At 39.0% G+C, this 72,089-nt stretch overlaps 2 protein-coding genes and 2 long non-coding RNA genes across 4 annotated transcripts; 2 read left to right on the top strand and 2 right to left on the bottom strand.

Moving 5' to 3' along the window:
• Positions 1-3,695: 3,695 nt before the first annotated feature.
• LOC145821395 (uncharacterized) lies at positions 3,696-4,460 on the bottom strand. Its single transcript, XM_082917905.1, has one exon. It carries the CDS (start codon positions 4,458-4,460, stop codon positions 3,696-3,698), a length of 765 nt encoding a protein of 254 aa, XP_082774031.1.
• Positions 4,461-22,370: 17,910 nt separating this feature from the next.
• Positions 22,371-34,823, bottom strand: LOC114269980 (uncharacterized). Its single transcript, XM_082917906.1, has 4 exons — positions 34,516-34,823; positions 34,184-34,366; positions 27,079-27,469; positions 22,371-22,427 (listed from the first exon to the last, which is right to left on the bottom strand). Exons 1-4 carry the CDS (start codon positions 34,821-34,823, stop codon positions 22,371-22,373), a joined length of 939 nt encoding a protein of 312 aa, XP_082774032.1.
• A 590-nt stretch (positions 34,824-35,413) lies between these two features.
• Positions 35,414-36,102, top strand: LOC145822429 (uncharacterized). Its single transcript, XR_014363680.1, has 2 exons — positions 35,414-35,448; positions 35,578-36,102. It is a non-coding gene; the product is annotated as an uncharacterized LOC145822429 (long non-coding RNA).
• Positions 36,103-40,412: 4,310 nt separating this feature from the next.
• LOC145822430 (uncharacterized) lies at positions 40,413-41,115 on the top strand. Its single transcript, XR_014363681.1, has 2 exons — positions 40,413-40,461; positions 40,591-41,115. It is a non-coding gene; the product is annotated as an uncharacterized LOC145822430 (long non-coding RNA).
• The last annotated feature ends 30,974 nt before the right edge of the window (positions 41,116-72,089 follow it).

Below are 72,089 nucleotides of genomic sequence, written 5' to 3' on the forward strand. Positions count from 1 at the left end.
TGCCTTTGTAAAGGATAAATGAACAAAGGTACAACCTTTACGAGCTTAGTAAACAGCTGACTCAAGCTCTTGGGGGAAGATTTATCGTGTGAATGTCGAACAGACTCTTTTTTAACAGCAGAGGGGAAACGAGGACGCTAGCTGAGCTGGGCGGAGACATGAATCGAGGTGGTGAACCTTCGCACATAGGAAGTAGGAGTTCTAGGGATCGAGAGAGGCGTCAGTCTCCTCAATGTCGAAGTAGGTCACCTAGGCGGGACAAGCAGTTGCAAGGCAGATCTCCGCAACACCGAGTCGAGAGGGGATAGGACGCGAAACCGTACCCATTAAGCTTTGCGGTATTTGTGGGGAATTGACCCATGACAGAGGCGGATTCGATCGTTCGAGACCCAAATGTAGCGGTCGAGTTTGCTCGACAAATTTTTCCTCCTGAGGTTCAATAGTCAATGGTAGGTCGACAGGACTATGACGTATTTCGCGAAGGCGTTCATGGGGCGCTGAAGGGGCTTTACACTGCCTATGAAGTTGGCATGCGGCTGCGCGCTGCCCGTTGAGAATTGGAGAAGAAGGAGGAACGTATTCGAAGTTTGGAGGCTCGCGCGGAGGCGGCTGAGCGTGAGTTAAGAAAGACCAGGGCGGCTTAGGTACAACCCATCGGGCAGGGAAACCTAATTGTGGAGGAAAGGGTTACCAGTCGGCTCATCAGTACCGCGCTCGCCGATCGTGAGACGACGAGTATGTTTGCAATGGAGTCTGTGAAGGGGAGGGCCTATGAAAAAAGTTTTCATAAAGGCCGAAAAGTTGGAATCGAAAAGACCAAGGAGAAGCTTACCGAAGAGGTTTTCCGATGTGAGAATCGTGGATTTAGGCATGGTTGGATCAAGGCATCTCAAGCCGCGGAAGCTCTTTGAGCGTCGGGCATTGATTCGGCATCGCCACTCTACCACAGCAAACATTTTCCGTTTTCCACTTTTGAGGTCGAGAAAAGTGAGGATGAGGGTGACACCGTATAAGAATACGCATTGTAAGGTTGAAACGCAATAAAAACTATGTAATTTATTGTTGGATTGAATAAAAACATTCTATTATAGATATTTCGTCGTAGTTCGTATTCGGCATATACGTGTTTCGTTTTATTACATGGTTGTTTGAATGAATGTACAGACATTGATCGTATAGTGATACGTCGGCTTATAGGCGGGGTCGGCTCAATCGTGACGGCCGTTTATTCTTGAGTTGTGGCCACTATAATTTCAAGTGGCCAAAAGCCAGTTCATGGAGTGGCTGTGGCAAGGCTGTGGCAAATTCCAATCGGTGCGGGGTCTAAATGCTTGGCCGGTTGGATTGATAACGCTGCCCCTGTCCGATTCAGTGCGTATACCAAAAAGCCGTTTGGGTACCTAGGCCGTGGTGAATGTCAATCGATGTTCGTCTCTTGGGGTTTTGGCGTTAATGAAAATGCCTCGGGGTCATTGCCAGCATTTAAAAATAAATGGAATGGACTCTTCGTGCCAGTGACCTCATTAATATAACGCCATTTGTTGCGTAGGGTTATATAATATTGTGGATGTAAAACAGAGTTTCTTTAATCAGCCAAACTCGAACTTTGGCCGAGCTCGATGCCGCAATGGATCACAACGGAGAATTCTCCGGTGTGGGAGGTAGGTCGTTAAAAAAGGAACGGGAGGTGCGTCAGCCTCCAAGTCGTCGAAGCAGATCGCCCCGAAATGAGACACAACGACCGTTGCCCTTAAACTTCCTTGTCTTGGATCTTGGCCTTGACATTATCGATGGTGTCGGAGGGCAGTCCAGAGATACGCTAATTTGGGCACGGTTGGATCAAGGCATTTTGAGCCGCGGAGGCTTCCCAAATGATGTGCATTGATTTGGGGCCTCCGCTGTATAAACGTGATTAATTCCCCTTTTCGCCTTAGAAGTTAAAGATAGATATTGTAATGTTCGAACGCGGATTGCGTCTATGTAACAACTGTTTGATCAAATAAAAAGTTTTATTTCAAACATTTTCGTCTTACTCTGGATTTTTATCTGCTTAGCTAAGCACCTTATTTCGAATGTTGGCATGTTTTGCTTCGTTTTGTTTGTGCCGAAGGGTGCTCCGAATTCGGATGTATGATCTGCCCTTGGGTGTTACGCGCCAGAGACGCTGCGAATTCAGAGTCTTAATCGGTCCAAAGACATCTTGCACCGATGGGGCTCCGTAGCCGGGGTTTCGATGCGGAGACTTTAATCGGCCCTAAGGTGTCATGCACCAAAGGGGCTCCGAATCCGAAGACTTAGTTTGGCCAATCGTGATATTTACGAAGGGCGCTCCAGATCTGGAGTCTTAGTCGGCCCTAAGGTGTCATGTACCAAAGGGGGCTCCGAATCCGGAGACTTAGTTTGGCCAGTCGTGATATCCACGAAGGGCGCTCCGAATCCGGAGTCTTAGTCGGCCCTAAGGTGTCATGCACCAAAGGGGGCTCCAAATCCGGAGACTTAGTTTGGCCAATCATGATATCCACGAAGGGCACTCCGGATCCGGAGTCTTAGTCGGCCCTAAGGTATCATGCACCAAAAGGGGCTCCGAATCCGGAGACTTAGTTTGGCCAATCGTGATATCCATGAAGGGCGCTCCGAATCCGGAGTTTTTGTCGGCCCTAAGGTGCCATGCACCAAAGAGAGCTCCGAATCCGGAGACTTAGTTTGGCCAATCGTGATATCCATGAAAGGCACTCCGAATCCGGAGTCTTAGTCGGCCCTAAGGTGTTATGCACAAAAGGGGGCTCCGAATCCGGAGTCTTAGTTTGGCATGAAGGGCGCTCCGAATCCGGAGTCTTAGTCGGCCCTAAGGTGTCATGTACCAAAGGGCGCTCCGAATCCGGAGACTTAGTTTGGCCAATCGTGATATCCACGAAGGGCGCTCTGAATCTGGAGTCTTAGTCGGCTCTAAGGTGACATGCACCAATGGGGGCTCCGAATCCGAAGACCTAGTTTGGCCAATCGTGATATCCACGAAGGGCGCTCCGAATCCGGAGTCTTAGTCAGCCCTAAGGTGTCATGCACCAAAGGGGGCTCCGAATCCGGAGTCTTAGTTTGGCCAATTGTGATATCCACGAAGGGCGCTCCGAATTCGGAGTCTTAGTCGGCCCTAAGGTGTCATGCACCAAAGGGGGCTCCAAATCCGGAGTCTTAGTTGGCCCTAAGGTGTCATGCACCAATGGGGGCTCCGAATCTGGAGTCTTAGTTTGGCCAATCATGATATCCACGAAGGGCGCTCCGAATCCAGAGTCTAAGTCACCAAAGGGGGCTCCGAATCCGGAGACTTAGTTTGGCCAATCGTGATATCCACGAAGGGCGCTCCGAATCCGGAGTCTTAGTCGGCCCAAAGGTGTCATGCACCGAAGGGGGCTCCTAATCCGGAGTCTTAGTCGGCCCTAAGGTGTCATGCACCAAAGGGGTTCCGAATCCGGAAACTTAGTTTGGCCAGTCGTGATATCCGCGAAGGGCACTCCGAATCCGGAGTCTTAGTCGGCCCTAAGGTGTCATGCACCAAAGGGGGGCTTTAAATCGGCGATATGACGAGCGCTACAATGGGAGTTGGGGAATGAATTTGAGCGAGAAAAAAGTGGTTTGCATTGCAGAAGGGAAATGTATACAAGTATCAAAGCCCACAGGTCGGGTCAGTGATAAGGTTTTCATAAAATCTCTGCTTGTGCCGATTGTGGGGAGCCACGGATTTTTTCAATGCCGTGGGCTATCGGAAAGCGTACAAGCTGATGATAAGTGCTTGGAACGGCCTTCATGATATGCAACCAGGTTCGACCCATGATGACGTTATACGGCGAAGGGAGCTTTACGACCAGGAATTCTACTTTGACCGTTCTGAAGCCCGCTCGAACAGGTAGTGTGATCTTTCCTAACGGGTATTCAGGGTTCGTGTTAAAGATGAACAATGGGTGAGGAGCCAGAGACAGATTTGACGTGTTGAAGCCGAGTTTGATGAAAGTCTTGTGGCACATAACCTCTGAAGTACTCCCTGGGTCTATGAGAATGCGTTCAACGGTGAACCGATTTACGCGTAATCTGATGACCAACGGATCGACGTAGGAGGCTGTTGCGCCCCTAAGATCGGAGTCATTGAAAGTGATTGTCGGAGCTTCTCTGGGCCATTCGGTCCGAATATGTTGCTTTTGGGGGATTTGATACGATTGGATTGCATGCACGATTAGGGGCGCTGGCAGGCTGTAGATTATATGGATCACGCCAAGTGGAGGTGAGTCCTGCCTCATAGCTAGAGACTTGATTGGCTTGCCGTTTCTCACGTACTGCTGTAGTCGGCAGTCTTGCACCAGTTCTTCCAGGTGATCCTCTAATGCGTAGCAATTCTCAGTCTCGTAGCCGTGATCTTTGTGATACTCGCACTGTCTATCCCTTCTTCGTGTGTCAGGAGGTCCTACCATCTTCGACGGCCATTTGAAGAATGGAAGGTGTTGGACCTTGGTCATTATCACGGTGATTGGTTCAGACAATTCTGCATACTTCTTGTCGGCACGCCTTGAGCGCCTGCTGTTGACTTGCAGTTGTTCATTCGTCCGGTGGGAGCATTGATCGCTTGATCGGTGAGAGTCCCGCCTTTTGTCTCTCTTAGCGCGTTGCTGTGGTTCGGGGCTCGGAGGTGGCACGGAACTTATTGGTTGAGCAATTTCAGGGAGTGCTGTATTGTTGGACATTTGTCCGGCTTTAATTTTCAAGGCATCGTCTTCGACTTTGCAATATTCCTCAACTTTCTTCATCAACACCCAAACTGTTTTGGGGGGTCTTCTGGTCAGGGAACTGCGAAGAGCGCTGTCAGGGTGTAGTCCCATTTTGAAGGTGGTGATGGCCATGGAGTCGTTGCAAGCGTCATCAATGAGATTGAAGCACTCCCAATAGCGCGCCGAGTACGCTCTGAGCGTTTCTTTTGACTGGATCTGCATAGCCCAAAGAGAGTCGGCCTATTTCGGCTACACCTCGTTGGTGTCACGACCCCAAACCGCCCCTAGTAGTTTGGTGCCGTGATGGCCAGTAATCCGAGATTTACCGAAGGCCAACAATCAAAAGTTTAACACAATCAGAGTATAATAAACGGGGCTCACAAATGCGGAAGCAATAAATCAAAATACAAGTGGTCCATAAGAGCAGTGCATAAGTCCAATGAAATGACATACATCTTTACAACTTGAATGCAACAAAGCAAAATACGTATTACATCTTGATCAAAAGGCTTCTCAAGCCGACATATACAAAATACAGTGAATACAAGCCAAGAAGCATAATTTTCAAGAATTGCCGACGTAAAAATGACATCGCCGACGTGAATACAAAACAAAGCTGACAAAATCATGGATCCAAAACAAGCTTTCAAAAACACATCTAGGCGTCGCCGACGTCCTGCTCATCACCTACATATATATAGAGAGGGTGAGCTTGGATACTCAGTGAATGGTACTAGTAATAAAGGTTTTGCATGAATATAGCCGAAGTCTTTCAAAACAAAACATGCCAAAACCATACGAATATTAGCCGAGATCTTTCCAGAGCAAAACACATCAAAACTTTATCAAAACAAGAGATGAACCGTATTCATATATCAATTCTTACAAGTCTCAAGGGATGCTCACTGGCATCGGCAAAACACAAATCAAGCTTTCCGAACAAACAAGTCCACGCGGTAAACCGTCAGTGGCAAAACAAGGACTGCACGATCCGTAATCGATTAGCCAAAGGTACTGCGAAAGTTTATAAGTCCTCCAGCACAAGGGACTTGTGTTACTTAAGCCCGTAGCTCTTTTTAACACGATGGTCTTGTGTTACTTAGGCCCGTAGCCCGCTTTAACACGATAGTCTTTCCAAGAAAGGACCGTATCCTTTTATACTTAGTGCTGCGAAAGTTTAGAGTCCTCCAGCACAAGGGACTTTTATACTTGGTACTGCGAAAGTTTAGAGTCCTACAGTACAAGGGGCTTTTTATACTTGGTATTGCGAAAGTTTAGAGTCCTCCAGTACAAGGGACTTTTCAAGAATGACATCAAAACGAAGCTTATACTTGATACATCAAAACAGAGCTACTCATTCATGCTTAACAAATACTTTCGTCAAAACGAAGCAAAGCAAGATTTATCAAAACAGTATAACATAGCTTTATTAAAAATACCACTCACATAGATCTCCTCGGGTGTAGGCTCAAAGCAAAGATCAAGGACCTACAATCACATGGCAATCACATTCTCAAAACAAGCTTTATATGCATGCAGATGATCCCGGCATTCTCACTAGATCCAAGTCAATAACAAAGCAAAACATGCTGGGAGTTTAAACACTGCTCCCGTCTCATGAACACAAACTGGGTACCAATCAGGTCTTTGTCGAGGTCCCACACCTCCTTGCCGAGGTATGGTTCCGATGGCCTCATTCAAAACAAAGTCGGGAAAAACCTGGGTTTCCCTTTGAAGAACATGAAGAATATGATCATGAGGAAAATGAATGCAAGATCATAACTTGTCACAAAAATCTGAGATTTCATGCCATGAGTTCAAAACATGGACCTGGGTACCCATACAAGAAGATCATGCAAGAACAAACACAAAAACATGGTTTGTGCTCCAAACTTTCGGATCAAAACGAGACTTTCTTCAAGAACACATGAATACTATCTTTCTCTTCCGAAACCAACTTCAAATCGATGCATGACATGCAAAACAAATTCGATCATGCAATGCAGCTAGATGATCAATAACAACAACCAAAGTAGATTAAGATTCTAACCTCAAAACTCGAATCCAACGGTTCAAACCTCGAAGATCAAGCTTGGAAGATCTATTCTCACTCAAGAATTTCTCCTCTTTTCTCTAGAGCTTCTCTCTCTAAAGGCCAAGATTTGAGACAAAAAATGATTTGTTTCTAGGTCTGCCGGCTGTCTTAACAATCAGCTCGGACACGTGGCGCTACTGGGTTGGTTCAACTCAAAAGGTGATTGATTGATAAGACAAGCCTATGACAAAGCGTGCACGGCAAGCTAAGGCAAGACACATCGGCAAGTAATGACATCGGCTAAAGTCAAAGCTTCGGCAACAGGATAACAAAGACATCGGCTAGGGAGGACGACACTTGACTAAGCTGTGCCACACCTTGGCCGGGGTGTGCCACACCTTGGTCTAGGCCATACCTGCCAAAGGACAAGGATCACTAAGTGCAAAATATCTCGGCAAACCTGCCAGGGGTGAAGATGGAGGTCGACCAAGCGGTTCCAAAACAGTTCTAAGTACAAAGGTTTAGAGGTGCACTAAGCTCAAGATGACCTCGGCTACACCAAGCAAGGAACAAAATCACGCAAGCAATACTTAAACAAAACAAGGCAAGACAAAACTTGCAAAACAACATAACAAGACAAGATCATGCATGAATGTATGTAAGTATGGCAAGAGTAAGGTGAGGGTTGCTACAGTCTACCCCCCTTAAAGAAGTTTGGTCCCCAAACTTAAATTACCTTGCTCTATAAACAACTCCGGATAACGGATTCTCATATCCTTTTCCTTTCCCCATGTGGCTTCTGTGCCATAATACTCCTTCCATTCGACCTTTACCATTGGTATCGATTTGTTTCTCAACTGCCTCACTTGCTTGTCAATAATCCTCAGTGGTTGCTCCTCGTAGCCCAAATCCTCATTAACCGTAATCCTAGAATGATCAATTATATGTAGTGGATCTCAGATGTACTTCCTCAACATAGAAACATGAAACACATTGTGGACTTGGCTTAAATCTGGCGGCAAAGCAAGTCTGTAGGCAACGGAGTTAACCTTGTCAAGAATTTCAAATGGCCCAATATAACGAGGTGCTAACTTACCTTTCTTCCCAAATCTGGAAACTCCTTTCATTGGTGAAACTTTCAGGAATACATGATCCCCAACTTCAAATTCTAACTCATTCCTTCTCTGATCGGCGTAGCTCTTTTGTCGGCTCTGGGCAGTTTTAATCCTCTGCTGGATAAGTTTAATCTTTTCTGTTGTTACTTGAATCAATTCGGGACCAAGTACAGCTCTGTCTCCAATTTCGGTCCAACATATCGGCGACCTACACTTTCTCCCGTACAAAGCTTCATACGGCACCATGCCAATGCTAGCTTGATAACTGTTGTTGTAAGCGAATTCCACTAAGGGCAAATGCGCTCCCCAACTTCCTAGGAAGTCCAATACACAAAGTCTAAGCATATCTTCAAGTGTCTGAATTGTCCTCTCTGTCTGCCCATCCGTCTGGGGATGAAAAGCTGTACTAAATCTCAGCTCGGCTCCGAAAGCCCTCTGTAGACTCTGCCAAAATCTAGAAACAAATTTAGGATCTCGGTCTGACACAATTGTCATTGGCACTCCATGAAGTCTAACAATCTCATTCGCATATAACAAGGCAAGTTGATCGGCGTTGAAGGTAGTCTTAACAGGTAAAAAGTGTGCTGACTTAGTTAATCTATCAACAACAACCCAAATCGAATCCATACCTTTCGGTGTCTTCGGCAAACCAATGACAAAATCCATGGAGATGTGTTCCCATTTCCACTCAGGAATCGGCAAAGGTTGAAGAAGTCCCGCCGGTCTTTGATGTTCTGCTTTCAGTTGTTGACAATGCAAACACTGGGACACGAATTCGGCTATTTCTCTTTTCATATTTGGCCACCAAAACGTCTGTTTTACATCCTGATACATCTTAGTGTTCCCTGGATGAACAACAAACTTGGAACCGTGAGCTTCCTGCAAAATTCTCCTTTTCAACTTTGGGATGTCGGCCACGCATAACCTTCCTTCAAACTTGAGCACTTGATTTTCGATGGTATATCCTGATCTCGGCTTTGTGACAATCTCCTCGGCTATCTTCTTGAAGAATTTATCCTCCAACTGTCTTGTCCTTACCTCATCAACAATAGTCGGCTCCACTGCTATCATGGTCAAACACGCCAAATTTCCATCTGTCTTCCTGCTCAAAGCGTCGGCCACGCTGTTAGCTTTACCTGGGTGATATTGAATTTGCATATCATAGTCTTTCAACAACTTAAGCCACCTTCTCTGTCTCAAATTCAATTCCTTCTGAGTGAACAGGTATTTTAAACTCTTATGATCTGTAAAAACCTGACAAGAAGCTCCATACAAATAGTGATGCCAAATCTTTAAAGCAAATACGACGGCCGCTAGCTCTAAATCATGGGTGTGATAGTTCCTTTCATGTGGCTTTAACTGACGAGATGCATATGCTATGACTTTACCATTTTGCATCAATACACAACCCAAACCCTTATGCGATGCATCACTATAGATGTGAAACTCTTCATTACCTGATGGAAGTACCAGTACTGGTGCTGTAACTAACCTCGTCTTCAGTTCCTGGAAAGCTGACTCCCGATCTTTAGTCCATTCATACAGTGTTCCCTTCTTAGTCAATTGTGTCAATGGAATTGCAATCCTTGAGAAATCCTTCACAAACTTCCTGTAATAACCTGCCAAACCCAGAAAACTACGAATCTCGGACACATTAGTCGACCTTGGCCAATTTACTACGGCTTCAATTTTGGTAGGATCAATCGAGATACCCTCTTCATTAATCACATGACCCAAGAATGAGATAGTGGGAAGCCAAAACTCACACTTGTTAAACTTAGCATACAATTTCCAGTCTCTCAAAATCTGTAAGGCAAGTCTCAAATGATTTTCATGTTCAGCTTTACTCTTGGAATAGATCAATATATCATCGATGAAGACAACTACAAACTCATCCAAATAAGGCTTGAAGACTCTGTTCATTAAATCCATAAATGCAGCAAGGGCATTGGTCACCCGAAAAGGTATTACTAAAAACTCGTAGTGGCCATATCTTGTCCGGAAAGCAGTCTTCTCAACATCTTCAGCTTTAACTTTAAGTTGGTGGTAACCAGACCTAAGGTCAATCTTAGAAAAGACTCGTGCTTCTTGTAATTGATCAAGCAAATCATCAATCCTAGGTAATAGGTACTTGTTCTTGATAGTGACCTTATTGAGTTCTCTATAATCGATACAAAGACGGAGTGTGCCGTCCTTTTTCTTAACAAATAGAACAGGTGCTCCCCATGGTGAAGTGCTCGGCCTAATAAATCTCTTATCCAACAATTCTTGTAATTGCAGTTTCAATTCCCTAAGTTCAGCTGGGGCCATCCTGTAGGGTGTTTTGGAGATCGGCTGGGTTCCCAGCATGATATCAACAGTAAACTCTATCTCTCTATCGGCTAAGTGGCCAGGCAATTCATTTGGGAAGACGTCAGGGAATTCACTAACAACTGGGATGTCGGCTAAATTAACATTTCCATTCTGATCACCCAGTATACTACACAAGTAGTCTCGACACCCTTTCTGAATTAACTTATAGGCCTTAATGGACGAAATCAAGTAAGGTGGGGGCACTATCCCTTTACCCTGGAAAATAACCTCGGCTTGGTTTGGGGGTTTCAGTGTGACACTTTTCGAAACACAATTAATAGATGCATGATTTGCGACTAACCAGTCCATTCCTAGTATAACATCAAAATGAGTTATGTCTAGAGGCATTAAATCTACTAATAGTTCAACATTCTCAATCACAACAACACATGCTCTATAAACGGATATAACAATCATAGATCTCCCAGATGGAGTAGACACAGATAATACATAATCAAGGGGCTCTAGTTCTCTATTAATTTTCTCGGCAAACTTAGCAGATACAAAAGAATGCGTAGAACCCGAATCAATCAACACATAGGCATTTTGGGAGCAAATTAGGAGTATACCTGACACCACTGTCTTAGCATTCTAAGTGTCCCCTGGTACTAGCGCAAATACTCTGCCCTGTCTCATCTGTCCTTTTCCAACATTACCTTTCTGGACGGAACCCGAGGTATTCTCACCTTTCTTGTTGTTATCAGCCTTGGTCTTAGGGCAATCTTTCACATAATGGCCCATTTCGCCACATTCATAACAAGCTCCAGACGTCCGACGACAGACCCCGAAATGTTGCTTCCCACAATCCGAACACGTCGGTTTAGCATTACCTTCCTACCTTAGGTTACCAGCACTGCCCATGTTCGTCTTCTTCTTGGTGCCCAGCTGTGCTCGGCGATTGTCATAGTTCTGTCTCTTTCGCTGGTTCTCCCCCGAGCTCTGGTATCGATTCAGGTTAGCTTCGGCCTGAATGGTTTTGTCCAACACTTCGACGTAAGTCGGCATATTGTGCAGGTTAACCCGGTCTTGAATCGGTCCGCGAAGCCCACTCTCGAACTTCCTGGCCTTCATGTATTCATCGTTGGCCATGTGAGGTGCAAACCTCGCCAATTCGGTAAAAGCGCGGTCGTATTCCGCCACTGTTCGGTTGCCTTGCGTCAAAGTCTGAAATTCGGTAGCCTTGCGGTTTCGAACGCTTAGGGGAAAGTGTTTGTTGTAGAACAACTCTAAAAATCGAGTCCAGGTCAGATCTGGATTGTTTTCTCGAACAATCATCCACCATCTGCGAGCATCATCATCTAACGTGAATGCTGCCAACGTCACCTTCTGGGCGTCGGTGCTAGGGAAGATCTCGAACAATTTTTCCATTTCCAAAACCCACGCCTCAGCTTTCATTGGCTCTATACCCCTAGAGAATCTCAATGGTTTCATTTTCTTGAACTCCCTGATCAAAGCTATCGTGCCATCCCCATATAAGGATGGCTGCGGAGGAACTTGCGGCATTGGAGGAGGTGGAGGCGGAACCACATTTCGGCCGTTGGTCTGCTCGGCCTGAGTCGACGTAGCACTAGCGTACTACTATCTGGTTTGCCTCAACTCGCGGGCCAAACCGTCAACTAATCTTTCCAGTCTGTCCAATCTGTCTTCGGGCTGATTCCGGCCAATTGGAGGTCTACCTCTCCTCATGATGCTATGAGCATGCAAAGTGTGACTTTAAAACAAATAAGCAAATGACCACGTAGGCAAGTAACAAAAAGGTATGTCAAGACAATGCACACCTCGTTCAATTAGCAAGCACCATGATGCAATCCTAACATCTTTCTAAGGGAAATCCTATGCTCTTTAGGACTCAAAGTGTGTGAATAACGTACTATAAGGAACGCGTGCTCTGATACCATTCTGTCACGACCCCAAACCGCCCCTAGTAGTTTGGTGCCGTGATGGCCAGTAATTCGAGATTTACCGAAGGCCAACAATCAAAAGTTTAACACAATCAGAGTATAATAAACGGGGCTCACAAATGCAGAAGCAATAAATCAAAATACAAGTGGTCCATAAGAGCAGTGCATAAGTCCAATGAAATGGCATACATCTTTACAACTTGAATGCAACAAAGCAAAATACGTATTACATCTTGATCAAAAGGCTTCTCGAGCCGACATATACAAAATACAGTGAATACAAGCCAAGAAGCATAATTTTCAAGAATTGCCGACGTAAAAATGACATCGCCGACGTGAATACAAAACAAAGCTGACAAAATCATGGATCCAAAACAAGCTTTCAAAAACACATCTAGGCGTCGCCGACGTCCTGCTCATCACCTACATATATATAGAGAGGGTGAGCTTGGATACTCAGTGAATGGTACTAGTAATAAAGGTTTTGCATGAATATAGCCGAAGTCTTTCAAAACAAAACATGCCAAAACCATACGAATATTAGCCGAGATCTTTCCAGAGCAAAACACATCAAAACTTTATCAAAACAAGAGATGAACCGTATTCATATATCAATTCTTACAAGTCTCAAGGGATGCTCACTGGCATCGGCAAAACACAAATCAAGCTTTCCGAACAAACAAGTCCACGCGGTAAACCGTCAGTGGCAAAACAAGGACTGCACGATCCGTAATCGATTAGCCAAAGGTACTGCGAAAGTTTATAAGTCCTCCAGCACAAGGGACTTGTGTTACTTAAGCCCGTAGCTCTTTTTAACACGATGGTCTTGTGTTACTTAGGCCCGTAGCCCGCTTTAACACGATAGTCTTTCCAAGAAAGGACCGTATCCTTTTATACTTAGTGCTGCGAAAGTTTAGAGTCCTCCAGCACAAGGGACTTTTATACTTGGTACTGCGAAAGTTTAGAGTCCTACAGTACAAGGGGCTTTTTATACTTGGTATTGCGAAAGTTTAGAGTCCTCCAGTACAAGGGACTTTTCAAGAATGACATCAAAACGAAGCTTATACTTGATACATCAAAACAGAGCTACTCATTCATGCTTAACAAATACTTTCGTCAAAACGAAGCAAAGCAAGATTTATCAAAACAGTATAACATAGCTTTATTAAAAATACCACTCACATAGATCTCCTCGGGTGTAGGCTCAAAGCAAAGATCAAGGACCTACAATCACATGGCAATCACATTCTCAAAACAAGCTTTATATGCATGCAGATGATCCCGGCATTCTCACTAGATCCAAGTCAATAACAAAGCAAAACATGCTGGGAGTTTAAACATTGCTCCCGTCTCATGAACACAAACTGGGTACCAATCAGGTCTTTGCCGGGGTCCCACACCTCCTTGCCGAGGTATGGTCCCGATGGCCTCATTCAAAACAAAGTCGGGAAAAACCTGGGTTTCCCTTTGAAGAACATGAAGAATATGATCATGAGAAAGATGAATGCAAGATCATAACTTGTCACAAAAATCTGAGATTTCATGCCATGAGTTCAAAACATAGACTTGGGTACCCGTACAAGAAGATCATGCAAGAACAAACACAAAAACATGGTTTGTGCTCCAAACTTTCGGATCAAAACGAGACTTTCTTCAAGAACACATGAATACTATCTTTCTCTTCCGAAACCAACTTCAAATCGATGCATGACATGCAAAACAAATTCGATCATGCAATGCAGCTAGATGATCAATAACAACAACCAAAGTAGATTAAGATTCTAACCTCAAAACTCAAATCCAATGGTTCAAACCTCGAAGATCAAGCTTGGAAGATCTATTCTCACTCAAGAACTTCTCCTCTTTTCTCTAGAGCTTCTCTCTCTAAAGGCAAAGATTTGAGACAAAAAATGATTTGTTTCTAGGTCTGCCGACTATCTTAACAATCAACTCGGACACGTGGCGCTACTGGGTTGGTTCAACTCAAAAGGTGATTGATTGATAAGACAAGTCTATGACAAAGCGTACACAGCAAGTTAAGGCAAGACACATCGGCAAGTAATGACATCGACTAAAGTCAAAGCTTCGGCAACAGGATAACAAAGACATCGGCTAGGGAGGACGACACTTGACTAAGCTGTGCCACACCTTGGCCGGGGTGCCTTGGCCGGGGTGTGCCACACCTCGGTCTAGGCCATACCTGCCCAAGGACAAGGATCACTAAGTGCAAAATATCTCGGCAAACCTGCCCGGGGTGAAAATGGAGGTCGACCAAGCGGTTCCAAAACAGTTCTAAGTACAAAGGTTTAGAGGTGCACTAAGCTCAAGATGACCTCGGCTACACCAAGCAAGGAACAAAATCACGCAAGCAATACTTAAACAAAACAAGGCAAGACAAAACTTGCAAATCAACATAATAAGACAAGATCATGCATGAATGTATGTAAGTATGGCAAGAGTAAGGTGAGGGTTGCTACAGTTGGTGATGAACCTGGCCCTGAAGGATTTCTGTAATTGATGGAAGCTTTTGATCGAAGCCGGCTCCAGCTTATAATGCCACCTGACAGCTAATGGCCCCAAGCTGCTGGGGAATATTCGGCACATGTGGGCTTCGTTGTTCGCATGCAATGTCATGGCCTGCTTGTAGTGACGGATATGATCAGTGGGGTCTGATTTTCCGTCGTAAAGAGTGAATGACGGAGCTTTGAACTTCCTGGGTAGGGCCGCCCTTGCAATCCGTCAGACAAAAGAATCGTGCCGGTCCTCTTCGTCTGAACTGCTTCTTCTGCGCTTGTTCCTTGTATGTAGACTCTTTTCAGAGAAGCTGGAAGTGCCGGATCATCCCTTCTTGTTGAGCTCCGTGGGTAATGAATTGGAGTCGCTGTCGGTATCCTTTGGTCGGGCTCGAGGTCGTTGTCCACCAGCCCTCGGAGGTCGTTCGGGATCTTGGCGTACGGCTTCTCTGGATTTTGCTACTTCTAGGGCCAAATCTTGACGGAGACGTTCATTTTCAGTGATCATGTTCTCCAGCCTTTGTTCATTCTGCGTTGCTTGTTCCATGATCGCTTACATTGTCTCTTGCGCTGAAGTCGTTGGTGAGTCGAAGTTCACGGCGCGTCTTGCAGCGATGGTTTCCTTTCCGAGCATATTTGCTGGAGTGAGGTCATCTCTCTGTGTGGTCTCGTCAGTGGCTATCGGAGGATCTTCAGTCACACTTGCCATGGATGTATTTGAGTATTCCCACAGATGCCGCCAATTTGTGGAGAAGTGGTTTGGAAATACTCTTCAGATCTTGGGAGACGCTAGTGATCCTCTGCTAGTCACCTGAAAAGAGACAAACACTCCGGTCGGGGGTGCCGGAATTAACACTCCGACGGACAAGTCAGTTCGGACACTCAGGATAGTTTCTTTACTAAGTTAAGTGAAGTGATTCTTACATACTTTTCTCAATCCATTGTTCCTGTATTTATACCTGTTCCTTTTGATCCTCAGGGCCAGGGCCTACTTTTTAATCATTGTCCTTTCTCTTATTCGGCTCTAAGGATCTACTCTTATTCGGCACATATATTATATTCAGCTTCCCATTCTCGCAGGATACATCCGATTAATATCAGTCTTCTAAGGTACGCACCTTCTGATTTTGCGATTATTCGGCTCCCACAGTTAATATATTAGTTGGTTGTGGGAAATATATAATCTATAGCAAATCAATTAGGTGCAAGGGAAATGTTAATTTCTATTAACATATACTAATATAATTTTCAATGCATCATTTTTTTAAATAAAAAATGATATATGAGTTCATTTTGTAAATTTATTTTTTAAATTCAGTGATGTATAAGTAATATGATTGATTGATGATTGAGAAGATATGAAAAAAAATATTACCTTAAATATCATAATTAATTATCACATTTTTAAATTTCAAAATTAAATCTAATTTTTAAATTTATACAGTAATGGCCTTTCCAAAAATAAATTAGTAGGTCGTGGGGTTTGAAAATATAAAAAGTGAGTAGATGGGGAGCAGAGGATAGACCGCCCAATATATCACCCCTATGAGAAGAAGGTGGATTTCTTTGTTTTGTTGGAGCACGAAGGCTCATGGATGTATTATGTGAAAGCTTCAAGTAGATGTGTTTGGGACCACATGTCTATTTTGTTGTAACAAGGCCTTGCCTTGATGTTTGTACGCCATCAAGGCATTATTATTTTTATTCTCTAACTTTTTGAACTATGTAAATGTTATTATTACTAAGACAAGAATATGAAAATTTTAACATTTGATATGTAGTTTAATAGAAAAGGGGACTTTTGAAATTAATGTTTTTGTTTGGCTTGAAGAGATTTTGAATTTATCAAGTTATGAGAAGTGTATTAATTTAATTAATTTGGAAGCGTTACATTGGAGCGCTTGAATTTTGATAAATTTTGGGGGCCTAAGGCAGCCCCTTGCTTTCCTTGGGTCAGGGCTGGGCCTGAGTAAGGTATTACTTACATACTTTTGAAATTTTAAATTACTTGCATTTATTTTTATAAATTGTGTAAAGTATTGATAACTTTTACAATTTCTTTAAACTACTGGTCAATTAAGAAACACTGTAAATGTTCAAAATTCAACTTCAAGCCAACCATAGGTTAGCTATTGTTCTAAGTTATTTATTTATTTATTTTAATAATAATAATAATAATAATAATAATAATAATAATAATAATAATAATAATAATAATAATAATTCACAACATTGTTTCCATGGCTGAATGGGGAAATCCTAACCAGCTTCGAGATCTACCTGGTCATTCTATTCCATACAATTATCATGATTACGTTGATGCTTGGTTCAAGATTTTCTTGTACCAAAATGAAACTTTTAGTCATTCCTGGTTCATCTCATTTGATCAAAAATTCAAATCTGAATTACCAACTTGGTTTCTGCGATGGTGGTCTCACTATGGCGCCATTTCAGCTATCCTTCCTGATGATCTCAAAAATATAATTCATTATTTCAACTCTGTTTATCCATTTTCTGCTCACCAGAAGCAATTTCCCTTATTACTCATATTCATTGCCAAATACAAGATTCCATGGATATTCAAATGGCATTATGGGATTGATGATAATATTATCATCCGCCAACACACAGTTAAATGGTGGGATAAATTCAATGTTCCCAGAATTCTTGAAATTGTTCCAGCAGAATTTCCACCTGATCAATATGCTCCAACTCCTGCTCTTGCTCAAACTCAGCAGAACCCAACTGCTGCAAGCACTCAAGGCAGCCAGCCCAGTCTTCCTCCAGTCAACCTTGGCAGCCCCTCATCCAGTGGCTCCAAGCCCAAATCAACAAAATCAAAGTCCAAAGCTGTTGCTGCTCAACCAGCCCAATCCAAGCCCAAAGCACAATCCAAAGTCAAGGCAAAGCCCATTCCACCTCCTGTTCAGCCCAAAGGGAAATCCAAAAGTAAAGCCCAATCATCCAAAGCCGACATGATCCAGTTAGCCCATCAATTGTTGAATCAAGCTAAAGCCCAATCCACCGATTCAGATAATTCAGATGATTCAGCTCAGGACCATTCCTCTGAAGAATCAACCAATCAATATTCCGGACCAGAGTTTCAAGATGCTCAAGACCCATTTATCTGATCAACATTGGATTCCATATAGATACAAATTAGCTTCAATCAATACTCTTTTGAGAAAAGCTGCCAATTTGTATTTATATTGATTCATAATTCACCGAAAGTAATGAATAGTAAAACTACTGTTCACTTTTACTGTTCACCGTCACTATTCAACCAATCAACTTTTGCTAAAGGCTGCTCAGTTGTGTAATCACTCCACCGAAAGCATCCGACAGCATCTGCTTTTCATCTGCTCGGCCAGCTGCTTTCAGAATTCACATGCTCACTGTTTTGCTTTTTATTTCTTTATATTGTAATCAATTGTAAGCATTCAGGCATTCTTCAATTTTCTTCTCCATCTTTGTTGTAAGAAAAAACCAGAGTGTTTTGAGAGCCTTACCCGTTGCCCCGTTGTACCTATTTAAGATCCTTGCAGTTGCTACTAATACAATTGTAAGTTATGTTAATGTTGTAAGTTTTAAGTTTTCAGTTAATTAAATGAATTTGTCCTAAATGTTTGGTATTCCAGTATTTAATATTCCTGTTTTTATTCCTGTTTTGATTTCGTAATCCATCTCCTTCATTTGTATATGCTGCTTCCGCAATTTGTCCTAAATGTTTGGTATTCCAGTATTTAATGTCCTAAATGTTTGGTATTCCAGTATTTAATATTCCTGTTTTTATTCCTGTTTTGATTTCGTAATCCATCTCCTTCATTTGTATATGCTGCTTCCGCCTTTGTGGTATCAGAGCCCGGTGATGTTGTATCCTGTTTCTAACTGTTTAGCTACTTCTGTGCAATCGTCTTCCTTGTTTGTTTAATTAATCCTGTTTTCAGTTCATCTTAATCACCCACAAGATCAGTCTATTCTATCCACCTAGTTTAAGTCACCCACTTCTTCCCAGTCTTCTGTAAGTCCTTCGGTTTAGGCAAAGTCAGACTTTGGGGTTTAAAGATAGGGTATGTATGTATACTAGGTATGTGATAAAATTGACAAGAATAGGGTATGTATTAAGATATCTGTAAAACTGGTTAATTAAATCCAAACAATGAATCGATTATTTAGAAGTAACTCATCAGTCAGTTCTAGGTCAACTGCCTTGCCTTCCATACCTAATCCAGGCATCATAATTAATGAAGAAGATGTTGAAATACAAAATGATCAAATTAATTATGGATGGAATATTCCAAAACTACCTATTAAAGAAATTTATAAAACTTCTTTTATACAAGATGTTTTTAAAGTTACTCTCCATGTTAAAACTATTGAACAAGTTTATGCTTTAGAAAAACCAAGAGAAACCTGTCAGTTATTTGATAAAAAATTAATCAAACGACATTTAGATCGTGGTTACAATTTTATGCATATTGGTTTAATACAAATTGGTGTCAATCCATTAACAATGATAGGACAAAATACTTCTGTTCTACTCTGTTTAAGAGATGCTCGTTTTCTAAATTACAATGCTAGTTTAATGGGAATGATGGAAACTGGTCTTAATAAAGGTCCAGTACATTTTAACTGTTTTCCTGATTTTACTTTAAGTTTAAGAGATCCACATATTCTTAAGGCATTAACACTAAACATACAATTACATGGTGAATATACTGAAATGTTAGATTCTTCTCATAATATTGCTTTAATTTATCGTGTTCATTATAAATGTATGCAAACTAATTTAAATGTTCATGCTCTACATAAAAGTCCCAAAGATAAAACTTTATTAATCCAAAGCAGTAGTACTAATGAATCAAACATTAATATTCCTCACATGCTTGAATGGAAAGATATTAATTTACCTGATCAATGGGTTACTGTCAATGAAAATTATAAACATAACCAACAACAATCTTCAATCCAAGACATTAAACATATCCAACAAAACCATGATGGATCCGTTAATATAAAATTCAATCGAAGTCAATCTTCTAGACATAGTACATCTAGTGTCCCTTCTGAAATATCAACTGATGATGAAATATTTAACACTCCTTTATTTAGAAAAAACAGTCAAATCCATCTTGGTCCAACTAATCCAACTTCAACAAATAAATTAAAAGGAATTGATAATTCTAACACTTCCCAAATTAGTAAACCTGTTTATACTACTACTTCACATTTCCCTGACGAAGAAATAGCTTCAAATAATTCCCCAACTCAAACTGATTTCGAAGGATTAATACCACCTGTCAATCCTCAGCTAATGACAATTAAAAAAGATTTTACTCCCAATTTAGAAAAATTACTTATTGAATTCAAATCTAAAGAAAATAGATCTAAAAGACATGCTTATAGTGCTAAATATGATTCTGCTCAACAATCCCAGATAACTCGCAAATGGTATGATTTTATGGTTCAATATGGTTTTGAATTATCTTTCTTTGATTATATGGATCAATATTACAAAAAGATTAATACAATCACAAAACATAAATGGAAAACTTCTCCAAATACTTCTGTTAGTTCTAATCATCCTCCATTAGAAAATATAATTATTGATCACCAAGGTTCTGAAGTTCCCGCCTCTCCTTTCAAATTACCTGGTACTGACCCTGAACTCAAAAAAGTTATTGAACAAAACAATTATACTAATCAATGTCTCAAAACAATTGGTAAACAATTAGATAAATTGGAAACTAATTTAGATGACCAATATACCAAATCAGCTAAAACTTTAGATCAACCATTACTTAATTTACCTAGTCATCGTTCTAAACGAAATAGTCTAGTTACTACTGACCAATCTACTGTCAAAGCTATTGAACAATTATTTACCAAATTAACTCCTAATGATACTTCTACATCTAAAGATAAAGGTCTTACTGTTTTAAATCAACAACCTATTACTAATACTATATCTGATCAATCTGAAACTGACACTACTGATAATGAACTACATCAATTAGCTCAACAATTTCAACCTACTACTCTTAATAAAATTCACTATCCCAAAGTTAATCCTCAAACTACCAAAAACTGGTATTCTAAACCTACTCCTGTCGACCTCCAATTTGAAGACACAAATATTAGAAATCAATTTTCTGTTTCTGCTAAGAAATTATACGAATGGAATATTGATGGTCTCAGTGAAGATCAAATCCTTCAAAAACTAAATCATTTATCTATGGTTGCCAATAGTTATCTCAGTAATTATCCCCAATACACCCAACCTGAAATTGTTTCTTTACTTACTTCTGGTTTTACTGGTATGCTCAAATCTTGGTGGGAAAAATATCTCACTGAAACAGACCGTGACTCTGTTATTTATGCCAATCAAACTGATGAAAATGGTCTCCCTCTTTTTGATGAATCTATTGGATGTTGTCACCCTGATGGCATTAATCAACTAATATATACAATAGTTCGACATTTTATTGGTACCCCAACAAATATTTATTCTCGAATCCATGATCAATTAAGTAATCTTAACTGTCCAACCTTAAGTGATTTTAGATGGTATAAAGATGTATTTACCTCTCATGTCATGTTACGCGAAGACTGTACTAAATCATTTTGGAAAGAAAAATTTATTAATGGATTACCTAGCTTATTTGCCCATAAAATTAGAGATGTTCTTAGTCAACCCACTGGTGTTATTGAATATGATAATCTCACGTATGGTGATATAATTAGCACTATTCAAAAAGAAGGATTAAAAATGTGTATTGACCTTAAACTTACTCAAAAAGCTAATAAAGATAAACATAAAGCTAAATATGAATTAGGAAATTTCTGTGAACAATATGGTTTACCTCCTGTTGCACCCTCTCGTAGAAAATCACACAAATACTCCAAACATAAATCATCCTATAAACATTCCAATAAAAATAAATATCAGAAGAACTATACACCTTCCAAATCCAATGATAAATTTTATACTAAACCTAACAAGAAATATTATAAATCTAAATCACATCCAAAATCTAAATCTACTAGAGATGTTACTTGTTATAACTGTGGTCAAAAAGGTCATTATTCTAATAAATGTAAAGAAAAACAAAAATTAAAAGATAGAGTCAATCAACTCCAAATTGATGATAACTCCAAAAATCAGTTATATGATATTTTCCAATTAAATCACTCTGTTAGTAATTCTTCCTCTTCTGATCAACCTGATACGTCATCTGATTACCATTCACCTAGTGATAATTCCGATAATGATATTACAATAGGTTGTAATGATGTTTGTTGTAAACCCGTTAAACAAATTACTGTCCTTACCAAAACTACTCAAGAAGAATCCGCTCTAATCGATCTAATTAGTAAGTTAGATGATCCTAAGTTAAAACAAAAATATACAGATAAATTAAAATCCTTATTAATCCATTCAGATTCCAAACCTAAGTTTGATAAACCTATAATCAGTCTATCCAAAACTTTAGAAAGATTTAAAAATAAACAAAAAGAAGTCACCTTACAAGATTTACAACAAGAAATCAATCAGATTAAAAACACAATCAAAGAATTACAACATAAAGATACAAAATTAGAAGATGAAATTATTACCCTCAAACTTGATAAAAGTTTAGATAATTTCCAAACTAATGAACACGAATCCCCTCATGAATCTGAACATGAATCTGATCCTACTAATCCTGATAATTTGATATTTGATAACCGATCACACCACTCTCAATCCAACAACCCTGAAGAAAAACGATTAAGTCTAATCAACAAACTTTACATTCAAAAATGGTATTCTAAAATCAAAATAATTGTCAATGATTTTGAATTAGAATTAATTGCCTTAATTGATACTGGTGCTGATTTAAATTGTATCCAAGAAGGATTACTTCCTACTACATATTATGAAAAATGTCAAGAAAAATTAACTTCTGCCAATGGTACTAAAATGCATATCAAATATAAATTACCAAAAGTACATGTTTGCCAAGATAATGTATGTTTTAACACCTCTTTTGTTCTAGTCACTAATATGACCGATAAAATTATTCTGGGTTCCCCATTTATATATTTACTATATCCCTTTACTACATCTCGTACCGGAATTACTACACATGTTCTAGGCCAACCAGTTACATTTAAGTTTTTATCTCCTCCTGAATTATTATACTTAAATCAATTAAAAGATTGTTCTATTTCTCATCAAATTAACCGCCTTACTCGGCATTTAAAATTTCTAAAAGATGAAATCAATCACAAAAGAATTGATCAACAACTAACTAATCCAATTCTTGTCTCTCAAATCAAGGATTTTCAATTAAAACTCGAATCAACTGTTTGCTCCACTTTACCTACTGCATTTTGGCATAGGAAAAAACATGTAGTTACCTTACCCTATATTAAGAATTTTCATGAATCCCAAATTCCTACTAAATCTCGACCTATCCAAATGAATCATGAATTACTTGAAATGTGTAAAAAAGAAATTAAGGAATTATTGAAAAATCATATAATTCGTCCAAGTAAATCACCTTGGTCCTGCCCCGCTTTCTATGTTAATAAAAATGATGAATTAGAACGAGGTGTCCCTCGACTTGTTATTAATTACAAACCATTAAATTCTGTTTTAGAATGGATTCGGTATCCTATTCCTAATAAAAAAGATTTAATTAAACGACTTAGTCAAGCCGTTATTTTCAGCAAATTTGATTTAAAAAGTGGTTTTTGGCAAATTCAAATCCACCCTAAAGATAGGTATAAAACTGCCTTTAATACACCCTTTGGTCAATATGAATGGAATGTCATGCCCTTTGGGTTAAAAAATGCTCCTAGTGAATTTCAACATATAATGAATGATATATTTAATCCATTTAGTCATTTTTCCATTGTCTACATTGATGACATATTAATCTTCTCGAAATCAATTAGTGAACATTGGAAACATTTAACTGCATTCTTTTACACAATTAAAAGTCATGGTCTTGTTATTTCTGCTCCTAAAATTAAATTATTTCAAACTAAAGTCAGATTTTTACGATATGATATTCATCATAATACTATCCTACCTATTAGTCGATCCATTGAATTTGCTTCAAAATTTCCTGATGAAATCCTTGATAAAACTCAATTACAAAGGTTCTTAGGTTCCCTCAATTACATTGCTGAGTTTTACAAAGATCTTAGGAAAACTTGTCAACCTTTATTTGATAGGTTAAAAGATAATCCTCCTCCTTGGTCTTCTGTTCATACTTCTATTGTTAAACAAGTCAAACAATATGTTAAGTCTCTTCCTTGTCTTGGTATTCCCACTGAACATTCATTCAAAATTATCCAAACGGATGCCTCCGATATTGGTTATGGTGGCATTCTTCTTCAGCAACTTACTCCTCAATCATCTGAACAAATTGTTCGCTATCATTCTGGTGTTTGGAATAAAGCACAATTTAATTATAGTACTATTAATATTATTATTATTATTATTATTATTATTATTATTATTATTATTATTTATAAATTGTGTAATATATTTATAAATTCTACAACCTTTTTAGACTGTTGGTCAATTAAGCAACACTATACATGTTCAAAATTCATCTTCAAGACAATCATAGGTTAGCTATTGTCTAATTTTATTTATTTATTTATGTATTTTTATAAATTGTGTAATGTTTTGAGAAATTTTATAACTTATTTAGACTATTGGTCAATCAAGCAATATCATAAATGTTCAAAATTCATCTTTAAGCCAAACACATGTTAGCTTTCATTTTATGTTGTTTGCTTATTTTTTATACTACATTATACTAGTGTATTTACTTTTCATGGTGTTTTATGGAGTAGGGTATTGGGAGTCCCTAAAGTATCCAGAATCACAACCTTTGTCTTCCTAAGTATCACATAGTCCACAAACTTCTCAAGTCATATATATAAGTTTGAGTTCAAATGAAAAAAGTAATATATATAAGCTTGTAATGTAATTTAGTCAAAAAATTTATTCTAATGCATTTTTTTTCTTTATTTATTTTTTTCCTTTAGGGAATATCACTTAATCTAGTGGGTAACAATCTAATAGAGACCGAACCCTTCTTTCAAAATGAGAGTTCTTTTGATTTTTCTATTTATTCCCAACCGTCTCCACAAAATTGACATGGACATCCACTTTTTAGTTTTCGCTTTGACAATTGAAATTAAAGGTTTTTATAATTTTGTTTGGATGATTCAAAATGGTTGAGACAGATTTTAGGGTATTTGGAAGGAGATTTTTAAAGTTTGGATGCCTCACAATTTTGTTTTGTTTTGTTTTTTTTTTTTTTTTTTTTGGTGTATAGATGTTAGATGTGAATTGAATATATTTTGGCTTTAAGTTGGTTTTTTTTTTTTTATACTACATTTTTTTTTAAAAGTTACATTTTTTTTTTTTGGTTTGATAAATTGATTTGTTCAATTGCATTCCCCCTTTCAATTTCACTTTGATGCATTTAAGCAAGTTTTGAAGTAATCAAAACATGTATGGTTTGTTTGATTTTAATTTCAAAATTAATCTTATAAAAAAATACAATTTAATTTGACAAAAATAAACACCAAAAAACATTTTAAAAATTTTAAAAATTATTCACTATCGAGAAATACGAAATTATATAAAAATAATGAGTGTTATTACTTTATTAATACTTTTTACTAATTAAGTCTATTTGAAAATTATTTGAATTATTTGTTTCAAAAATAATCAAAATGACATAATTTAGCTATTCCTTCTTCCCCTAACACGAATCATAGAATAAAAAGTAAAATGGATTCCAAAATGTGCGTCAACGATTCGTACCAAAAAATCAGACAACCGGTTCGGATATAGACCGGTATAGCGGGGAGAATAAAATTCGCAGCTGTAGCGGCCGAGTCCCGGTACGTAGCGGCCTGAATCGGATACACAAGGCAATACAGGTCGGTTGTCGCTGGTACGGCTGAAAATCAGCGCAGAAAATTGCTTGTGACTCCGATGCTGTTTTTGGTTTTGGATTGCTAGTCTTCGCTAAAGTGAGAGTGCAACTTTGAGGTTCATGAGGAGGTAGTGTTGTCCTTCGGTGGCTTCCGACGTGCTTCAGAATGCTTCTCTGGTCGTGCGCCGTTGAGCGCAGCTTTGAGGCTACAAGAAGCTAGGTATGATACAGACATGTGGCGCAGTGTATATATTTTCTATTTATATTTTATATAAATGTATATTCATAGTTTTGGGCCAAGACATTTTGGTGAAGATAGTGGGTTGTTTTGAGTAATCTGGGCCTATGTGTTTCTTTAACCAACTCATGGGTCTACTTGGTGGTGTACTGTTGTGGATTTTTTTTAAATTGTAAATAATTAAAATTTATAATTGAAACTAAAATAAATATATATTATTTAATTGAAAATGAGTCAAAAGTATTCATACATATCAAAATTTTGATTAAAATGTGACAAATTAAGGCTAAAAGAGTCCAAAAAATGTATAAAATTGAGATTTAGAGGATTGCTAATGATTTTTAAAATTTCACGGCCGTGACACCCGATTCCCGATACGTAACGGCCGATACTACCGATACCAATATTCCGCGATCGATACCGTTATGTTACCCGTTACCGCGATTTAGAACTTTGGCGTCAACCCCTTGTGCCTTGAGCATACCACCTAATACCTAGTTGGTACCCCCTTTATCCTACAGGAATTAATGTAACCCTTTAAACAAAAAAAAAAAAAAAAACACAGAAAGTAAAACGGTGCCGTTTCAATAGCACGGCAGACACAGCTGTGATGGCATCACCGCAGTGACCCTCGTCCAATATTTGGAGGGTTCATCAAAATAACTAATTGAAAAAACTTGTTTAACAAGGCAAATCAAACACTAGTAATTTATTGAATTGCGATAGGCAAAACATACACTGGAAATTTAACAACAATGTAATCTATCTGTGAAATGACTAATTTAAAAAAAACAAATAAAAAAAAATGAAAAACTTAACAACGAGCGAATCACACTCGTTATTTATTGAAGTGCGAAGGCAAAACCCAATGCAATGGGTTACATTGTAAATTAAAGATCGATGGCGAAGGAATTAAAGCACGCATGCAAGCATTGAATTACGGGCGGCGGGCTTTATTGAGTTTGTTGTAATGGATTTAAGAGACTGTGGCTGCTTTTGGCCAAAACAAAAAAAAAAAAACCTCCTCTTGTTTTTAAATTTTTTTTTCCTTTAGTGAATTTATTTTTTATAAAAGTTATGTCAAATTTTTTTTTTTTTTTTTTTTTTGTATCTATCTTCTCGAGACGAATTTAAAACGCGTATTTTTTCAAAACATTTCAAAAAACAATTGAAAAAAAACTGAATGGCCGTTTGAATATAGTAGCTAAGGGCTCCAACCATGGGAGGAAGGGGCTCGACAGCGAGTTCTTGTTTCTCATACTCGTCCACAGCGAGTTCTTGCTTCTCATTCTCGTCCACATAGGGCAGTGGCTTGCGGGGATCCTTGTCAAATGACTTGGCTTGCTCAAGGTATGCGACCATACGCGGAGTGGCAAATAAGCGCAGCTCTTTCGGATCATCACCTCTTGCAGTGAAACGCTGGCGATTATGGGAAGTCTCTAAAGAGAGTGCAAAAGGTCGCCCTTGCTTTTCGTAGATTTCCTTTGGTTCCATCAACTTCGACATCTGTTGCAGCTCAGATTTCAGCATCCCAATCAACGGGTTAGACTCATCATTAACCACGTTCTCCAGCAAGCTTTGGGCTTCAGCGAGCTTCTTGTAGGACAATCTTCACTGTATTTAAAAAGATTAAATTCTGTTGTGTACAAAAGAACAACAAGAATAAAAGAAATAGAGAAAAGGAGAGAATATGTTTGATTACAAAAATCAAACTCAAAATAAAATAAATAAATAAAACCACAGATTTTATTTTGTTACAAAAATAAAATTAAAATCTGATTAAATAAACAAATAAAAACAGAATTAAATTAAACAACTTACTTGGTTAATTTATATGAATAATATTTCTGATCAAGTCCAGTGTTTAACACTGTGTCCTTAAGACAGATTCGTCCTCTCCACGGTGCTTTCAGAATATGGACGTCTATCTCCCAGGATGAAATGATCTACCACAAACAATAGCAGCACTACAAATTGTTTGCCTTACAAACACACTAAGTGTTTATACTCTTTCTTTCGAAAATAAAATGCAGCAAGATGAAGAATAGAATTAACAGAGGTGAAATACGAAATTTCTGAAATTGACAACATCAAATGAGGGTGGTCCTATTTATAGATGTGAAGGTGGCTCTTGGATTTGAATTGAACAGGTATGTGGCTCTTGGTTTTGAATTGAACAGGTATGATACCTGTTGGGTTTTGAATTTCAAACAGATTCAACAATTCAAACAGATAGCAATTACGGGAAGGGCCCTGTTTGGGTGTGCATTAATTCCAAAACAGTTTATTCTGTTTGAAACCGGGAAGGGCCCTGTTTGGATGAACAAAAAATCCAAACTAATTTAATTTGAATTCTGGATTTTATTTTAATAAAAAATAAATTCAAATGTTTTTGGCCCAAAAAGATTAGAAGCCCAACCCAACCACACACCACGCACCCGCGCCCCAGCCCAGCCCAGCCCGGCCGACCGGACGGACGGACGGACGGCGGCGGCGGCGCGCGCGCGTGTGGTGATTTTTGGGTCCAATGGGTCTAGCCCATTTTGCCCATAACCTCTCCCTCTAAAACACTTGGATACCCCTTGGGGCACACCCCAAGTATCTCACCCTAAGCCTTATAAACCCTTTCAAAACCTCCCACCAAAACAATGTGGGACAAGCCAATTTACAACCTTAAGGAATTTCCACCAAAACTCCATTTCCATGGAGCACACTTTGGCTTCAATTTCCCATTCACTCGGCAATGGTTTTGAGCAACCAAATATACCACGTGAATCACAACGCGGCATAGAACGCGTTACCACTTTGACCCGAGTAAATCGACACTCGGGGCCCACCTACAAAATAGACCAAACTTGAGGAAAAATTAACCATTTCCAACAATCCCCCACACGAATGGAATTTGATGACAACGGAAATGCAACAATATGCAGACTTAACGAAAGAGTATAAGTCGAAAATATCTTGCATCAGGATAGGTAGTTTTCGGCCTTGAACCTTCCCTAGTGATAACCTATCGGACTTACTGGCTAACCAATGGACGCGATGCCTTGAATTGTTCAGCCGTTTGTGTAAGCCAAGACAACAGATTTCACACAAAATATCTTCTAACACATCGTGGTTCTCACTGTTGTGTTCATTTTGGCCTTGAACGCACCTGGTTTTCATAAGTGTTTCTAGAGAATTTAGCCTCTTCATTCTCATAGAACCGGCCCCAGTTCAACACTCATATAGGTGATTCTTATTGTGAGTCTCTCTTTATACTCGTCTTGATTTTATGCCTTAATCAAGATATAAGTAATCATTAAAAGCAAAGCTTATCCTTATACCCCTGCAGACAACATATGTTGCAGATATCACTCTCACCATAGGAATGGGTAGGAATTTTAATCCCTTGGTGATTTCTGGTGAGCCATACATAACTTAGTTGTCCCTTTGAACTTAGTTCTTGGGATCTCCAGTCATATAAGTAGGGTTACCATTATGACGACTCTTTATGTAATAGGCTTTAATCCCATCCCCTTCGATGAACTATACACTAGCTCTTTTGTCAAACCTTTTGTTAACGGATCCGCAATATTCTCTTTAGATTTTATATAATCTATTGAGATTATTCCGTTTGACAACAATTGCCTTACGGTATTATGTCAACGACGAATATGTCGTGACTTACCATTATACATATGATTCTGTGCCCTGCTTATTGCAGATTGACTATCACAATGAATGCAAATAGCTGGCACAGGTTTTGGCCACATTGGAATGTCTTCTAAGAAGTGACGAAGCCATTCTGCTTCTTCACCTGCTTTGTCTAAAGCAATGAACTCGGATTCCATTGTGGATCGTGCGATGCACGTTTGTTTCGTGGACTTCCAAGAAACAGCAGTGCCTCCTAGAGTAAAGACATATCCACTAGTGGATTTTGAATCTTTAGTATCCGATATCCAATTGGCATCACAATAACCTTCGAGTACTGCTGGATATCGAGTAAAGTTCAAACCATGATCACGAGTAAATCTTAGATATCTAAGAACTCGAATGATCGCTTTCCAATGGTCTTCTCCAGGGTTACTAGTGTACCTACTCAATTTACTTATAGCATAAGCTATATCAGGACGAGTACAATTCATTAGGTACATTAGGCTTCCAATGATTTGGGAGTATTTTAACTGAGACACTGCATCACCTTTATTTTTCGATAAATAAAGACTGATGTCTACAGGTGTTCTAGCTAAATTCAAATCATCCTTGATAAATTTATCAAGAATTTTCTCAATATAATGAGATTGAGATAATGCATGTCCGTCAGATGTTTTAGTAATTTTCATTCCTAATATAGCATCTGCGACCCCCATATCTTTCATATCAAATCTTTTGTTAAGCATCTGCTTAGTTGATTTGATCATGTTTTGACTGCTTCCAATGATAAGCATGTCATCCACATAAAGACAAACTATGACATATCCTTGGTCAGTGTTTTTAACATAGACGCATTTGTCACATTTGTTTATCTTAAACCCATTAGTAAGCATTGCATGATCAAATTTTTCATGCCATTGCTTAGGTGCTTGTTTTAATCCATAAAGGGATTTTACAAGTCGACAAACTTTCTTTTCTTGCCCTGATACTACAAACCCTTCGGGTTGTTCCATATAGATCTCTTCATTTAGATCACCGTTTAAGAAAGCTGTTTTAACATCCATTTGATGTATTTCTAATTTAAACAACGCTGCTATAGAAATAAGCATGCGAATGGATGTTATTCTTGTCACAGGGGAATATGTGTCAAAATAGTCCAGACCTTCCTTTAACAACAAGTCTTGCTTTATACTTGTCAATTGAACCATCTGCTTTCATTTTTCTCTTGAATATCCATTTATATCCAAGAGGTTTAGAACCTGGTGGAAGATCTACCAATTTCCAAGTATGATTTTGCATAATGGATTCAATTTCATCATTAACAGCCTCTTTCCACAAAGGTGCTTCAGGACCTGTCATTGCTGCCTTAAAGCTTTGAGGTTCATTTTCTAACAAGTATGTCAGAAAATCTGGACCAAAGGATTTTGATGTTCTCGCTCTATTACTTCGTCTTGGTTCATCATTAGTTAAATCCTGTTGGTCGAGACTATTACTAGTCTCTTGTGTTTGATTGTCATTAGTCTCTTGACTTTGTGTACGATCATAAGTTCTTTTCTGTGAACTTAATTCCTGTCCTTGCTTGTAAGGAAAGACATGTTTCAAAAAACACAGCATTCCTTGACTCTATAATAGTGTTCACATTTATATCAGGTATATCTGATTTATAAGTCAGAAACCGATATGCACTACTATTCTGAGCATAACCAATAAACACACAATCTACTGTTTTTGGTCCAATCTTAGTCTTTTTAGGAACAGGTACTTCTACTTTTGCCAAACACCCCCACACTTTTAAGTATTTGTAGGAAGGTGGTCGACCTTTCCACAATTCATAAGGAATGCTCTTGGTTTTCTTGTGGGGTATTCTATTAAGAACATAATTAGCAGACAATATTGCTTCCCCCCACAAGTTCTGTGGTAAGCCTGAACTTAGTAACATGGCATTCATCATTTCTTTTAGGGTTCTATTCTTCCTTTCAGCAATTCCATTTTGCTGTGGAGAATAAGGGGCTGAAGTTTGGTGAATAATGCCATGTTGTGCACAAAATTCATTTAATGGTGCATCATATTCACCACCCCTATCACTTCTATTATAAATCAATGAATTTTTTAAAACAAATTTAAGAAAAAACCAAAATAATTATGACTACTTAAGTCAGAATTAATGTTTTGACAAAATCATATCCTCATAAAAAATTTTGCCTAAGAATCAAACAATTCAAAAACCCATTTGATTGTATACATTCTTGCAACTCAATAACCGAAGAAAATTAAATTATCTCAACTAATGTAAGAGATACACCCCTATATTAATAAAGTGGTTCATGGTTTAACAAATTCTACTACGCAAGTAAAATAATTATTAATGACATCTTATGTCACATATTTCAATAATCAACATAAAAGATTTCTTAAATTACTTCCCAATTAAACGGACCGATATAATTACATACATTTTCATGTTTAAATTTCTCTGGTGTTCAAACACCCATTAAAAATTGATTAGAAATATTCAAATTAACCTGCTTATGTCCTAAGTCGACATAACAATTTATCATTCCAAATCACTTGAAATTATTGTTTAAGAAATAACTTGAGTTGATATCATACATGCATATCAAACGTATCAACTAAAAATAATGAATTTAACAAAATAAATTAATTATGCACGATCCCAACACTTGCATCATGAAATAAAAGGATTCTCAACTCATAAATAAAATCCAACGCATTTAAACTTTAAACTTCAAAATGACAAAATATACCTTCATTTAATAAGTTTGATTTGTACATAAATAAACAAATTAAATATGCATTAAAATGTTCTTGTGAATATATATATATATATATATATTTTTCCCAGCTCAAGTGCAGAAACAATTCAAGACTATGAATCCACATTGTAATAAAAATAAAATTAGTTTGTAAAACTAATATTTTTACTCTAGAAACAAATTCTTCCATGTATACTCACGATGAACTAAGATAAAGTCAAAAGAATTAACACCTTTTCACAAAGGGTTCAAAAAATAAGTGGTCTACCAAACGAAAACATAAGTCACTTATAAAATTAACAGATTGTGACCGAGTCACAAAGTTACATGATTGATTAACAAAATTAATTTTCTAGTTACTAAAACCAGAAAATAAATTACAATACAAAATAATTTTATTTTCCTTGTTACTAAAACTAGTAAAATAAAATACCGAAATAATATCTGATTATAAAAATCAGAAAACCAAACCAAAAATTAATTTTCTAGTTACTTAAACCAGAAAATAACTTATAACACAAAATCATTTTATTTTTCTTGTTACTAAAACTAGAAAATAAAATACCACAAAACTATCTGATTACAAAAATCAGAACAAACACAAAATAATTTTCTAATTCAAAAATCAGAAAATAAATTAAAACACAAAATAATTTTCTAGTTACTAAAACCAGAAAATAAATTATAACAACAAATTAATTTTATTTTCCTTGTTACTAAAACTAGAAAAATAAAATATCACAAGAATTTTCTGTAATACCAAATAATATTCTGAATTGTTAATGACACCAGTATCGTACTACTAGTAGTTGTCAAAGAAAAGAGACAGTATATTACTACTATCTGTCAAATAGCATAAATCACTATTTGTTTTTCCAACCAGAATATTAATTTGAAAACACAGAAAATTAAATACAATGAAGATACCCAAAAAGGATTCTGTCTTAAGATTGTAGGACAAGCTTCACGGTATTTAAAAAGATTAAATTCTGTTGTGTACAAAACAACAACAAGAATAAAAGAAATAGAGAAAAGGAGAGAATATGTTTGATTACAAAAATCAAACTCAAAATAAAAAAAAATAAATAAAACCACAGATTTTATTTTGTTACAAAAATAAAATTAAAATCTGATTAAATAAACAAATAAAAACAGAATTAAATTAAACAACTTACTTGGTTAATTTATATGAATAATATTTCTGATCAAGTCCAGTGTTTAACATTGTGTCCTTAAGACAGATTCGTCCTCTCCACGGTGCTTTCAGAATATGGACGTCTATCTCACAGGATGAAATGATCTACCACAAACAATAGCAGCACTACAAATTGTTTGCCTTACGAACACACTAAGTGTTTACACTCTTTCTTTCGAAAATAAAATGCAGCAAGATGAAGAATAGAATTAACAGAGGTGAAATACGAAATTTCTGAAATTGACAACATCAAATGAGGGTGGTCCTATTTATAGAACACCACGCACCCGCGCCCAAGCCCAACCCAGCCCGCCCGATCGGGCGGTGGCGGCGCGCGCGTGTGGTGATTTTTGGGTCCAATGGGTCTAGCCCATTTTGCCCATAACCTCTCCCTCTAAAACACTTGGGTACCCCTTGGGGCACACCCCAAGTATCTCACCCTAAGCCTTATAAACCCTTTCAAAACCTCCCACCAAAACAATGTGGGACAAGCCAATTTACAACCTTAAGGAATTTCCACCAAAACTCCATTTCCATGGAGCACACTTTGGCTTCAATTTCCCATTCACTCGGTAATGGTTTTGAGCAACCAAATATACCACGTGAATCACAACGCGGCATAGAACGCGTTACCACTTTGACCCGAGTAAATCGACACTCGGGGCCCACCTACAAAATAGACCAAACTTGAGGAAAAATTAACCATTTCCAACACTTCTCAAGAGCACCGTCCCGCTTCTTGTCGTCAGCCATGACTCTTGATTCTTTTATCATCTGTGCAATCCGGAGACGGTTCTCCTCCATCATCACCTCCTCCCTCTCTGGCTCCACGGATGTCCTGCCTGTGCGGCATACGGTAACGATTATAGGATTGGCATCAAACAATTTCCCACCAGAGCTGCACGAGCGTTATATGCATACACATATCCATTATATTTGTCAGATTGATCATCGAGTCAAATTAAATAACCGATCGAACAAACCAAACATAATTTATTCTACTTAGCTAGTAAATGCAGGGATTGGATAATATTGGTACCACCTGACCTGTATGTGTAAGTGATGTTGAGGACATTCGAGCCCGCTGGACTACTAGCAGCAGGGAGAAGAAGGTCCACTATGACCTTGCGTACCTCTTTGTTGTAAAGATCGCCAAATGAAACAGTTACAGAGTCGGCAGCATCGTCCTTGGATTGTGGATAGTTTCCAGCAGACACCTTAACGATTGTGGATTCAACTTTTGTGACAGTGAGCTTCAGATCCTGAACAACCACGGTGAGAAGCCCAGCCAAACACTGGGAAAATGCAATACTAAAATTGTCCTGGTTTCGAACATGTGAGAACGTTCCTCCCATGCTGTGGTTTGCGATGGCATTGAGCACCTATATCAAAGAGTACACGTACGGGAATTACTAAAGGTATTTACGTAGGACAAGATTTTAAAAAAATTTAAAATCTGATTCTATATTAGACTTAATACTTGTAAGAAAAATAATTTTAAAATATTTATATTAAATTATAAGAATTCTAATAAAATAATATATCAAAAATATTAAAACTACAAAATATAAAAATTCTTAAAATCTTGTCTTACATCAGTTATACTAGATACTACAACTTTTGCAAATTTTTCTTAGAAAAATGCTAACCATCACTTCAAAATCAACAGGTTTTGTATATTGATTTTCCCACATCACAGTGTTATAAGGAAAGAAAAATAAAATAAAAGTTTAGAGTGAATATAGCAGATTATGTGGAGTGAATGTGTAGGGATCACCTAATTTACTAAAGGAAGTTCCAATACAATAACCAAATTTACTAGACAGATAATATCAACATCCTTCAAGTATGGATCACCCAAGACTCTAGCTAGCCTAGATTAGTGTACAGCTAGCTGTTAATTCATTTGTAAAATAGATTGCTGAACAGCTAATATCAACATCCTCTTGGTGCTAGGCCCAATGCAATACTCACTCCAAGGTGGAGCTAGGTCGGACCTCGGCCCTATGGCCAACACTTGCTCCGAAGTAAGTCAATCATAGGAGTTCGGCCCAATGTACGAGCGTCACTCCAAAGTGGAGCTAGGCCCAATGCAACACTCACTCCAAGGTGGAGCTAGGTCGGACCTCGGCCCTATGGCCAACACTTGCTCCGAAGTAAGACAATCATAGGAGTTCGGCCCAATGTACGAGCGTCACTCCAAAGTGGGCCGAGCAACATGGTGGACCTTCTGGATGGACAGAACCACTCCGAAGTGGGTTGAGCAACATATTGGACCTTCTGGATGGACAGAACCACTCCGAAGTGGGTTGAGCAACATGTTGGACCTCCTGGTTGGACAACCGTTCTAGAGCAGACCAACTTAGAGAAAGGCCAATTCACTGAAGATCTTTCTTGGGTCCACTAGAGACAAACAACTCTGCTCCTCTCCCTCTGTATGAACATAACGTGGAGACATGGAGGTGCAGAGGGACAAGGAGCATATATGACAGACCTGCGTCTGAATGGCAGGCGGAGTGGTCGTCCTCTTCCAATGAGAGATGTCCGCTAATGAGACAAACAAAACAGACCTGCACCCGAGTGTCAGGCGGAGTGGTCGTCCTCCTCCAATAGGAGACGACCACGAATAAGACACGTTGGACAGATGGCGGAGAGAGAAAGACTTGAACGACAAACAACCTTCTCCTATAAAAGGTGAACACTATTCACTCTGAAGGGATCCGAAAAATCCACACACTTAACACATATACACTCTTTGTATTCTCTCTTTTTCCTCTCCCTGAGTCCCTGACTTTACCATCGGAGGGGTTTCCGACCAAACCCCGGTCGGGTAGCCTCACCGTTTGTTATTCTGTGCAGATCTTCAATTCCCAAAGCCTGCTGTTCATCCACGAAGTTCAACCCTTCTTCATAGTGCGGAAATCACCCCCGCACAATTGGCGCCGTCTGTGGGAAAACCACTGTTTGCTTCGTGACGACCTCCGGCGATGGGAATCGAAGATACACCCCATTCTGGGCTAGCAGAGAGGACTCCAATCACAGAGAGAACCAAAGATAACGGTCCAGCATTCCCTAGAAGGCATGAAGACCTTGCAGACCTTAACGAATAGAGCACCGATGTAGTAGAGCAACGTCATGTCATCGTCGGCGAGTCACCCCAACATAGCTCCCTTGATAGAGACAACCGCGACCAAAGGGAGAGAGTACCACACTGTTCTATGACAAGCTCTGGTGAGGGGAACGAAAGAGATACCTTTGTTGCCACTGTGGAAAAGGACTTTGTTGACAGAGAAGACAAAGGATAACAAATTAACACTTCGAAGAGTGCCGGAAAACTAGATCTGCACTAATGGATATAGAGAGACCAGATCTGCACCGACAGATGAAGTCTAGACACGACGTACACCACTGTACTATTGTTTAGTCGTTCTAATGCCTCATTCTAAAGGACTCCGATGAAAGAGATGATGATCGATAAAGGACTATATTTTATGAAAGTGTTGGAGGACCAGATCTGCATCGAAGAACAAAGTCCAAATATGATGGAACACCACCGCATCATTGTTACTGACTCGTCTCATCATCTAGACGGAAGGACTCCAACTGGAGAAGACGAATGATAAAAAACCAATAATCCTAACAGTGTCAAAATACTAGATTTGTATCAATACTATTCAATTGTCCCACCGACTAGACGGAAGAACTCCAATGATGGAGAAGACGAATGACAAAGGATAGATGCTCCTGAGTCTTCTGAAATATAAGATCTGTATTGACGAAACAAAGTTTAGATGTGGTGAAGCTCTACCATATCCTCGCAATTGAGTTGTTCCATTTATTGGAAGGAAAGACTCCATTGATGGAGAAAACAACAAACAAGGGTATGGTACAACCAAAACATAAGTTTGGGTTAATCCCAGCCGACTACATTGATGTGGGCCTAACAAAGGTCTAGGCCGATCCCAGCCAACCCCCTTAGTGTGGACCTAACAAAGGTCTGGGCTGATCCCAGTCGACCACCTTGACGTGGGCCTAACAAAGGTCTGGGCTGATCCCAGTCGACCACCTTGACGTGGGCCTAACAAAGGTCTGGATCGATCCCAGCCGACCACCTTAGTGTGGGCCTAACAAAGGTCTGGGCTGATCCCAGTCGACCACCTTGACGTGGGCCTAATAAAGGTCTGGGCTGATCCCAGTCGACCACCTTGACGTGGGCCTAACAAAGGTCTGGACCGATCCCAGCCGACCACCTTAGTGTGGGCCTAACAAAGGTCTAGGTTGATCCTAGTTGACCAGTTCGATGTGGGCCGAACAAAGGCCACTCCGATATAGGCCGAATAGAAGCTAGGTTAAACCTAACTGTCCACCCCGAAGTGCGACGAACGAAAGCCACTCTGAAGTGTGCCAAACAGAAGTTAGATCGAAGCTAGTTCTTCACTAAGAGGTGGGTTGAATAGAGGCCACCCAACGTAGGCCAAAAAGAAGATAGGTTCAACCTAGCCGTCTACTCCAAAGTGTGCCGAACAAATGCCACTCCGAAGTGGACCGAACAAGAGCTAGGTTAAACCGAGCCCTCTACAATGAAGTCTGAACAGAAGCTAGGTCAAAGCTTGCTCTCCACTCCAAAGTGGGATAAACAGAGGTGTAACCGAGTCAAGTAACGGCCGAACAATGATGATCGATTGGGGGCAAGACAACTAATTCAATTAAGGCCAAACGGGAAATATTGCAAGGTTTCCCTATTATTGCTCGACTGGAAGAGCAACTTAACTTTTCAAAGGCATAAGGCGAAGTCTAGTCGAACAACGAACAATGTAGGGCTACATCCTTGTTGCTCGGCTAGGGGCAAACAGCATAAACATGAAGAAATTGAAAGTTCGAGTTACAAGTCCAACACTTGGCAAATTTCGAAGATACTTTATTAACTTAAAGTTTCATTACAAAAGGACCTCAGCCTAACGAAGGTGATACGAAGTGGAAGAGCTACAAAGAGGGATGAACAATAGAGGTTGGTTGGATGCCCAACGCCCACTTTGAAGCGAGCTAAGCAATGGAGGTTGGTTGGACTCCGAACGTCCACTTCGAAGTAGGCCGAGCAGCAAAAGTTGGTCAAACGCCCAACGCTTGGGCCGAGCAATAGAAGTTGGTCAAACGCCCAATGCTTGGGCCGAGCAATAGAAGTTAGTTAGACGCCTAAAGCTTGGGCCGAGCAACAGAAGTTAATTGGACGCCCAACACCAATTTTGAAGTGGGCCGAGCAACGGAAGTTGGTCGGACGCCCAATGCTCACTCTGAAGTAGACCGAGCAACAAAAGTTTGTCGGACGCCCAATGCCTGGGCCGAGCAATAAAAGTTTGTCGGACGCCCAATGCCTGGGCCAAGCAATAGAAGTTGGTCAGACGCCCAACGCTTCGACCGAGCAACAACGGTTGGTTGGATACCCAATGCCTACTCTTAAGCGCGCCGAGCAATGGATGTTAATTGGATGCCCAACACCCATTCCGAAGTGGGCCGAGCAACGAAAGTTAGCCGGACACCTAATGCTCACTTTGAAGTGGACCGAGCAACAAAAGTTGGTTGGACGCCCAATGCCTGGGCCGAGCAATAGAAGTTGGTTGGACGCCCGACGCTTGGGCCAAGCAACAAAAGTTGATCGGACGTCCAATGCCTGGGCTAAGCAGTAGAAGTTGGTCAGACGCCCAACGCTTGGGCCGAGCAACAAAAGTTGGTCGGACACCCAACGACTGGGCCGAGCAGCAGAAGTTGGTCAGACACCCAATGCCTATGCCGAGCAACAAAGGCTGAGCAATGAAAGTTGGTCGGACGCTCAATGCTCACTCCAAAGTGGACCAAGCAATAGTGGCTGATTGGACGCCTAACATCCACTCTAAAATGGACCGAGCAAAGGAAGCAAGTTAAAACTAGCTAAGCAAGACCAAGTTTCATAGCTCGAGTAAACAACCAAAAGATTGACAACAAACAAAGTTGGAAGTGCAACATTCTACCAAATAAATACACTACAAACAACAAGCAAAGGTCGAAGGAGTGCAGTGCCCGACGAGAGTCAATATTATCGAAGTCGATACCAAGACTATAACGACTATGTGCTAGACAACTCTCAAGATAAGAGGTGCTAACATTGACAGTAGCTTGGTGGTAGAGAAACCGAATTAAAAAATGCAGACTCGCAACGCCAAAGCTGCTAGGGCCGACCAGGCAACTCGGTGTTGAAAAACAAAAATTATGCAAACAAGCTGCTACGGCCAACTAACTAAGTGACGGACAATCCTTAAGCTGAAGGTAAAACGACCGACTAATATATGAAGAAACGAGCTGAACAAATGGACGTGTTAATCATGTCCAAACAAGAAAATGGTGCATGATCCGCATGACCAAGCAATGTTAGCAAGCTATGCTTCGAGACCGAGCAGAGTGGAGGGGCAGGACTTGGTCGACCAAGCATTGAGACCAACCCCAATTTATCTCTTACAAGTAGGACCGAGCAAAAAGATAGCGAATGTCTTTCAAATTAGAACAAAGCTGCGATAAAGCACACTTGGCCTGCTTTGAAGCGTTGCTGTGTTGCTCGGCCCAATCGACGAACACTGCAAAAATATATATATATATATATATATATATATATATACTATTCTGCATATATATTTTTTTCAAGTCAAGCAATGACGCTCAGCCGACTGAGAAAAAAAAAAAAAAAAAAACACCAAGCTAGACAATTACGAGGCTAGTGAAGACACATTTAGTTTGGGGGCACAACCGAGCTACAAAACATTGGGCAGACGCATACGTTAGACCGAACAATAATTTTTAATCCAGCTCATGGAGCTCAAATTAAGTTGTGATCACCCAAACTTCGAAGTTGGTGACAGAATTGGCTTCCGCTTTGCCAAACATAAGCGCAAGCCAGGGGGCAAATGAAGTGGGTGAAAATTAATCAAGTCTTGGTGCTAGGCCCAATGCAATACTCACTCCAAGGTGGAGCTAGGTCGGACCTCGGCCCTATGGCCAACACTTGCTCCGAAGTAAGTCAATCATAGGAGTTCGGCCCAATGTACGAGCGTCACTCCAAAGTGGAGCTAGGCCCAATGCAACACTCACTCCAAGGTGGAGCTAGGTCGGACCTCGGCCCTATGGCCAACACTTGCTCCGAAGTAAGACAATCATAGGAGTTCGGCCCAATGTACGAGCGTCACTCCAAAGTGGGCCGAGCAACATGGTGGACCTTCTGGATGGACAGAACCACTCCGAAGTGGGTTGAGCAACATATTGGACCTTCTGGATGGACAGAACCACTCCGAAGTGGGTTGAGCAACATGTTGGACCTCCTGGTTGGACAACCGTTCTAGAGCAGACCAACTTAGAGAAAGGCCAATTCACTGAAGATCTTTCTTGGGTCCACTAGAGACAAACAACTCTGCTCCTCTCCCTCTGTATGAACATAACGTGGAGACATGGAGGTGCAGAGGGACAAGGAGCATATATGACAGACCTGCGTCTGAATGGCAGGCGGAGTGGTCGTCCTCTTCCAATGAGAGATGTCCGCTAATGAGACAAACAAAACAGACCTGCACCCGAGTGTCAGGCGGAGTGGTCGTCCTCCTCCAATAGGAGACGACCACGAATAAGACACGTTGGACAGATGGCGGAGAGAGAAAGACTTGAACGACAAACAACCTTCTCCTATAAAAGGTGAACACTATTCACTCTGAAGGGATCCGAAAAATCCACACACTTAACACATATACACTCTTTGTATTCTCTCTTTTTCCTCTCCCTGAGTCCCTGACTTTACCATCGGAGGGGTTTCCGACCAAACCCCGGTCGGGTAGCCTCACCGTTTGTTATTCTGTGCAGATCTTCAATTCCCAAAGCCTGCTGTTCATCCACGAAGTTCAACCCTTCTTCATAGTGCGGAAATCACCCCCGCACAACCAATATGAATGAAATTATATTTTTTCAATACAACGTACCCTCGAATCGTGGTCTGCGCCAAAACCAAATGTGCATACGGGCACATTGCCGATCGAAACTCGGGCAGCATCACCACCTATGGTTTGCCAGCCGTCGGACATAAGCATAATGCCAACTGCACGCCCGCTAGTAAATCTGCGGCCATTGAGCACTTTTAAGCCCGTTTGAAGACCAGCATAGATGTTTGTGCCACCGTTAGCAACTAAAGCATTGACTAGATTTTCAATCTCCCCTTGAGAATTTTCAGTTATCTACCGCAATGGGCACAACCTGTGGGAACCCCTGTTGAATGTGACAACCGACAAACGATCAATCGGGCTAAGTTTCTTGATCATGAATAGCATGGCAATTTTCATTTTTTCTAACTTCTCTCCCTTCATGCTATCACTGACATCTAATACCGTCACAAGATCCACTCCGGATCTGTCGTTGCCGGATCCTACCCCAGTGAGCTCCAGCATCACCTTGAATTTGCTTTCTTCCAGTGGTGCCATCGTCTTGTTATTAATGATTGTCACCTTTGTTTTTCCTACTAGGATTGCTGCTGCAGGTTTTTCTCCTGAAATATGCCATCATCCCCAAACTCAAATTAACAATCAACACAACATTCTAGTATGCTATAGGAGTTTATACAGCCGATAAGGTGCAGAAAGTGTTGGAAATGAACTTGCTACACGTGATACATTGTGCAGAAGCATGGCAGCTTCATTGGAGCTTCCATGGTCAAAGGGTCAAAGACTTAGACATGAAGAAGAAGAAGACTCCGGCCATAATTTACAGATAGCTCCAGCCATGCTTTCACACTGGTAAGACCTTCTACAAATAGCTCAATTACTAGCTTAGATTTATATAACCTGATAGAGGAAAAATCTCTCTCTCAGACATTGAGAGATTTGAGAGAATATTTTGGGAATTATTTTTTTTTAGCTTATTTTCGTCTTTAGTAAATCTTTAAAAAAATTTACCTTGACAAGACGAACAAGAAAATGATTAATTTTTTTAATAAAATTTTTTTAAAAAAAATCTAAAAAAGACAAAATAAGCAAAAACAAATAATCTTTTTAGCTTATTTTGACTTTTTCAATTTGTTTTTAGAATATTTTTAAAAATAATATACATTTTAGATTTGTCTTAACAAGACAGATTGGAAAAGTAAAAAAATGTGACATAATTTTGAAAAATAATCACTAAAAAAGAAAAAATTTTGAAAAGATAGGTGGTTTGTTTTTGGCCAAAAATACAATTGTGTGGCTTCTCTTTGTAAATTCATAGAGTATAAATGGAGACACGAAGACAACATAAACCTGAGACATCTTGGCTTGCAACAATCGGCTCATCATCTTTGAAGCTCATTTTGCCAAGAAAAATGATACACCAATGAATTTGCCAAACTTTCCTTAATCCCGTCTCACCACTTTCAACCTCAAATAAATATAGAGTGGATACCATTGTTAAAAAAGACTTTCTTGTAGTCTTTTTTTATCTTTTATCTTAAGGCCTGGATATGACATTGCCGATCCAAAAAAAAAAAAAAGGCCTGGATATGACAGCTCAGGTTTGTTTTTTTATTTTTTTTATTTTTATGAATATTGGCTCACATATATTTTAAATAAACCCAACCCACCAAAATCTTGGCTTCTATTCTTGGCTTTTATCAGCTAGCCAATAGTAGAATTACAGTTTCACATGCAAAACTTATTGCGAGATATACTGCCCATAAAAAACAAATTAATAGATTATCTCGCCAATTATACACATGAACTCATATATATACTCTACCAACCGCTAGATTCATAAAACTCACCCATGCGGTACTGTCAGCCACAATTTAAAAACAAGTTCACTTGGGAGGGAATCGTAAGACATCTAAATTTTCATTTTAAAATTTTTAATTTTTTAAATTTAAATAATAATTTTTTTTTTTCTGATTAGCTAACCTCATTCAAGCCAAAAAAATAAATAAATTAATAATATTTCTTGATTTATGACTTTCAACTTGAAAGTATAATAATTCATTTCAAAATTTAAATTTATATATCTATACTATATGTTAATAAAAATGAAGTTTTCAAATGACAAATTATGTGAGCGTTCCAAATGTTCAAACTTAATTTCTTATTTTTGAATTACAAAAATAAATAAATAAAATCTTTAACCCTATCTCGTGAGATTATTATGTAAAAGATAATCATTTTCTAAAATCAAATAAAGAAACACGCTTTATTGACCTTCTAAAATCCTTCATTCCTTAAAATAAATTAAACAAAAATTAATTAAAATCTCTCAAACTTAATTTCTTATTTTTTAATTAAAAAAATAAATAATAAATCTTTAAACCAACTCCTAAGATTATTGTCTAAATGATAATCATTTTCTAAAATCAAATATAGAAACACGTTTTGTTGACCTTCTAAAATCTCTACCTAAAATCCTTTATTCTTTAAAATAAATTAAACAAAAATCAATTCAAATTTGTTTAAATTATTTTGTTTGGTTGCTTTTGTTTCCCTACAATTAATTTGAAAAACTGATTTGATTGTTTTCCTATAATTAAATTACTAGTGAAAACCCGTGTTATGAGCGAGATGTAAAAAAAATTAATAAAATATTTTTATATAAAATAATATAAATAGTTAAATTTTTATATGTAAATTATGAAAACAATATATATATATATATATATATTGAAATCTACAATTTAGGTTTCACAATTTATGTATCAATTTTTAAATTGTCACAACTTCAATCCCCTTGCTAGATCTGAAATTAATTTTAGATGACCAATAAATTATCACCTATAATTTTCAATTTTTTAAATAAAAAAAGATATTTCACGAACCATCACTTTTAATAGAAAAATAACATTTATTTCTATTTGTCTTAACAAAAGTTGCATTTTAGCAATTTGAGCAAAAAAAAACTCATTTCATTTTTTATTTTAATTTGTTTAATTGACAATTGATGTAATGCCCCGACTTTTTTAATACTCAGATAATATTACATTTTCCTTTAAATCAGTCCATTCAATAATAATAAACATGCATAAAGCATTTAGAAATGAATGAATTACAATATCCTCTTTCGTATACATATCATGAATTACAATACAGGCCTATAGGCTTACGTTACCTGGTACAAATAAATGAAATAACAAGGGATTAACCTTTTTATATCATATTGGCATTCTGCCTACAAGTGTAAGGCCCCATGGCCAACAAATAAAAGACGTCTAGTCTTGAGCAAGCCTTCACTCTATACTCACAAGATAATTAATAACGTGAGATGAACACAAAGGTTCAGTAGAGATCCCAATGATACCAAACAATAGCAAATGAACTATTTCTCTGTTTCTTCACCCTTGTTCCTCCAAGCTTTTACAACTCCTCTAAGCTCGAATCCATACTTTCATACATTTCTAGGGTATTCAAAACCCTTTTACCTTCAAAGAATCGCATCTATGAGAGCTTGTTTGCTAGTCTTGAGTTGCCCTCCACCTGTTTGACAAAATGCCTCAGTGAAAACACTGCTACTATACAGTCATAAGATGATTAAGGGGAGAGAGAGAGAGAGAGGGGGGGGGGACAAAGAGGGTAGCAAGCTATCATTGAAGAATGGTAAACTAGCCAAGAGAAAATTAACCAAGAGTAAATCAAAAAGTAAATCTCCCAAGTGCAAATCAACTAGAATATTCTTGAAGGAGATTGATAATCAAGTGGATGCTCAACTATATACCGATGGATATTGTACTCCCTCACCGGTATATACGCATTCAAGGACCCCCAAATGTCTCTTCTGGAGATTTTGTAGGACCATGGCAAGGGCCCTCAAGTGGAAACAAAAGGGGATTAAGGGATGTAGAATATGAGGAAAGCTCAATCGAGTGTGATTGTGTCGATCTATGTTTGTGTGGAAATCTTAGTACACCACAGTTGCAATTGAATGTGGAAATGCAAACGTCAACTAAGCAATCATCAAAATAGCATCAAACACCTAATGCGTGAAACACACTAAATAAAGTGCTAACTGATCTTGAACAGTGACCAAAATTGGCCATTGTGTCCCCACTGGCGGCTAATGAAATTGTTGGCTACATATTTTGTAAAAGCCAGTTACAGTTCGACACGTGGCATAGTAAGGGTAATAAAGGAAGGTTATTCAAGCCTTTAATCCTGATCGTACACGTGACAATAAACATTGGTCCTCACATGATCCGAGTAACACTAGATCAAATAACGGGATGCAAGATGACGTGTCTTCAAACGGTTACTCATATTCAAATCTAAGTACAAGAGGGAAGCTCAACTGCCAGTAATGGCGTAATGGAGCTACTTGTAAGGGAGCATGACCAGCGATCATGGAGGAGCAGTTCGACAGTTCGAAGTGCAGTTCGAAGGTCATCACTGACGAGTATAAATAGCGGGGCAGCCCCCAGAAAGAAAAAGGAGGGAGATCATACAAACCAGTCATTTACTTCATATATTTTCTTTCCAGTCATTTACATTTCCAGTCTTTAAATACCTGTTCTTTAAATACCTGCACTTTAAATACTCGCACTGCACTTCGATTCATAGGAGTAGCTTCAAGTAGATTCAAGTAGATTGCTGTTGTAAACCTCTCCGAGGCTGAGTTCGGACCATTGTAAGTGTTCATTTTTATGAAATACTTTAATTGTTCTTCATATTACTGTTATTTCTCTTAATTTCTCCTAAGTCAAGCCACCAGTAAAAGTCCTCTTCATTGAGGCTGAAAAGAACTAAAACACAATCGTCTGATAATTGGTTGGCAATTATAATTTCTGTAAGGACTGATTGATCCTTGCTGGCACGCTCACATTCACAAAAATACCCTTCGAAAAGCCAAAAAGCCAACATATATTTTTGGCACGCCCGGTGGGACTTAATTAAAAATGGCTAGAAGAAGACGACAAGGAGAAAATGAACGCTTCGAAGAAGGCGTGGAAGGAGAGGTAGAAATACCAAATCCAGAGGATAATGTGGTAACACATCCTGTGGAAACTCCTATATTGTCAGAACCCATGGTCGAGCAGACCAGTACTTCTGGACAAGAACCATATGTTCATATTATTGGACAAAACCAAGGAATTGGACCGTCCACTATGCCATTTATTCAACCAACAAATCCATGGGATGGTTTAGTGAATGCCATGGGACAACAACTAATGAACACAATGGAAAGGTGGGCAACATCCTTTTTGGATCGAATGAATAACCACCAACCAACAAACACAAGACAAACGGAGGAAGTTGTAAATGTCCCCCAACAAAGATTGGCTAGAGAAAAACAGCCTATGCAAGTTAATGGACATACTAATGGTCAAACTAGTACCCAAAACTTTGAAAGACCATCACCTCAGTCTTGGTATGAACCCATTTCAAGGCCTATAGCAGGCCAAAATGCCTCAGTACTTAATAATGAAGCCACACAAGTTGGTGGATCTGGCCAAGTACAAGAAACTGGTGTAAGAATGGTTACAAATCCCATGTTCGAAGCCATACCTGGCACAAGGGGGTACACTAATCCCTTATTCGAATTTACACCCGGGGGGTTGGAGGGTTTTCCTACAAATGGTAGAGACACAACACCTGTTCCAGCACCTTTTGCAGGTCCTTTCGCAGGTCATGCTCAAAGGGGTTACCCATACCCTCAACAGCAACCTGCACCGCAAGGACAACCAGCCCCAAATTTACCACCTTATGGACCAAGAGGACCACAAGCACAAGTTTATCCACCAAATCCTGTGTTTGCTCCTCCAGTAGTGGTTCAGCAGGCACAAAATATGGTCCCTAGAGACCAGATTGTTGATATTGTTAGGGAGATATGTGGACCAATGGCTCGGGGGGTCCAGACTCCTATATACAGAAAACCATACCCAGAATGGGTAGATAGGGTACATGAATACCCAAGGGGATTCAGGATACCAGATTTTACCCTTTTTTATGGGACTGGAAATCAATCAACGATAGAGCATATTGCCAGATTTGCTGCTCAATGCGGTGAATTCACTAACCATGATTATATGAAACTGAGATTATTTCCAAATTCCCTAACGGGAGGAGCATTTGTATGGTACATCAACCTTACACCTGGCTCCATTCAAAATTGGCAACAAATGGAAGAGGCATTTCATGCCCAATTCTTCCAATCAGAGCCAGAAGTATCTATGGCAGATTTGGCTAGGTTGAGTCAAAGGCCTGAAGAAAAGGCTACTCAGTTTATTGCCATATTTAAAAGGGCTCGAAATAAATGTAGAGTCATCCTGCCAGAGCCAGAATTCGTCAGATTGGCTCAAAATGGTTTAGAATTCAGGCTTCGAAAGAAGTTTGATTCAACTGAATTCAGAGATTTGGTCGAACTGACCTATAAGGTGTCTCGATATGAAACATTATTAGAAGAGGAACAAGATCGAAATAATGCATCATATAAGACATATTATAGAGATCCTAATTATGAAATAGATGCAGCAGAGATTGTAGGCAAAGAACCTGTAATCTGTGAAGCATTAATTCGTAAGGATACAACTATAGACCAGCAGTTTAAAACGAAAGACTTTCACAGAAAATACTATTTCGATTTAACAAAAGCAGATGACATCTTTGATCATTTGCTCGCGGCTAATTTCCTTAAGTTACCTAAAGGAGTAAAATTACCATCTCCAGATGAACTGAAAGGAAAAGTATACTGTAAATGGCATAATTCTTGGTCTCACTCGACTAAAAACTGCATTGTTTTTCGAGACAGGATCCAAGAACAGATTCGGAAAGGAAGTTTGAAGTTCTCATCTAAAACAGAAAAAGCCATGGGAATTGACAGTGATCCCTTTCCAGAAGTTGGAGAGGCAGCAGCCAATGTCATTACATCAGATTTCCAGAACTTGTCCTTGACAGAATTGGAGGAAGTCAATGTGCAGATGCATGTTGCTAATCAAACCAACGTCAAGAAGAACGCTAGAAGACCACCAGTTATTGAACAGGGTTCCTCACACCAGATGGAACGTTCTGATGAAGAATCACTGGATGATGATTCTTTAGAAGCAGCGGTGATGCAGATAATGTGCCCCAGGTGCAGACTCAGTTACAAATGGTTGAAGGGGCTTCCAACTGATGGGAAGCAATACTACAGGGATGTTCAGAGACGTCCTAAATCAACCAATGCTTACAACAAAAGGCCGTATCCGGCTAGTGATAGGCAGAGACCACCAGTGGTTGAGCCTATGGTAAACAGAATGCATGACAAAGGCAAGAAGCTCTTGCATGAATCCAGGCCACATAACTATTATAGAGTGGAGAGTAGCCATTCCGAAAGAAAACTGGAGAGAGGTTCAGTTCATGGAATCAGAGCCAGAGAGTGGCCCCCTAGACCGGTTTTACACAGGACAGAAAATGGTCACCCTTATCGAAGGTCTGAATCAGATTCAAAACATGAGGACAAAACCAGGCACTTACCTTCACGGCCAGTTTCGAAGATGGCTTCGAAGGTGGAAAAGGGCAGATCAGCGTCTGAATCAACAAGCTCATGGGTACCTGGGGTCCCGGATTGGTTTGTAATGCAAAACAAACCTAGGGAGGTGCTTGCTTATGAGGATACTGTAAACCAAGGCAGGATGATCAAGCCTCCTATGGTGGCTCCGAACAACTGGGTGCTGCTTAAACACCCAAAAACGAGGGAACCAGACATGGTCCCAGTCATCTCAAGATCACAGAGGAGAAAAATTCAGCGCAGGTACACCCAGTACCAAAAGGATCTGAAGGAAGGTGGAGAAAATTCTTCATCAGTCAAAACGGAAGGAAGGAAAAACCCAAAGTCAGACCATGCTCCAAAGCCAGTTCCACAGAGCACAGTGGTCTGCAGCCGAGAACAGTTGGCCAAGGTTCATTCTGAACTGAAAACCAGAGAAAAGGCTAGTTTGGCAGGGTTGGAGAAAGCTCTGATGGAGACAGATAGCGAGACTGAAGAAGAGATTAGCGTAAGTCAGAAGAAAGAGGTTGTGGAGGAAGAGATGTTTGAAGCCTTCATGGCTGAGCAAACGTTTCTGACTAAAGAGCCAGTTGAGAAAGATCCTTCGAAGGGATCAGTTAGTGATGAAATACCAGAATGCATCATGCAGGATGTTTCTGAGGGAGTCGACCAAAGTAACCAAGAGGGGAAACAAGTACAGCCAGCCATCCAGTTTGGCTCGTTTCCCCCAGTATCAGTAAACATGGTACACATACTGCCACAAGAATTTCAAGCTGGAGATGAGAATCAAGAGGGGCAGGAAGCTGACCCAGTTCAGATCTCCAGTGAAGACTCACAAGCAAGTATGGTGCAAGATAACTTCGAAATGGTCATCCCGATGGAAGATGGATATGAGAGCGAAGAGGTGGTAAGCATCAATCTATCGTATCCATTTGAGTACCCCTCGGATTCGATGACACAGCACGTCAGGCCTTTGTACATCAAGGCTTTCTTTGATGGGGTACAGCTGAACCAAGTCCTAGTAGACAATGGGGCAGCAGTGAACCTACTCCCGAAATCTTCTTTGAAGAAACTAGGAAAAAAGAATCCCAGGTTGATACCAACCAGCACAACCATTGCTGGTTTTGCTGGAGATAAACAAATGGCTCAGGGGATTCTACCCATTAATTTAAGTGTGGGAACCAGGGATTGTATGACAGCATTTTTCGTAATCGACAGTAATGCTAAATACAATGCTTTGCTTGGAAGGGACTGGATCCACACAAACAAGTGTGTGCCTTCTTCTTTACATCAGAAAATCATGATGGCCTTAGGCAATGGAGAGACAGAGGAGATCGATGCAGATCCTCAACCCTTCATAGCCTGTGCAGACTTTGCGGAGGCTAAATTGTATATTGAGGGAGTGACACCTCTCAGTATACTGATGAAAGATGACAGGTCAGCCGAAGTGACGGCTGATGAGGAGGTGACACACCTGAAGCACTTAGTCCAAAAAAGTGCTGGTGAAGAGGTTGTCCTTAGAGATGACAATGATGCCTGGTTATAGGCAAAGAGAGGAACCACCAGAAGCCAAGTCCTTGGCTTTGATTAAATTTTCAGCATTGGATATAAAAGCGATAGTCCAGAAAGTTCGGGAGCAAGAGAGAGAGGCCATGATAATTGGCTGCAAACAGCAGCAGCAACAGGCTAGAGTCTTGACTCTTGGTAAGTACTGTGCCTTGGACATTGAAACAAAAGTCCAAGAAATACAGGAAGAGGAAGCCTTGTGGACAGATTTTGTCTATGAGGAGGAGGGCAGAGATATTGAACTGAAGAACCTGAGGGCAAAACCAAGCTCGAAGATCACTTCAAAGGTAGCGGAAACCAGGGGGAGTTCTCATGCACAAGACCCTTTAGAAGAAGTAAATCTAGGGGAAGGTTCTGTACAACAGCCCACTTATGTAAGTGCTTGTTTGAATGCTCTGGATAGAAACCAGCTATTGGTTGTTCTGAAGAAATACAAAGATTGCTTTGCATGGTCTTATAATGAACTACCAGGATTGGACAGGTCATTAGTGGAACATAGGCTTCCTATGAAGCCTAACTTCAAGCCATATAAGCAGAAACCAAGAAGGATGAGTCCAGAAGTAATTCAGAAGGTCAAGGAAGAGATCCTCAGACTACTCAAGGCAGGTTTTATTAGGACAGCCAGGTATGTTGAGTGGCTATCTAATATTGTGCCTGTAGTCAAGAAGAATGGCAAAATGAGGGTATGTATCGATTTCAGAAATTTAAATCTGGCAACTCCCAAAGATGAGTACCCTATGCCTATAGTGGACTTGCTGGTGGACAGTTCAGCAGGTCACCAAGTCTTGTCAATGATGGATGGGCATTCCGGCTATAACCAAGTTTGCATTGCAGAGGAAGATATCCACAAGACAGCATTCAGATGTCCTGGGAATATTGGCACCTTTGAATGGGTTAAAATGCCATTTGGTCTAAAGAATGCTGGAGCTACATATCAAAGAGCCATGAACACTATCTTTCATGATCTTATTGGAGGATATTTGGAATGTTATATTGATGACATTGTGGTTAAGTCCCAGTCCATGGAGGATCACCTGCTTCACTTAGAAGCAGCTTTTGAAAGGATGAGGAAGTTCAAATTAAAGCTTAATCCTCTTAAATGTGCTTTTGGTGTATCATCTGGAAATTTCTTGGGCTATGTTGTTCACAAGAAAGGAATACAGATTGATCAGAATAAAGCCAAAGCAATCATCGAAGCCAAACCCCCATCAAGTAAGAAAGAATTACAAAGGTTCCTTGGGCAGGTCAACTTTCTTCGAAGGTTCATTTCTAACACTGCAGGGAAAACTAAAGTATTTTCTTCCTTGTTAAGGCTGAAAGATGAAGAGGAATTCGTGTGGACAGCAGAGCATCAATTTGCTTTCGAATGTATCAAGGCCTACTTGGCTAACCCTCCAGTGCTGATGCCACCAAAGGGGAACAAGCCCTTGAAGTTATACATAGCTGCAGCAGAGGATTCATTGGGGGCTTTCTTAGCCCAAGACAATGAAGAAGGCAAGGAGCAAGCTATTTATTACCTTAGTAGGTTTTTAAATTCTTGTGAATGTAAATATTCAGCTGTTGAAAAGCTGTGTCTTGCTTTGTATTTTGCTGCAATAAAATTAAGATATTATCTTTTGCCTACAACTGTCTTGGTAATTGCAACCACAGATTTGGTTAAATATATGTTATCTAGACCAATGTTGAGGGGAAGAATTGGCAAATGGATACTTGCCTTATCAGAATTTCATCTAGAATATGTCCCTCAAAGGGCAGTAAAAGGGCAGGTTTTAGCCAACTTCTTGGCAGATCATCCATCTCAAACTGAGAGCCAGGAGATAATGGAACTTGGTATGACCAGTGTTGAGCCATGGCAAATGTGGTTCGATGGGTCGAAAGCAAATGGGTTAATTGGAATTGGTATTGTAATCAAGTCTCCACAGGGGACAGAAACTACCCATGGTTTTAGAGTGGATGAAGCTACCTGTTCCAATAACCAGGCTGAATATGAAGCCTTAATTGTGGGACTAGAGATTCTTATTGGATTACAAGTACATGCAGTTGACATATTTGGGGATTCTCAATTGGTGGTTAACCAAGTGAAAGGAATTTTCAAGTGTCAAAGCATAAGTATCTTGCCATATTATGTTGTTGCATTACATTTGCTTTCTCAGTTTCAAATAGCAAATGTAACCCATGTTCCAAGATTCTTGAACAATAGAGCCAATGATGTGGCTCAAAAGGCTTCGAACTTCAAGAGAAGGGATAAGATCCAAAGGGACATAAGCCAAACAACATATCAGAGATTAATTCAACCTTTGAATAAAAGGAATGTGATCTTGGAAGTCAATCATAATGACTTACAAGAACAAGATTGGAGGCATCCAATAATGCAGTACTTGGCTGGTCCATCTTCGAAGGCCAGTAGAAAAGTTAAATTGCAGTCTATGCAATATATGATATATGGTAATGCTCTCTACAAAAGGGGGGGAGATGGCTTATTGTTGGAATGTCTAGGCCCGAAAGAAGCATTAACAGCCATGGCTGAGGTTCATGAAGGCATCTGTGGTGCTCATCAACCTGGTGTAAAAATGAGATGGTTGCTTCGAAGGCATTCCTATTATTGGCCAACCATCCTTAAAGACTGCATAGAATATGCAAAGGGGTGTCAGGCATGTCAAAAGCATGGCACAATAAGGCACGTGCCCATAACTGACCTACATGCAGTAGTGAAGCCTTGGCCCTTCAGAGGGTGGGCCATGGATATGATGGGAAAAATACACCCACCTTCTTCGAAACATCATTGTTTCATTCTAGTGGCCACTGACTACTTCACTAAATGGGTCGAAGCTAAGCCATACAAGGCTGTAGACCAAACAGAGGTTATTGGTTTTATTAAAGATTTGATCCATAGATTTGGAATCCCGCAAACCATAACAGTTGATAATGGAACTGTGTTTGATGGGAAGATGGTGAAGGCTTTTGCGGCAGAATTTGGAATTAGCCTTGTTAATTCCACACCCTATTATCCACAAGCTAATGGTCAAGCTGAGTCATCCAATAAGTCCTTGAAAAAAGGAATACAAAAGGTTGTGGATGACAATCCCAGGGATTGGCATAACCTATTGTTGGATGTTCTGTGGTCATATAGAACCTCACCGAGGTCAAGCACAGGGGTCACTCCCTATGCCTTGGTGTATGGACATGATGCAGTCTTACCAGTAGAGATTAATGTTAAATCTTTGAGAGTAAGATGTCAAGATCAATTGAATCCTGAACAATACCATCAAAGTATGTGCTTAGAATTAGAAGGCATAGATGAAGCCAGAATTTTGGCGTTAAATAGCATTCTTTTCCAAAAGAAGAAAGCAGCCAAGAATTATAATAAGAAAGTCAAACACATTGGCTTTGATGAAGGTGATTTGGTATGGAAGACAATACTCCCAATTGGGATTAAAAGCCATAAGTTTGGCAAATGGTCACCTAATTGGGAAGGACCATATCAAATTCATAGGGTTCTGCCTTTTGGAGCATACCATTTAAGAAATTTGAATGGTTATGTACATCCCAAAAAGATTAATGGCAGATATCTAAAACCTTATTTTCCAACCATTTGGGAGACACAAGGGATAGAGTGAACACCATATGCAAAAACACAAGCTTGTTCAAATTATATTCAAAATAGTGTGCTTTCATAAAGCATCAAGTACATTATGCCACAAATTGGCCCAAAAATCATTACAATGCTTTAATTGTTTTTGTACAATAGCTTTCCTATTACTAAGGGAAGGAAATAATTGAATAGCTGCAGCCATGTTTTCTTTTCGATCAGCCAGTCCTTGATTGGTGATGTGCAGTTTCTTATCAGTTCGAACCAAGGCTTGGTTTACTGCAGCTAACTCCTCTTCGAGCTGAGCTTTCTTCTCCAGAAGTTGGACTCGAAAGTGGGAGGCAGAAGAGTGTTGTTCTTTCAGAGTTGATACTTCAGTATGCACCTGAGAAACAAAACTCTGGTCCTTAGCCAGCTTATCATCCGCAGCTTTAGCAGCATGGCAAATGTTGAGATAAAAATCAATAGTAGCTGCAGCCTGAGATAGATGACTTGAAACACTCATGGCAGACTGCTCAGCAATGTTACAGCATTGAAGGAACCCATTCCTGATGATAGGCCTTTGTAGAGCCTCGAAGGGGATCCTTGAAAAGGAAGTCAACAGTTGCAAGCATGTGTCTAAATCTACTGAAGGTACAAAAGGCTTGTTGCTGGAGGAAGGAGAACTCTCGAAGATTTCCAAAAGGGAGTTAGCCAAGGCTAATGGCTCAGCTTCAGTAGTAGAAGTAGGAGAGGTAGAAGGTATGTCAAAAAGACTAGCTAGTCTTCCTTCAAAAATGTCTACCTCATCCCTTGACATTAAGGGCATAGAGAGTGTTGTGGTGGAAGACGCAAAGGGCTGCATAGGGATGGGAGAAACAGATGGAGCATCTTTGGCAGCCTCTATGGTCTTGGCCACCAGCAAATCAAGTGAGGAAGGGCTGGAAGTAGGCATTGGTGATGAGTCATGAGTTGAAGAATTATCGGCATCCTCTGAAGGAGAATCAACTGCCATGCGAGATGAAGTAGCAGTAGGAGGAAGAGTGAGGATCGAAGAAACAAACTGAGGCAGATCAAGAGTCAAGAAAGGGAGGTATGGCTCTAAGCCAAGGAAAAGAGATGCAGGGATACTTGGCCTCGGTAAAGATGTATTGAATATAGGCTTAGGAAGTGGGAGCGTGATTTGAATGGTTTTCACGCGTTGCATCTGATCAACTTCGACTGAAATTGGGGAAGGTTCCGTTGGGAAGATGAATGCAGTGGTCATTGCTGTAAAAAGAAGAAAATGTGAGGTAATGTCAAGTCTTAGTCTTGAAGAGTCGACAAGAAAAGAATAAAGGCATGAAGAAACTTACTTGTTCCAAGGAATTGTTGCTGCTGCCTCTCCTCAGCTCTTTCAAGGACAACTATGGCTTTGGGATATTCTTGTTCTACAACCTCATGGATGGGGTCTTCAAACGAGCTGGTAGCTAAAGCAGTAACCTTCCTCCTCTTTTCTATTACTTGAGCAATTGTCTCGGAATCAGAATCTTCGGTAAAATCGGAAGGAGAAACGGTAATTTTTCTTCTCCTTTTCCTTTGAGTTGGTATCATTCGCTCCTCCATTGTCTTCTCGACCTTTTTAGGTTGGGGTCCAGACTCTTCAAAAGTGAGCTCCTCCTTTTCTTTCCTAGCGGCTATCCCCTCTTGAGCCAATTGAGGTTCTCTTTTGCTTCTTTTCAAGGGAGACTCCTGTTCTTGATCGTTTTCTTCTTCCTCTATCTCTGGAAGTTCAGTTTTTTCCCTTTCTAGCTCAAGGAGTCTCTTCTTCTTTTGTTGTTGACCACCTTCATAAAAGAAGGATTAGAGATAAGATAGCAAGCATTATGTGGAGAGGTTAGAGAAGAGGAAAAAGGGGTACATACTTCGGGTGACTCTGGGAGGAATTGAAGCAGCAGAAGTAAACTGAGTTGTAGCAGGTACTGTAATTGGAATAGTGGAAGAAATGACAGTCTCAGCTTCTTTGGGCTTGGGCACATCCAGCACCTCCAATAGGTTTTGAGAGGAGATGGCCAAATAAACTTCCATGTTGCTCACCCACCAATTTTGATATCTCTTCAATTCAGTACCATGAGGGGAAAAAGGGGTGAACTCAAAACTGGCCAAATCATCCATAAACTTGAAGGTTGCCTCTTCTAATCTTGATTTTCGAACCTTCAGATCCCTCTTAGTAAGACTCAGATTGGTGTTGCTGCAAAGAGGTATTGGAACTCCTTGAGTGAGGCCAAATTGTCTAGCAAATTGAGCAGGACAATAAGGCTCAGCTATGCATTTATAGGCTCTGGGGTTGGTGGTCCCAATAAACAGTTCCCTAGGGATCAGTAGGGAAGCCCACATATCTTTATGAATAGGCAAAGCACAGAGCCTGTCACTGAGGAAGTGATTCAACTAGGTTGGACCTATGCTAGCTTCGAAGGGACAGAAACGATGATCAGGAAGAGCAGCTGGTAGTTGATGAAAGAAGGAGAAATAAAAGGCAAAAGTAGCTGGATAAAGTGAAGCATTGGCTAGTTTTATACCATGAGTGAGAGAGTGTAGCCCAGAAAATTTAAGGCATTTGGATTGTAGTTCAGTAAAATAGGCAAAGAGCCAAAGCTGAAGAATCCAAAATGGTCCCCCTTGATTGGCATCTAGGGGTTTCTCACAAAAGAGGGAACAAACTCTATATACATGACCTAGAATGTATGGGGCTAAGGCTACTCTTTTCTGCAAAACCAAGGCTTTGGCAAGAGGAGCAAATTCAAGCATGATTCTTTGGGAGGAGGTGCAGAAAAGAAATTTGCAAAGCCAATATAATAAAAAGGAAAAGAATTCCCTATCAGTTACTGGACCCATTCTTTTGTTCTCGGCTCTAACAAAATCACTGTAAGATAAATTAAGAGAGGGGAGGGAGAAAGGGACTACTAAGTCAGGAAAATCTGGTGTGATGGGGGTACCAATGGGGGATACTCCTAATAGATGGCAAATATCAAGAACAGTGGGAGCCATCATCCCACACCTAAACTGAAAGAAATTGAAAATAGGGTTCCAAAAACATAAAGCAGCGGGGATTAGAAAAGGGTCTTCTGAGATAGTTACCCTAGATAGTCGAAGAGCATCAAGAAGGCAGAGTTCTTGAAGGTCCAATGTCCTAGCAGGGACAACTCGGTCGTACCATTCTTGCCACTCTGGTCTCATCGTGGGCCAGCATCGGTGAGGACGATTGACTTTCCAACCTTGCCAGTCGAGACCACCCTCATACAGAAGGCATTGATTCTCCAAGCGAGGATATAGGGCGGGAAGCTTGGAAGGGATCTCCTTGAAAATGGGTCCTAGCACGTACTCTCGCTGCACATGGCGACGAGGGATAAAGATACGCCCATCGATAGCACTTTTCTCATCACCCTTGTATTTCTCACATTCAGCATCAATAAGCCGCTTCAAAGCCACAGATGAGCTTACGCGCTCTATGGTCGGAACTTTTGATGGGGAAGAAGCCATTGATAGTGAGTTTTCGGAAAATATAGAAGGGAGTAGAGAGAAATGGAAATCTAGAGGGGGTTTGAATGTGTAAGCAATTCCGGGGCACAGAGTGAAAAGGTTTTAAATAACTTTTGTGTGCGGGGATACATCTCGTAAGTCATTAAGTAGTAAAACGTGCGAAAACAAGGAATCTTTTTCAACATCGATAATTTCTGGAGGGAAAAGCACATTGATGCCAGCTTCGAAGCCACATTTTGGCGCTAAAAAATCAAACAACAACGGCTTCGAAATGCAGGAGCCGACTTCGAAGCATACTGCATGCTTAAAAATGTTTGAATATTCAAAGTATTGGTCTACTTCAAAAAATCTAAAGACCTGTTCGAAGTGACAACATTCGAAGCAAGCCCTAGGACTCTTTAAGGAAAAAAGGGCACTGTTCGGAACATCCAAGACCAATTATTGGTTTTTACATGAGCAAGAAGGAATTGCCATAGTTTGCCCTTCGAAGCCAAAAGAGATCAGTTTCAAATTGATTGGCTATATCAACTATGACCATATATTGGTTACAGTTAGTATAAAGTCATTGAAATCGAAGTACTAAAATAATATCTGCCAGAATTGTCAATTTTACTCCATGAATTGGAAGAAGACATGATTGGTTCTTTTAGTACTTCATTAAACAGTTGATTCAAAGGATGAAATTGTTCAATTCAAAGTTATGAATTAGCTTTTAGAGATGAAAGGAAACAGAGTCAAACAGTGTTAAGTACAGAAAGACTTTGTTTGTATTGAAGCCAATATAATTACATTAAGTAACTCTATCTCGGTACAAATTCAAGCTCATAAAAATAAGGAATGGAATAAATAACAAGGTCATGAAATTTTGTCCAGCAATGGTCAATAAATTTCTGTTCTTTCTTTATTATTTCTTCTATTTCTTCTAAAGTTGATTGCATAAGCTGATGAGCTCTCACTTCATAATAGAGTTCTTCAGCCTTTGCTTCGAAGGCCTCTTCCTTCGATTTTTGTTCATCTATAACCAAATCATCCCAGTACGCAGAATCTTTATTCCTGAAGTCATCGAACTCTTCGATAAAATTCTCTGCTTCATATTGGGCATGAATTCGGAGAGATAAAAGTTCATCCAGATTTTGGATAGTGATCTTAGAATTCTGATGCCAGAAGAGGAGCACTGGGAGTTGGTCCAAAAACAAATGGAGCTCTGCTTGAGCAAGAGGGTTGAGGACATGACCCCTAGTAAGGATATCACAAGCCCATTGAAAGTTCTTAAGAGGAATATCATCCTCAAGAACATTGAAGGGCAGGTGGGAGAAAGCCGCAAGCAAAAGTTGAGCTTGCTTTCGCTCGGCTGGAGAAGGGGGTGACGGAGGTTGATAAGGTGAAAAGACTTTGTCCATTGGAAGGGCAAGTCTTAGTTTTTCTGTCCAGGAAAGGACGGGAGGAGGAGAAGGAGAAGATGATTCTGCTTCAGAAGACGAAGGGGAAGGAGCAGGTGTTTCTATCTCAGAGGATGCAGATGCAGAAGAAGAAGAAGGTGTGGATGCTTCTATTATGGGAGATGGCACGGGAGCAGATGGAACAAAAGCATTAATGTAGTCAAGCCAATCAGAAGAACAAATCTTCGCCTTTTTGGCTAAAAATGAAGGGGTGTACCCTTGTGCTTCTTCTGAACGTTGGGCAGGATGCATTATCTTCGTAGGCATGGAAGAAGTATACCAAGCCACAAGCAGATTCTCCTCCAAGCTACGTCGAAGGTCAATGGGCACGTAAGGGTAGACCACTGAGCTTCGAGCGTAGGAGGGAAACTCCAAGGGGTCAGTAAACTCAACAAAATGGTGATTGACTCGCTCCCTTAGATCATAAGTCTCAGGAGTGGACCAGCTTGTCCAGCCAGAAGCTCCAGAGGATGAAGAGGTCACAGTTTCATCCCATGCGGAGGTCTGTGAAGAAGAGTTTCCTAGATCCATATTTTCAACTTGTCGAAGCAAAGGCTCGAGGGTAGTTCGGTCAGAATACAAAGGGAGCTTAGGGGAAGAACTCTTTGTATCTGTAAGTTTGTAAACCAAGGGATTAAAGGCAATGTGTTCATAGTCCAAAGGTTTATAATCTACAAAAGCCTCCATTACCTGAATATAGAAGGGCGGGTAAAGGTGGCTAATGAATGCGTGGAAGTTCTTTCGAGGGGGAACAACATCACTCAAAGGCTCTTCATATGCTTGATCAATAGAAAGGGAAGTTGATGGAGCCATAGCCTGTTCGAATACTAAGGTATTGGGATGTTCGACGAGTTAATGTAGATGATCTCCAAATGGATGACGGTTGTGTTTCCAGAATATGGACTCCATACACGTTCTGGAAGCGCGGGAAAACTGCAATCCACTAATATTAGTGCGGGGGGTAATGTTGGCTACATATTTTGTAAAAGCCAGTTACAGTTCGACACGTGGCATAGTAAGGGTAATAAAGGAAGGTTATTCAAGCCTTTAATCCTGATCGTACACGTGACAATAAACATTGGTCCTCACATGATCCGAGTAACACTAGATCAAATAACGGGATGCAAGATGACGTGTCTTCAAACGGTTACTCATATTCAAATCTAAGTACAAGAGGGAAGCTCAACTGCCAGTAATGGCGTAATGGAGCTACTTGTAAGGGAGCATGACCAGCGATCATGGAGGAGCAGTTCGACAGTTCGAAGTGCAGTTCGAAGGTCATCACTGACGAGTATAAATAGCGGGGCAGCCCCCAGAAAGAAAAAGGAGGGAGATCATACAAACCAGTCATTTACTTCATATATTTTCTTTCCAGTCATTTACATTTCCAGTCTTTAAATACCTGTTCTTTAAATACCTGCACTTTAAATACTCGCACTGCACTTCGATTCATAGGAGTAGCTTCAAGTAGATTCAAGTAGATTGCTGTTGTAAACCTCTCCGAGGCTGAGTTCGGACCATTGTAAGTGTTCATTTTTATGAAATACTTCAATTGTTCTTCATATTACTGTTATTTCTCTTAATTTCTCCTAAGTCAAGCCACCAGTAAAAGTCCTCTTCATTGAGGCTGAAAAGAACTAAAACACAATCGTCTGATAATTGGTTGGCAATTATAATTTCTGTAAGGACTGATTGATCCTTGCTGGCACGCTCACATTCACAAAAATACCCTTCGAAAAGCCAAAAAGCCAACAGAAATGAACATGTCAAATAAACTTGGCTTGCTCAGTGTTGACCAAAGGAGAGAAGTAATGGGCACTAAGTAATGGAAGAGTGTTAAAAATGTGCGAACTTGTAGAAATGACGAGTCAGTTGAACTACATATGGAAGATGCACAATCTGGCAAGGGTGAATGTCTTGATGGTAATACGCCTACTATATCAGGTAAGCCTCTACAAGCTTGGAACTCTTTAGTTAAAGAAGAGATTAACAATGTGTCAAAATTGAAGTATAAAAAAGGTGCCCATAAGATTGTAAACCTAGTAGATGGCATGTACAATGTCCCTGTTGAGATCTCAAAAAAAGGCTTTTCCCATTGGGAAAATGCCTTGTTTGGATACTTCACTGATAAAAGATTTTCTTTCCATTTTGTGAAAACTTAGGCAAAGAAACTTTGGAAAAATTTGCTTGAGGATATTGTTTCCATTGATAATGGCTTTTTTTATTATTATTATTATTTTTTATCTTTAAAGTAAAAAGTGAAGAGGCCATGGACAAAATTTTGGAAGATGGCCCCTATTATGTTGGGGCTAGATTGATTGTTGTTAAAAAATGACAATTGGACTGGAACTAACAAAGTGTGAATTTTTTAGTGTGCCGTTGTGGGTGGAGTTGTATAATATTCCTTTAGAGTTTTGGGCTGAAGAGAGTTTGAATTAAATTGCTAGCATCATGGGAACTCCTCTTAATTTGGATGAGCATACTTTTAAGAGAAGCAGACTTAACGTTTGCGAGGATATGTATTCAAGTGCCAACAAATAAAGAGATCTCTGACTCTTTCATAATAAATCTTGGTTATGGTAACCCATATGAGATTCAAGTTGACGTTTCCACTACAAGAATTTTCACTTTTTGCGACTAAATTTTTAGTCACCAAAAGTCATTTTTTAGTCGCCTATAGTATTTAGCAACTAAATTTTTTGGTCGGAAAATTAGTAGCCAAAGAGTAGTCGACAAAGCTAATTGGCGACTAAACTTCATTTAGTCGCCAAATGTATTCATTTGCTGACTAAATGTTTAGTCACCAATAGGTTAGAAAATTAATTAAATAATACATTTTTGCCGACCAATTTTTTGTCACCAAAAGCCAATAATTTAGTCGCGGAAAAATTTTTAGCTGCTAAATTTTTTAGTTGCCTAAAGCAAATATTAGTGTTTTGGCTACTAAAATTTTAGTCAGCAAATAGTATTTCTTTTGTCTACTAAAAATTTAGTCGCCTAAACTCCCACATTTTTGGCTACTAAATTTTTAGTCAGCGAAAGTATTTTTTATTCTTCAGCTTTTGTTTTTAGCTACGAAAGATTTTAGTCGCCAAATGTTTGATTTTCTTTTGGCGACAAAACTTTTAGTAGCCAAAGGTTTGATTTTCTTTTGGCTACAAAACATTTAGTAGCGAAATGGTTGTTTTTCTTTTGGCTACAAAAAATTTAATAGCCAAATGTTTGATTTTCTTTTGAGTACAAAACTTTTAGTAGCCAAAGGTTTTTTTTTTTTCCCCCTTTTTTTTTAGCTACAAAACGTTTAGTTGGCAAAAACATGATATTATGTTTTATTGCAAATATTACAATGTATCCATAACCTGTCTATATTCCATGCAACCTGTAATACATATATAAATAAAATGACACATAAACTATCAATCATTCCACAATCTGCATCCATATACAAAAAATAAATTACTTTAACTGTCCAAATACATACAAACCAACTATTGTCCAAACTAAAATAATAATTCCATACAAAATATAGAATCATACAAAAAGTAAAGCCCTCCATACACAAAAATTACATTTACTATACCATGTGAAATGACCATTTGGCATGGCACAAATTCCCATCGTAATCTGTACCACGACAAAAGGTGATGTATGTACCAAGCCAAAAGTACATCCATGTACCACGACAGAAAATCATATATCAGTACGACAACAAAAGGTGATCTATCTACCATGCTAGTAATTATCTGTTGGCTACCAAAAGTTTTCTGTATCAATAATAGTTAACTGCACAAAAACCGAAGGCGACAAAAGTATTATATTACTTCTATACAAAAGTACAATTTCTTCTCCATACACCAAAATATCTCTGGAAGTCCACGCATCAAAGTCATCTACAAAAAAAAAAAAAAAAAAAAAAAAAAAAACATTAGAATTGGATAAAAAAATGCCCAACTTCATAAATGAATTTGGCAACAAGTGACAAATAAAAATAAGTGAGAAGCAACCTTCCATGATGAATCAATTATCAGTCATTCTACAGTCTTTCTAAAGTCTTTTGTTATAAGGAACATTGTTAAATGCAGAACAATCATTACTAAATCTTTCATTAGTAACATAAAGCCAATGTAACAATCTTGTATTTGTATGCAACATATATCCAAATTCTGTGGCTAAACCAATATCAAAGCTCAATGTGAATAAAAAGTATTCTTTTTACCAACTTCCTCATTATTTGTTTGCAAAAGGCACTTGAATCATTAGATTGGATATAAAACCATCGCTGCTTATTAATGTATGTCAGTGTCATTTCGGAAAGGATATTAGAACATGTGATAAAAATAATAACAAAAATAAATTTCAATCATAAAAGGAAATATGTAGAAATGTATGTTGAGACACCTATAAATGGTTCATCAAAGAAAGAATACTTGATATCTCATGACGCACATGGCCTCACAAACACCATGACCATGTTTCATACTTCTATGAAAGCTTAAATATAATATAACACACGTGTGTACGTTCAAAAAATTAGCAAGTTTATAACAAGGCGTAAACTGAGTTCATATTGGTTTCTGAATATTTTTCCCATAATTTTTCATTACTATACATCTACAATACATTCTGTCAGCTGTCACAAGTCTTATTTGTAATGGGGAAGCTGCCCGTGTCGGCCATACAGCTGTTCGGGGGTTGTTTTGAATTTTTACTCCCAAAACACCCTTTTTCGACTAAGCTTTGGGCGTATTCAGCGCTAATCCCAACCTACGGGTCCAAGTAACATTCCGTCATTTGTCACAAGTCATATTTGGCATGGGAAAGGTGTTCATGTCGGCCATACGGCGGTTCGGCAAGTGTTTTGAATTTTCGTCCCCCCGAAACGCCCTTTTTTCGACTAAGTTTCGAGCGTATTCGGCTCTAACTCCCAACCTACAGATCTGAATTACATTCTGTTAGTTGTCACAAGTCATATTTTTCATGGGGAAGCTGCCCGTGAGAGCAACATGGTGGTTTGGGGGCTGTTTTGAATTTTCGCCCCCGAAACGCCTTTTTTCAACTAAGTTGCGAGCTTATTCAGCTCTAACTCCCAACCTATGGGTCTGAATTACATTCCGTCCGTTGTCACAAGTCATATTTGTCATGGGGAAGCTTCCTGTGAGGGCAACATGGTGGTTTGGGGGCTGTTTTGAATTTTTGCCCCTGAAATGCCCTTTTTCGACTAAGTTTTCGATTAAGTTTAAGATGTTTCCAATTCTAACTCTCAACCTACATGTGCTAATGACATTTCATCTATTGTCACAAGTCCTATTTGATGTGAGAAAACTAGTTGTGGCGTCGGTACGGTGATTCAAGGGCTGTTTTGCATTTTCACCCCCTTAACGCCCTTTTTCAGTTAAGTTTAAGACGTTTTCGACTCTAACTCCCAACCTACACCTGCTAAAGGCATTCCGTCTATTGTCACAGGTCCTATTTGTCTTGAGGAAGCTGGTTATGACGTCCATACGGTGGTCCGGGGCCTGTTTTGCATTTTCGCTCCCTTAACGCCCTTTTTCGGTTAAGTTCATGCCGTTTCCAACTCTAACTCCCAACCCACATGTGCTAATGACATTCCGTCTATTGTCATAGATCCTATTTGTCATGAGGAAGCCAGTTATAATGTCCATATGGTGGTCCGGGGGCTGTTTTGCATTTTTGCTCCCTTAACGCCCTTTTTCAATTAAGTTTAAGGCGTTTCCAACTCTTAACTCCCAACCTACACGTGCTGATGACATTTGGTTTGTTTTCATAGGACCTGTTTGATGTGAGAAAACTAGTTGTGATGTTCATACGATGATTCAAGGGCTGTTTTGTATTTTCACCCCCTTAACGCCCTTTTTCAGTTAAGTTTAAGATGTTTTCGGCTCTAACTCCCAACCTACACATGCTGATGACATTCCGTCTCTTGTCACAGGTCCTATTTGGCATAAGGAAACTGTTGTGACGTTCGTACAGTGGTTCGGGGGTGTTTTGCATTTTCGTCCCCTTAACGCCCCTTTTCAGTTAAGTTTAAGTTGTTTCCAACTCTAACTCCCAACCTATACGTGCTAATAACATTTCGTCTGTTGTCACAAGCCCTATTTGAAGTGAGAAAATTGGTTATGACGTACGTTTAGTGATTCAAGGGCTGTTTTGCATTTTCGCCTTCTTAACGCCCTTTTTTGGTTAAGTTTAAGCCGTTTTCAACTCTAACTCCCAACCTACAAGTGCTAATGACATTCTGTCTGTTATCACAAGTCTACTTTTTAAGAATGTCTGTTATCACAAGTCTCCCAACCTAAAACACATTTGATGTTTCAAGAATGTCTAAAAAAAATGATATACAAATCTATTTTTTAGATCTACTTTCTATGTCCAGTGATATGTAAGTAAGATGATTGATTGATGATTTGAGAATAAATAAGAGAAAAAATTAATTTAGATATTTTAATAAAGTGTCATATCATTATGTTTAAAAAATGAGTCTAACATTAAGTGAAGAAAAGCCATGATAACAACACTGCATTCCTAGTGAAAACACTGAAAACATCGACCTAAAAATTTACAACTGAACACCATATGAAATCAATAGTGCAAATTCAATAAGGGTTGTTAACGCAAGTTCTTGTTTGTAAATGGAACAGTTAGTAGTTCTATAGATGCAAAAGAATAAAATTGCCACCAGGATAGATAACAAGGATCTCACATACCAAACTTTGTAAATATTTTTTTTGTGATTATTTATGTGTTGTAAATATGAAGACACTTCAAGAATGCTTGGTATTCATCTGAACTATGCAACATCTCCTTCACTTGCACGCAGAAAATGAACTCTTGCTTGTACATGCCTGGAATGATATTGAGCAAGCCACAAATAAAGAAGTTAAGAAATACGAGTATAGCAAGCTTATTCAACATGTGGCAGCAATCCAACTGAAAACCATAAGAGACAAGCTAACATTTTTGAACTTCAAAGCAGTGAGATTGTGAGAACCCGAATATAAAAATTTAGTAAATAATTAAATAATAATATTACAATCTCAAATATTTTGGTGGTGAATTCTAAGGTGCAAATTAAATATTATTGGAGGATCTTCTAATTAATTTTTAAACCTAAAATAAATTTATGGTGAAAGTCTTTAATTTAGAGACAAGGTTTATTATTAAAAAAAAAAAAAAAAGAGAGAGAGAGAGGAGGGTGTGACTTGAACTCTAGACCATAAGGTTAATATATAAGACTCCTACCATTTGAGTTGCATATAACTTATATATATGTTTTGTATATTTATCTATTTATTTGACCTATGTATGCCCACCACTAGTATAAAATAAAATAAACACAAACCCTACTCTATTATTTGTTCACCACATAGGGTAACAACACAGCAGCCACGGGAGAGGGTTTGAGAGAAGGAAAAAAAGAAGAAGATGTTGCAATCAAAGAACTTTTGGGTGTGTTGTGTTGTGTGTGATCATCAAAGGTTAGCCCTCCTATGTTTTCTTCTCTTCTTTCTTTGTTCTTCATCCTTATTCTATAATTATTTTATTCATTCATGGAGAGGTTGTAGGTTTATGTATTGTGTATATAGATATCCTATTAAGAAACTTGAGGAGCTAAATTTATGTGTAAAGATTGGGTGTAATTTTCAGTCCAAAAATTCTGTGCAAAGTCACAAATTTTAAAAATCAAGAAACCATATCAAACGGATGAGTTTTAATCTGAAATTTTTACAGTAGATCAATTACATATTGAATTGCATATCTGAATTTTTTCATAATTTTTGGGAGTCAAAATCTATATAAATTGAGGTATTCAAATCTGTCCAGGAAACCAGTCCGAAACAGTAAATTCGGGAGTGTTGTTCTCTTTGGGTATAAATCCAAAAATTATGAAATTAGTGTCATTAGAACCGGTTATGAGTCTAGTTTCGTACGTTTTTGGCCTTGCATTGATTGCTCGTGTATATTAAGAGAACCGTCAATTTCTTTAAAGTGCTGCAGAAAACAACCTGTTTGGATATAATAAATTGTAGATAATTATTTTGATGAGCAAGTCAAGTGAAACCAATTGGGTTTGAAACTTAGGATATATTAGATCATATCTGGAGGTTATTGGAATTTTTCGAATAGCGTGGTGTGGGTTTTGTAATTTTCAAAGTTAGCGAATAGGTTGGGAAGGCTTGTTTGAAATTCGGTTTTATCTTAAAGTCACAATTAATTAAGTTTCGATTTGAACTCATCTCTTGGGTGATTTTAGACCGTGAAGAACATGAACTTAGGTAATATTTAAAGAGTAACGGTGAGTTGGGTTGAGCCGTGTTAGTGCGCTTTAGTTGAGGTTACTTAGTTCCTATTTTTTTAGTATTTTTAAATTAGTTGTGACGTGTAGTTTTTATACTTGGTTCAGGGCACTAGTTGGACTTTTATACTCTATTGGAGGATTATATTATTTCGTTTTCAGGTGAGTAGTTTCATGCTACGTATTTTTATAAATGTTCCCCTACCCTGAATTGTTGAAAAATTAAATTGTTCTTTCATGATTAAACTGTTTTGATAAATTATTATATTATCAATTGAATCAAATTATTTCTGAAACATGTGTGAACTTGGCACACTGTAAACTATTTGTTTTGGTCTCATGTTTATAATGATGAACTACCATGTTTTGCGAAACGGATGTGTATTGATTATTGGGACCATGTGTGTATTTAGTCCAGGGAAATTATTCCACTGTGTGTGGTGACTCTGGCCACTAGGGAACAGATCCGGGTTGGGCCGTGATGACTCTAGTGCTAAATGATTGTAAGGAAAAGACCTTTAAAAACAACTAGGTGACCTTCAATCGGATCGTCTTTGAGAAAAGGCCTAGGTGCTACCTTGAGGATGACTCTTAGTTCGGTATTGGATCCAACGGGGCTTATAGCCTGAGAAATGTGTGGCAGATTATTTATTTTTATTGGTACCCAGAAAATTATTGGTGTTCATGTTATAATCTGTTTTAAGTGGAAAATGTTGTTTATCATGTTCTTGCGAGACATGAGTATTTTAAGTGTTGAATTGTGGAACCTTCTTTTTGAAACAGATTGTATTTATCAAACTGTATGCCAATCTAGTTTCTGTGATATACATCTTATTTTGGAATTGAACCCTGTTTTCAAAACTGTATTTACTATCCATGTTGCTACTCACTGAGCTATCAGCTGACTTAGTTGTTTACCATTTCCAAGTGTTAGAAGGACTTAGAGTGGACTCATGGCGTAGCGGGGACTCAATTGCATGGACCTCTAGGGCATTCCTTTAGTTTAGAGTGTTATGTCAAGTTTGTGCATATTTATATTTATTCTTATCGAAGTTCATTTAGGATTATTTTTTATATGTGGGTTGTTTATATCCCATAAGTTTGGATGGTTTTTTATTACGGTTGATTTTGCCGTTTATAATTGTGACATGTCTGGATTGGGTTTTGGTTATTTATTATTGGACTATTGTTCAGTTGTTCAATGTGATTGGATTCGTGTTTAGGCTTACGTGTGCCTTGGGCTAAGTCCCTGTGGGCCACGGCCGGTCATGCCCGGATTTGGGGTGTGACAGAGATAAAACGAAGCATGTGCATGTTCTCCAAAGAAATCAAATAATAAGCAACATGGGGAGATCAGAGTTGAAGAAAAGGGGAAATGAGATAAAATGAAGCATATGCATTCTCCATCAGTGCAGTCATTTTTCAACCTCCAAAAAATTGCACAACATTTTAAAGATTTAGCATCATATATATGTGACATAAAAGCTAACTTCCCAATGACTATAGAACATAATAAATCACAACTGCTTTTACATCAAGAAGGCGAGAATCACAAACAAAAAGACTAAAAGGAAAAATCAATATCATTTTTGGAAGGCATCTTTATAATCATAGGTGGCATCATCAACTTACTTCTCTAGGCTTCTTTATCATCACACGAGGCTAAAACAAGATTCACTCCAAAGTCTTCAACCTTTCAGGCAGATTTCATTTTGTCATGAAACCATTGCATGTTGAAGTCCCTATTGCTAGCATGCTCGGCAAACCTTCAATACAAATTCAACCAAAAATAAGACCACACAATCCCAGCCATATAAAAAAAATTATATTGTTTAATATGAGCTTATATAGGTGTAGAAGTGATTGACACAAAGTTTAAAATAACTAAAGCCTAAATGGGTATGGAAATATGGAATTAGGAAATGGTACAAAAGATTGTATAGCAAAAACAAGTAATGTCAGCACAAACCTAAAGCAAAATCACCAGCCTAAATACTCTACCCCAGGCCTGCTAACCAATCTCCCTAATGCAAACTTTGACTTTTTGCAAGTTGAAAATAATATTATTAATTGAAAAATCCAAGGAGGGGGCAAGATACTTTGATCCACATTGCAATCCTTAATTTAATAGTCTCACACAGCTCCCCTATATATGGCTGTGAGGCCTTAAGAATGCAATTAGTCCTCTATTTAGAAATGGACTAGAGCATAGCCAAAGGAATGGCCTTCCAGATGATATTATTCTGTTTTTAAAATTTAATACCAGCCTACCATTATAGTATGCAATTCACAGAGCCAGGTAGTACCCATTGCAAGCCTCACCATCTGATAATATGAGACCAAACCTTCTAGATAAAAGGACAAAAGCGCAACACATGGTTTAAGTCTTCCCCCTCTTCATTACAAAAAATCAAGTTTACATTAGCTTCACCACTTAGAATGCTTCATGTGATAGTGTTACTCATGCATATATCTAAGGTGTCTTGTATAATAACCCATGTAAAAAAAAGTTAGAAGTCAAATAAAGCTAGTAAAGAAATGGTGATGAAGAAGGAAAGCCTGCAATGCAAGGCAAGGATTGAATTTGTCATAGTTAGTAATGTGATAGGACAGAGTGATAACTTCTTGAAAATCAACAATATTTTGTCATAGATATATTATGAAAGCTGATCCATTTCTGGATAGATCAGCTAAAGTTGATTAGTTTTAATTGTTGCCTTTTGTTTTGTTAGTGCCTTGCCCTGAGCAACAGATTACCATTCGGAAAGGGTATAGCTGTATTAAAGAAGAATACTTAGATGATTAGACCTCATTACTTTGACCAAAAATAAGAGAAAGAGGGATAGCCTTGAGAATTTTCATTATCTATAATAGAAAGCAAAACCAACATGAAACTCAAGAAAACTTCCACCTCTCACACCCACCAAACTCAACTACGTAAAACAAGGATTTAAGGATATCACATCCACACTCTTTTTGATAAAGATACAACCAGCAAGTACGAACCAATATAATCTTCCATTGGCTCACAAGAAAGGTCTGAAGAACAAATTTACTAATGTAGAAGACCTACAACACAATTTGATAAAAACAAGAATCAAATACACAGGTTGGGAGAAAATACACAACAAATAATGGGAAATAGGCACAACCAGGTGGGAAGCATCAATATTAAAAGAAACATGTTTCATATAAAACAAAATCAACGTAAATATAACAAAACAAGGTGATTGGATTTTTTATGAGATTAAGAAACAAGGACTAGTAATAAAAATTGGGCATATTATGATGATAGTCTATATCCAGTGCAACCTACAAGCATAACAAACAAAAAATAATAAAAATTGGGAACAAAGGAATAAGAAATAAGAAGTAAGAAGAATACACTAGATGGCCCTCGTGTGAACACGTACACACGAATCTCTCACTATTTGGTGGAACTAGTGTCTAGTAAGGAACTATTAGAACAAATTTCAGTGAATGGATAAATTTTTTTCGTAAGTACTTTTTTGGGAATGAATGAACGAACTGGATTTAGGCCAACATTGTTTCCTTACTCAATTCCTCAAAGAATTTTCACATATCTAAAAATTTAATACCCTCATTTTCCCCCAATTCAGAACTACAATTGCCCTACAAATCCATTACTCTGAACAGATATCTTTCTACCAATTTTTGAAAGTTCAAACCTAGTAAAAGTCTACAAATTAGCTTCTTTTTTTTTGGACAGTATTAGGGAATCTCCAGCCCTTGACACAAAACTATATCAAACTCAAATTTAGGTATTAAAAAAAACACTCAAAAAACCTCTCTACTGTTTGGCGACTAAATATTATTTTGGTCGGTAAAAAGGATAAAAAAAAATCTGACTAAATATTATTTTAGCCTAAAGTATAGGCTATTGCCGACTAAAATTGTTTTAGTTGCTAAAAGTAGTCATTTAGCAACTAAACATTTTGCTCGCCAATTAATTTTATAAATTCAAAATTTTCCCACCAAATAGTTTAATCCTTTGGCGACTAAAATATTTTTTGGTCGCTCAAAATAAATTATTGGCGACCAAATATTTGGTCGCCAAAAGTCTAAAAGTAATATTTTGTTTTTCATTTGGCGACTAAAAAATTTTAGTAGCCAAAACTATGTATACAACGACTAAAACATTTTTTAGTCGCCAATTGTGGCATTTTTAGCTACTAAATTTTTTTTAGTCGCCAATAATCAATATTTCCCGACTAAAAAAAATTTGTAGCTAAATATTATACCTTTGCCGACTAAAAAAATTTTTAGTGCCAATTCCACAAGTTTTGGCGACTAAATTTTTTTTAGTCGCCAAATTAGTCACCAAAAGTGCATTTTGTTGTAGTGTTCATAGAAGCCTCAAAGGTGTGATGTGTGTAAGACTTTTGGTTATACCATTAATTTGTGCCCTGAAAAGCCAAAGATTTTAAACCCTCCCCCTTTCAAACAAGAAAGTGGAGAGTTAAGGAGACTAAAATATAAATTCCGACTAAATGGGAAGTGAAGAAAAAGGAGAAAGATGGTGGACAAGGTTCAACGACAGTGATAAACAGAGAAGATTTTAAACCCTCCCCCTTTCAAACAAGAAAGTGGAGAGTTAAGGAGACTAAAATATAAATTCCGACTAAATGGGAAGTGAAGAAAAAGGAGAAAGATGGTGGACAAGGTTCAACGACAGTGATAAACAGAGAGAGAGAGAGAGAGAGAGAGAGAGAGAGAGAGATGCACTGCC

The sequence above is a fragment of the Camellia sinensis genome, chromosome 3, assembly GCF_055761805.1.
Source record: "Camellia sinensis isolate YWXY chromosome 3, ASM5576180v1, whole genome shotgun sequence".
Lineage (NCBI taxonomy): Eukaryota > Viridiplantae > Streptophyta > Magnoliopsida > Ericales > Theaceae > Camellia > Camellia sinensis.

What these genes read in the sequence shown, in the direction of transcription:
- LOC145821395 (XM_082917905.1), bottom strand. Translation starts at nt 4,460, where the DNA reads ATGGTAGGACCTCCTGACACACGAAGAAGGGATAGACAGTGCGAGTAT.
- LOC114269980 (XM_082917906.1), bottom strand. Translation starts at nt 34,823, where the DNA reads ATGGGAGGAACGTTCTCACATGTTCGAAACCAGGACAATTTTAGTATT. An exon ending in CGGGACGGTGCTCTTGAGAA is followed by an intron (nt 27,470 to 34,183) that starts GTGTTGGAAATG and finishes AATACAGTGAAG; the next exon opens with ATTGTCCTACAAGAAGCTCG. An exon ending in TCGAGCCCCTTCCTCCCATG is followed by an intron (nt 22,428 to 27,078) that starts GTTGGAGCCCTT and finishes GTTTTTCTTCAG; the next exon opens with GGTTGTTGGATTGAGAGTGG.